The sequence below is a fragment of the Lemur catta genome, chromosome 10, assembly GCF_020740605.2.
Source record: "Lemur catta isolate mLemCat1 chromosome 10, mLemCat1.pri, whole genome shotgun sequence".
NCBI lineage: Eukaryota > Metazoa > Chordata > Mammalia > Primates > Lemuridae > Lemur > Lemur catta.
This window is the reverse complement of record NC_059137.1, coordinates 38,146,288-38,217,792: the sequence shown is the minus strand read 5'-3', so window position 1 is coordinate 38,217,792 and position 71,505 is coordinate 38,146,288. Positions and strand designations below refer to the sequence as shown.

Below are 71,505 nucleotides of genomic sequence, written 5' to 3'. Positions count from 1 at the left end.
TTCTGCACTAGATGAGAGTGACCATGGCTTTGCTCCCATTTGTCAGACCTGACATGGGTCCTGGAGATGGGGGATCTGGCATGTCCCAGCCACCCTCACCAGAAAACGCATCCATGACAAACCCAAATTCCTAATTCCTGAACATTTCAAGTCATCGTACATTGTGGCCACTCAAGAAGAGAATAAGCTTTGTAAAAAAAGCTGCATGTTTTACTTCAGGAAGTGAGTAAAAGTTCACAAGCAACCCACAACAGGTGCCAGCAGTTGGTTCCAAACAATCGGCCACACTCGAGGCAGAAGTTCAGGCTCTGCAGAATCACTTTGTCCAGTGCTTCCTGAGATGCTCTTTCAGCTGAGGAATAGAAGGCAGCAACTGCTGGCACTCGTGACAACGAAGGGGCAGCTTCAAGAGGTCAGGCATCCCATCTCGGACAGTCACTCTACCAGCCTTTTGTACCATCTCTATCACAGCTGTAGGCAAAGAAGAAAAGTTCAAATCTCAGCTACTCTGGGAAAACAATACAAGATACAAAAAAGAGAAAACATGACTCCAATCAATATGCCAGGTATTCTAAAGCTAGTAAGCTTGAGGTGAGACTTCCTGCTGAGAAAAATGAGCTTGATCAGATTCTAAATCTGAGCAATGTGTAACACCTTTGGGATGATACATTCCTTCAGGCAATCCATGTTACTACGTCAAGAGCTTATCACAGTGCTTTACCCCTTAGTAAATGTTAACTGTCATCATTGATATCCCAGCAGTACTGAAGTTCCAGAAGTATTCAGACCAGGAAATGCTTCCATCTACATCTGCACAGCCTTCCCTGTTAATTAACCACTCCTGACCCAAGGCAGCCCCCAAGCTCCTGCCCAAGTGATGGCAGAAGAGACAAAGAACTGTTCAGAGCTTTCTTATCTATTAACTCCAATAATTCACACGACAACCATTAAGTCCCCTGTTGTCACAATAAAACACTTCTTAACTCCAACATAACAGCTTTCTGGGTCCCCTAAGAAGGCTGCTCACAGCAAAGTGGTAATTGTACTACAATCCAAATTATCCAGTTTCTTTTTATAGGGCTCTCTTTATAGGGAACACAACATTGTCATCGTCCATGGGTTTTTGAGGCCAGGTTGCTATTTCAGGAAACAACTGAATCGAGTATAAGAACACCTGAGAAAATGAAACAAATGTAAAAACCAAAGAACACTGTTTACCTTGTGATTCTAGGAAGTATTCTGTATTGAAAGAATTCCAATGTTTTTTGTTTTTAAGGCAAGGAGAATCAAAATCCTGGCTGATTACATGAAGGTGTACATGGCTAATTGAAAGAAAAGAAATACTATTTAACTCATTAAAAACTATGGCTTATTCAAAATGACAAACTAAAAGTATGAGTACATAAGTATTGATAGTGTGTCCATTCAATTCAATTCATTCATTCATTCACTTAAGAATATTTAATGTTCAATACATATCTACTAGGGCCAAGCACTGTTCTAGGTACTAGGAATTTAGCAGTGAACAAAATAGGGAAAGCCTCTTCTTCCCTTATAGCAATTATACGCTAATGAGGGAAGACAAATAATAAATAAGTAAACAAATAAACAAGGAAAATTCCAATAGTTAACATTGCTAAGAAAAAATAAAAGAGGGAAATGGGATAGAGAGGGTCTGTGGATAGAAGCTGCCTCTTTAGTTAGAGTGTTCAGGCAGTGACTTGAGCTGCAAAAGCAGCCAGGAAAGCAAGGTCTGCAGGAGGACTGTCTCAGGGAGCGGAGGGGCCAAGAGCAAGGGCCCTGAGATGAGAAACACCTTGGTACAACCAAGAAACAGAAAGAAGGTCATATAGCCTAGATTGTTGGAGCCAAGGAGCAGAGATTAGGCAGGAACCAGATCATAAAGAGTTTTAAAGGCTGGCAAGGGGATTGCATTTTATTCTGATTACACAGGGACCCACTAAAGGATTTTAAGCAGGAGAGTGCTATTATCTGATTTATACTTTCTTGTAACAAAAACCTTTATCAAATTACAATTTTTTAAAGGGATCACTTAATTTTAAAATGGAACTATTTTATTATTCTTAAATACATTCTTTCAAAAACACACTTTATTCTTGAAATGATAAAACAAAAGGTTAAACTATGAACTGACAAAGTAGAGGTGGGTTGGTACCAGTATCCATGTTAAGCCTTAACAGGCCGGGCGCAGTGGCTCATGCCTATAATCCTAGCACTCTGGGAGGCCGAGGCGGGAGGATCGTTTGAGCTCAGGAGTTCGAGACCAGCCTGAGCAAGAACGAGACCCCGTCTCTACAAAAAAAAAAAAAAAAAAAATAGAAATAAATTAACTGGACTACTAAAAATATATAGAAAAAATTAGCCGGGCATGGTCGCGCACGCCTGTAGTCCCAGCTACTCGGAAGGCTGAGGCAGGAGGATTGCTTGAGCCCAGGAGTTTGAGGTTGCTGTGAGCTAGGCTGATGCCATGGCACTCTAGCCCAGGCAACAGAGTGACACTCTGTCTCAAAAAAAACAACAAAAAACAAACAAAAAAAAGCCTTAACATGGACAATTAAATGCTGTTTTCTGTATTACATCAAAATGATTTGCAGTAAGAAATTGGGTGCTGCTGTGTAGAAGCTTGGAAAAAAAAAAACTGGGCCCTACTATGGTGGCTCATGCCTGTAATCCCAGCACTTTGGGAGACCGAGGCGGGAGGACCGCTTGAGCCCAGGCGTACAAGACCAGTCTGGGAAACAAACTGCAACCCTGTCTATATTAAAAATAATAATAGTAATAATAATTTTTTTAATATATTTTAAAAAAGAAATTGGAAAGGGAGAGCAAAGGAGAGTACAAAGAATGTCCTAAGGTCTTTCTATAGATATCTGATAAAATGCAAATTCAACATGACAAAATGTAGACTTTGCATTCGTAGTCTTTAAAATGTGCTAGAACAAGTGCACCCTAAGGAACCTATATGAAAACCATTTTTTTCTTATTCTCAACAGAAAAAATGGTACACACCTAAACAAAAAGTAAAACTTAATTGTAAGATCTGGACCGTAAAACTACTTGATATAGCCCATATATTTAGTTTGTTCAACAACCTCATTCATTATGGAACAGAAAAAAATATCAGACCCAAGACAAAAATATTTTCTATCAACCTCCATAAGTAAAGACCGCAGCTTTAATGATGTATATAATCCGCAAGCTTAACCCTTGGTCAGTATAGATCTCCAAATCAAAATCAAGTCATGAACTGTTTACAATAACTACACTATACTAAAACATGAACATTTTCTTCCCAGCATGTCTTCCTATGAGGGAAAAAAATCATCAGAAGCTTTCATTCTTTGCCTGTGAGGGGATTTACGAAAAGCCTATAAATTAAAAGTGTTCTGCAAAACTAAAATACACTTCAAAGTCAAACAGGTAAATAAACAAAACCAAACTAATGTTTCCAAAAGTAAAATCTATTAAGTAATATAAATATACATGTACAAAAAAATTATAAGAAATGATGATCACATTTAGTTATACAGGCAAAATAATATCTAATTGATTATTCCAGGCTTGTGGACACAATAATTTAAACCAAATTCATATGCTAGTTCAAATATTATGTACAAATTTTTTAATGACCTATGCTGTGGCTATATGTACAATTTAGATAAGCTGGTCAAGTTATTTGAATATATGCTATATTTGATAAACCTAAAATTATATTACCTTTTCTCCTCCTTTAACATTTATAGAGGCTTAATCTGTCATGGGATTAGATCTTAATAAATAAACAAATAAATAAAAATATTTGTAGATGCATGCCAATATGGAAAAAAAGTAGTTTCCATTGATATATTAACAGAGAATAACAGAGAATGTCTACTATGTATGTTTCAGGCTATAAAAAAAGTTAAGGTACATTTTCACATAAGAAAAAAATAAAAATTGCCAGAAGTTTAATAAAAGTTTCATATCAACTTACTTATAAAAATGAAAAAAAAAGTTTAAAACAAATACTGTACAATTATGATATGGTCTCCCTACTGATCTGAAACTATAGAAGACAATGAAGGGAGGAATACCAGGTCAAAACCAAAAATTAACACAAGTAATATATGTTGCTTTAAAAATCTGATTTGCAGGGTATGGTGGCACGTGCCTGTAGTCCCAGCTACTCAGGGATGAGATGGGAGGATTGCTTGAGCCAGGAGTTTGAGGCTATAGCGTACTATGATCATGCCACCATGAATAGCCACTGTACTTCACTAAGCAACATAACAAGACCCTGTGTCTAAAATAAAAAAAAAAAAATCTGATTTGCATGAAAACTCGTTGCTTGGCCTAGTTTTAAAGCTAATTACAAAATCCATTTTCTTAATGGTCCAGACATTCTGTCAACTCCTCCACTCAACAGAACTTCCACTGATTTCCCCATTCATTAGAGACAACAAATGCTATGAGTTCATCAGCGCTACTGGTTTGAACTTGTGTGTAAGTATAATTCTTCTTCTTTTTACATTTGCCACATGTGAACAAGTCAGTCTGGGTTCCACCCATCTTGGCCATCTGATGCTCTCTCATGGCTTCTTGGTCAAGTTTTTCCACATCTCTTTGAGCTCATCACTAGCCACTTCCTCTGCCATTATTCTAGCAAATAAGTCAGGAGGAATAATTCCACACAATACATTTTTCCTTAAATTTGGATCCTTTGCATCTTTAAGATTTGATATCCTACTTCATACTCTATTTTTGTATTTCATGTCTATATTCCTTATTTCTTGATATACAGCTTCCTCAATTTGAGATCCTAATTCTTCCTCATCAGCTCTAATAGCAGTAGCCTTCCTGTGGAGAGCTGCAGCAAGTATCTCCCAACACTTTAACACAAAGAATCAGGAGGAAAGGGTGAAACACAGTATTTTAAGCATTTGTCTCAGCCTTCTGTTGCTTACATTGCCACTTTCTTCTCTTGTTTCAAGGCTATTCTGCAAAGTAATCACAGGTTCTTTTTTCTTTTCTTCAAGGTCTTTCTCAGTTGATGGTAACTTTTTCCAGAATTTGATAAGAGACTTTACTAAAGATGTAACTACTTCATCTGTACTCTGCTTGCCATTAGCATAACTGACATTCCAATTCTTGTGGCCTGTAACAATTCCAAGGTCATGGGAATATTCTTAAACTCCATTAGCAAATCCAATGCTCCAGCTGCATTCTTCTGTACCATCTTGTCCATCTTCTTAGCAGTGTGGACCATCTCATCCTCCATGGCTCTGGCAGGTTTTCCCCATACCCAGCCAGCTGGAGACAAGAAGTGAGTGAAGCTAGGGCAGAGGAGATGGCAGGATGCAAGCCCCAGTGCTCAACAAGCCCCGCCACAAGCTCAGACCTAGGCCCTTCCTCACAAACCCAGCCTGGAAGGGCAGCCTGATTTACACTCTTAAAAGATCATGCTGGCTGTTGTGTGGAAAAAGAACTGTAGGATGGGCAAGGAGGGACAAAAGGAGACCTGGCTGCTGCAGTAGTCCAGGCTAGAAATGATCACAGCTTTGAGTAAAGCTGAGCTGTAGTAGTTGAGACGGCAAGCAGCAGGCCTATTTTGAATATATTTTGGAATAGAATCAACAAGACTTACTAACGGACTGAATGTTGATTTGGGGCAGTGCCACTTACTGAGACAGAGGTTAGGTGAGAAGCAGGTTTGGGGAAGAAAATCTGGAGTTCTCTTTTAGACATGTTAAACCAAGTAGAATGCCTCTTTATATAGTTTTCATTCTCAGAATAAGTAATATTTCACATTCCCACAATAAACATTCAAAATCAATCAGTATGTGTACAGAATTCAAAATAGAAGATAAGCAGTAACAAATCAGCATAACTGTATTACAAATGAATAATGGAACCAGACTAAAGCTGGTAAGGAAGAAAATAACTAATCTAACTTGAACAAACAGTGTTTTGACTGGATACTCAAAGGCTAAAGGAAAAATGAACTGTTACACAAATACTGTATTCTAGTTAATAAATGTCTTTCTCACAGGGGTATCAGCTACCAATTCTGTAACTGTTTTACATGTATACTAAAATAAACAAGTAAGGGAATTTATTATAACTAATAAGAGCCAGGTTTCTCACTGTTCTAGAGAAAGAATTTACCAAAAAGGAAAAGGGTTAATAAAAATGAACCGTGTAGAGTTGGACTGGAATCACTATGAACTCACGGTTTTCCATATACATACAGAGGTAGATAGATAAATACAGAATTACAGATGTATGTGTGTCTGCGTGAATTAGGATCCATATGTGTATTTCCTGGCTCCATCTGCTGAGAGGACCTAGAAGCAAGAACATCCTGGAATCAGCCACTTTTCTCATTACAGAAACCTAGTGCCCAAGTCTGGGTTTATAAATACCATTCTCCAAAACAGGGGCCTCTGGAGCCCTCAAAAGAGGGCTCTTTGGAGAAGTGGTTCATTTCAGGGCTGAAACACAAAAAATACAAGATGAGTCTGGAACATCTTGTAGGGTCAGAAAATAAGGAAGTGCTGAAAAAATGCCATAGGTATATCAGAATGACACAGATGGGCAACATAGGGAAACCCCATCTCTACAAAAAAATAAAAAAATTAGCTGGGTGTGGTGGTACACACCTATAGTCCCAGCTACTTGGGAGATTGAGGCAGGAAGATCCCTTGAGCTCAGAAAGTTGGAGGTTGCAGTGAGCTATGATGATGCCACTGCACTCCAGCCTAGGCTACAGAGCAAGACCTTGTCTCTCAAAGAAACAAAAAACAAAGTGACACAGGAGCCAGCGTAAAGAAGCTTCCAGTGTCCAAAGCTGGAAGAATTTGAACAACACAATAAATAATAGTATTGAAGTACAACCTATAGAATAAACATCCATGAGTTCATTCTAATAATTCAATAAATAAACAATGAGGAACAAGGGACAGCTCTTCCACACAGAAGAATTTCAATTAATAAATTAAATAAGGGAAGTATAAAATCACCATTGGGTAAATAACATAGTAATAACTATTACAGGCAAGATCCACCAATAGATGCAAAAATCATTGGGTACACAAGTTTGTGGAGAAAAAAGATAGAGGTATAGTCTCAAAATATCTCCCTTAAGATATTCACCAATTACAAAAAGCAAAACAGTAACTTTGAGTGTAGAAACCTGGCAAATACCACCTTAACTAAATGATCAAAGTTAATATCACCAGTAATAAACCACCTCAACATCATGCACCCCCTGATATGATGCACTGATAAGGACACAATCACAAATATTACTTCTGTGGTATTTCTGGCAAAGAAAAAAAACAGCATAAACTCAATCTAATCATGGAAAACAGCCAACAAACCCAAATTGAGAGACATCTTTCTTACAAAACAACTAGCCAGTTTTTATGGAAAGTGTCAACGTCATAAAAAGAAGTAGGAACTATAACAGATTGGGGAAGCCTGGGGCTGACTAAAGAGAGACAACAAATAAATGCAATCTGAGATCCTGGACTGGGTCCTGGAGTAGAAAAAGAACATTATAGGAAAAACAGGTGAAATTCAAATAAAGTCTATAGTTTAGTCAGTGGTGGTGTTATGAAAGGCCATTCTTCTGCTTCACATTTTTTTTTTTGCATTGTCTAAACCCAAAACATTACTTTTACAATAGGATAAATTATTTGCTTACAATCTTTTCCTTTCTGTCATGTTTATTTATTCAAAATTACATCATTAAGAGTGAGCATAGGCCAGGCACAGTGGCTCATGCCTATAATCCTAGCACTTTGGGAGGCTGAGATGGGAGGAATGCTCAAAGCCAGAAGTTCAAAACCAGCCTGAGCAACATAGCGAGATATCTCCACAAGAAATAGAAAAATTAGCTGGGTGTTGTGGCACACAACTGTAGTCCCAGCTACTCAGGAGGATGAAGGAGGAAGCAGGAGGATCACTTGAGCCCAGGAATTTAAGGTTGCAGTGAGCTATGATGATGCCACTGCACTCTAGTCAGGTCTGACAGAGTGAGACTCTGCCTCAAAAATAAATAAATAATAATAATAAAAAGTGTACATTTGTGAAAACTGATCAAACTATACATCTTATTATGTACTTTATTGTATGTAAGTTATGCCTCAATTTAAAAGACAGAATGTAGATAAGGGAAAAATATGGCAGAAAAATTTCATTTGATTAAAGTAGCCAGTCATCTAAGTTGTGATTATCCACCTAAATAAAATGTAAATGTTGGCAATTAAAAAAACAATACTGAAGAAAATCCTGTCACTTGCTGTAATGGGAATGAACCATGAAGACATTATGCTAAGTGAAGTAAACCAGTCACAAAAGGACAAATATCGTATGATTCCACTTACATGAGGTACCTAGGATCGTTAAATTCACAGAGACAGAAAGTAGAATGGTGGTTATGAGGAGTTGGGGGAGGGAGGAATGGAGAATTATTATCTAATGGATACAGAGTTTCAGTTTGGGAAGATGAAAAATGTTCTGGAGATGGATGGCAGTGATGATTACACAGTAATATGAATATATTTAATGTCAATGAACTGTACACTTAAAATTGGTTAAAATTTTTATGTTATGCATATTTTATCAAATTTTTTTAGAAACAAGGTAAAAACTCTAAAATCTAGTCTCATCATCTTACTGCTTAGATCAAAGGAACTGTGGATATCTGCCTTGCCTGCATTCTTTGAAAAGAATGAATCATTCCTTTCCAAATCCTTCTGGGTATAAGCCAAAGGAAAACACTGTACACTTTTTTCTCATTTTATTTCAAATCTTAGATCTATTAAGCTGTCATTACAGAAGTCTATGATGTTTGCTTCCTTTAGAGAAATGGTCCTTAATCATTTTGGGGTTACAGATAACTTTGAAGAATCTGATAAAAACCACTGATCACAATTCTTCATTGAAGGGTAATGAAGCTGCTTCATCTAGTTCATATGTTAGGCTCTCAAAGGTTTAAACTTTGAGAGGAACAAAGAACCACATGTGATTGAATTATAGGGAGACACAGGCAAGTCAGGAAGAGGGGTGGAAGCTTCTGCCCACCTGCCTTGGACACATCCCACCCTCCTCCCCTGGGCCTCAGGGCAATCAGCACACTCTGCAAGTCCAGACTGAATCTATCTGCCCACCAAGACAGAACCAGGAGGCACCAGCACTCCCCACATAGCTTACCTCATACTAGGAATGGCGTGGTAGCCCAATCGGAAGCGGAGACTGCTGGACCCAGCAAAATCTGCAATCACCTTTTCCCCCACAGTGTGCATATGTTTGAGGAGTTCAAGGTGTTCCCTGGTTACAGCCTTCAGACTTGAAATGGAGGCCCATGGTAAGACCAGCCAGTGGTAACGGGCCTTAGGGTACTTATCCTTAATCACCACCACCTGCTCATCTTTGTAAACCTAGCAGAAGGGCACAAGAGAAAGAAACAGACATCTGCAGAGAATCTTCTGTGTGCCAGGTGCTGTCATATTCCTTTAAGTCACTCAATTCCCATAAGAATCTTATGCAAATGGTTTTAGTATCCCAGTTTTGAGAGATGAGAGCACTGAGACTCAGATAAATTGAGTGTCTTGCACAAGTCACATAGTAAGTGGGAAACCTAGGATTCCAAGCCAGATCAAGTTGACTCCAGAGTCTGTTTTCAACCCCCACACTATACAGAATGCACAGAAGATGCAGAGAACAAAATCATTCCCAAGGATCTGATGTAAAAAGCTCTGCAAGCATAGATTCAAATGCATCCTTCTCCACTCTAACATAGCAGACTGTGTGACACATACACACATGTTCTGAGGAGCCCTAGCAGAACCAGCCACTTGTTAACCAGGATGTAATCAAGGCAGAACTCAAAGGCTTCTCTAAGGATGACACATGATTACTAATCCCAGGGCGGTGCAGCACTACAGTCACAACACATTATCTCTGATGCTCCCTTGAAAGGGACCACACTAAGGTTAACACAACTTCCCTGAATAATACCCAGATTTTTAAAAGGGACAAGACAGAGGGGATATTCATTTGAAGAACTTAGCTTTCCTCCAAAGAATTCCAGTTGCTACCTTATTATCACTGGGAAAAGCCACTTGTTCTCACAGAATAGCCAAAAAAAATAAATTTTATTCTGAAGGACTGATATCCTTTGATTTCATCTGTACTCATGACCTCTGTGGAATTGTCACTTACAACATGAAATGTATTTAAATTTCAAAATTTTATTCTGACCTGCATTTTGGGGTCCTGCATAGAAATCTTCAAGCCTTGACTCCAATGGCCTAGTGATTCCTAAACAAAAAAGGGCAATGTAAATTACAAATGCCAATAATTAAATTTGGCAATAGTTAATTATATGATAGCAAAGTCCAACCAAACTTGGAAATAAGCTTGGTTTTGAGAATTAAACTAGACCCCCTTTACTTCAATCCATTGCCTTTTAGGACCATAACCCTCCCCGTTGCCTTCCTATATTCAGAGCTGGCTGTCTAGACGAAAACCAGAAATGCCAGAGCATGAGTCACATCTTCTTTGCCCTCTCACACTCCAACTACAGCCTGACCAAGTTTCCACTTTGACATCAGCATGTGAATTAGTATATAATCCACTACAACCTTCTATAGATATATAAACAACCGACCCATTTTAGTTGTTCAATATTAAGTATACTGCCATTATTGTCCTACCTTCAAAGGCTCACCTCAGGAATTCAAGAGAAAAGCACACAAAGGGACATTCATCCAAGTGATTATCATGCCACAAACAAGTGACTCTTTCATCATGTTTAATAACCTCTCACACATGCCTGGGCTTTACAGTGTACAAAACAATTAAGCAGTCATTATATCTCATTTAATCTCCACATCGCCTACCAATCACACTACCCTCACCTTTTTGGTAGGTGCATCTTTTCCCTTCTTTGGGGGCACAGAGCATTGGCTAGGGCTGCTCCCAGGTTCCAGCCCTGTCCCAGGCTCAGCTTCCTGGGCAGCATCCCTTTCTACAGAATTACTGTTGCCTGACCTCTTTCTCTTCCTGTGTGTTTCCAGGCCAGGGCTCTCTGCCTCTTCTTCAAACTCTACAATATATGGATAAAGTTCATTCACCATGTGGAGAACCTGGCCAGGCTGAAGCTTTACCTCTTGGTCCTTCCCAATTATGACTGAGTCAATGCTGGTGGGATTGATCCCTACCTATAAAATAAAAAATCACAAAATAATTATAACATCAATAGCAATATAGACACTGCTATGTTAACCACTTACTATATGCCAGGCACCTTGCTTAAAGTTCACCTATATTACTCCATCACTTCCACACATGACAGAGAAGCCTTCATTGGCTGGCACAGACACTCTAAAACCAATAGCATAAGAAAACCAAGTATAAATTGGAAACCCAAGTTACAAACACACATACCTGCTTTACCTTGACATATCCCTTTTTACACTCTGCTTTCAACTGCACTGAAAGAGATTGGAAAAAGTTAAACACAAATGCAACAAAGAACCAAGCACCTGCTCCCATTTTCCCTAAAGGACAAAGGAGGCTCACTGCAGGAGGCAGCTGGACAGATGTCTCCTCACAGACCTATGAGCAATTGCCTGTCATGCAGGTAGCTGGGGCTCCAAATCCCACCAATCTCTAAGAGCTTCAAATCCTTCAATAAAATATCCAACTGCATACATACTCCCTTAGCTATTGCTAATATCCCCATGAGGCAGCTTCAATGAATCCCCAAAAGTTTCCCTATTCCAGAGCCCCTGGCCAGCTCAGGATCACAGACTCTGCAGCCAGGAAAGACAACCCATTTCTCTCACAAGCCCTTGGCTAGGATGAAATCAGGCTTCCACTAGTATTTAAAAAAAAAAATCATCAGATACCTTCAACAGAGAAAAAGGTAAAAGATACTTTCCTAGAAAATAGAAATTCAGCTGGCCTTGGGTAGGAGTGGAAAGAACATTCTAGAAAGAGGACTGCAGAGATAGAACAGTCTGAGCATGTGTGAAAAGCAGTAACATTAAACACTCCTGTTCTGATAAATGAACAAAGTATCTGGGGTTGAGACAGGGAGCACAGAAGAGACACCACAGCTACTCACCAGGAAGGACAGGCTGATGTACACATATGTCCCTACAACTGCTGCTGTGACGAGGGGGACAGAGAGAGAAGCAGCTGCTACTTCGGTATCTTGGGCCTAGCCAAATCAAGCATGGCTTTTGTTTTTCCCTCCACTTCAATTAATTCATGTAAGAAAGACCATAATCAGTGCTGCAGACTCCAACTTGTTAAGTCTAGAACACTTGGGAAACCCTGCCATGGCAGTCACACCACAGGCAGCAGTGAGCATGTCTAAAGTTTACAGGAAAAAACAAGGTACACGGTAAGGCTTTTTCCTGAAGGCAAGGATTTTCATTTCATTAAACCCTAACAAAAACAAGAGCTGGATGCCATAGTCTTATAAAGATACTACTCTCTATGTGAGGCAATATATAAAGAATGGCACCATCCCATCACTTCTCATACATGGTTTCACCTGGAGACTCCAGTTTATCTGTCTTGCTACCCAGCGGGCAATCTCCCTGGGTAAAGCAGGGTGCAGGACGCAATTCCACCATCCCACGGTAACAGAGTAGAACCTGTCTGCTCCCAACCATCGGCCACCCTGCCTTGAATGTTACCACATTGGGAGGACAGAATCAGGAATAAATAGGGCCCTGGGGCTGGCTAAAGGAGCTCAGTTCCTGACTTTTATTTTTGGCAGACATTAGGTGTCCCATCAAGAGCACTCAGGAAATGTACATCTTTGGTTATCACTATCTTACAAAACCAAACATGGTAATCTCCACATTCCTATGACCAGTTACCTTGCTGACGAGAACATTTCTTGTCAGTGATCTTGGTCTCTGGGCCACGCCCTACCACAACTGCTTCCAAATGGGGTAGTTTGATTCGCTGGTGCCGGCTGTCCTGTCTCACCAACCAGCACACCCGCATCATCACTCTGAAAGACAAAACAAGAGAATCACTGGAAAAACAGATCCACTAGCACAAGTCCCCCAGGGCCACACCCCAGCACCACCACACATGTGATTTACCAACTGTTCATCTTGAGGCAAGTGACTTCACTTCCCCAGTCTCAATTCCTCACCTATAAACCATAATGACAGGACTCAGGAGGCTGTTGTGAGGATTAAATATGATAAGGTGTTTAAGTATTTATCTCCCTGCCTGAATCATGCTAAGCAACCAAATATTTGTTACACATTTATGATATACTCTATGTGCTGGACATTAGGCTACAAGCTGAGGGTTAAAGGGTAAATAAAACAGGGACATTGACCCTGTTCTTGAGGGGCTTGGAGTGCAGTGGGGCAGATTCATATTGAAATATAATTAGTTTAAGTAGCCTGTGGAAGATCCAAGAGTCAAACTAGGATATATACATATATAGGTATGAAGCTCAGGAGAGAGGAATGGACTAAACGTATATATTTGAGAGCCACCAATATGTCACAGAAGCTGAGGCAAAGAAGGATGAGATCACCCAGGGAGGCGTAAAAGGGAATTATGGGCAGGGACAGTACTAGATTTGGGGGATGCCTCCTGAGACTCTAGAACCTTATCAATGCTCAAGCCTCTAACACTCCTCTCCCAGGAATGTTGTCTACAGTCAAGGCAGCACTTATGTCCTCTGTGCAAGTTTTATGTCCATAAACAAAGAAAAAAGAAGCCCAATTTTTAAAAATCAGAGTTTCATTACCATCTGCAAAAACAAGACCATGTAAAGTACGTTCAGCAAATGAAAGCTGAGGAGGTACTGTTAGGGTGGAAAGCCTGGTAGGTGCTCACCATATGGGAGGATCAAAAAAAACAATTTTGAAGCAATTTTGAAAGAGATTTACATCTCTTTTCTGTCCATTCAGCTTCCTTCAGAAGTTGTACAAAACAGAACTCCTGCAGGGTGCCTATTAGTGAGAGAACTCATAGGATGGATCTTTAACCTTTACTGAGGAAATTGTGGGATTAGCTATTTTCCTGTTATTTTGCAAGGCCGCCCCTTTCAGTTCAAATTCATAGGAAATGGATTAGTGTGTGTACACACATGCTAAGTAGGTAAAGTCCTGTATTAGTCAGGAAAGCCTTCCAGAAACCACCCAGTTGGAGAAGACCTGGAGCCAAGGGGACTGATAAAAACAAAAAGGAGTGGGAAAGGCATTCCATTTTAAAAAAACACAAGTGACAGCACAGAATTCAGCAGTGGCAAGCCATATGTCCAGAGGCAGAAAGCAGACTTAGTTGGCTAAACCAGAGGAGCTGCCCCATAGTCAAAAAAGAAAAAAAAAAAAGGCAGAGGTGTTGAAAGAACACTAGGCTGAAGTTCAGATTCAACGTAATCAGTAGGAGACAACTGCCAGGTTTTGAGCGGTTCGGTAAGATGAAACAAGAGAATTCAAAGAATACATTACCAACAGCTATGTGTAGGCAGTCTAGAAGTGGAGAAATCTGTAGTCAGAGATTAGTCAGAAGGCTGTTAATATAATGTGGGCCAGAGAAATCCACAAGGCAGTTCAGCAGGTCTCTGTGAAAGAGTTGATGCAAGAGCATTCAAAGTCAGCTGTAAATCTAAAATCCTAAACCTGGAGCCTCAAATCATGATAACGCTACAGCCAGGGCCCACTTTAAAATGCTACGTGTTCCAAGGGACATTTGTTTGCACTTCCTGGAAACTAATGAATAAGCATATAAAGGACTGATAAGTGAGGTATGTCTTCATTAGGCACTGGGAAATAAGTCATGTGGTAACTGACCACTCATGTTGACAATAAGAGAAGCCAGAAGAGAGCATAGTTTGATAGGAGAGACAAAGAGGAATCCAGTGGGGAGTGGAGAGCATGGCTGGCTGATGCAGGATAATAGGAACTACCCCTCCTGCCCTCCACAAACACAAACACACACTTTATTCCCCAAAAGTTCTCAAGTTATGATGCCCCTATTTACTGTTAGGTTTGTTCTGGGTGGGAACCCGAAAGTATGTACAGGATGGAATGTAGTTAATGGAAAACTTAGGCTTGTGAAACAATAGCTGCAGGAGTCTGGAGAGTCCAGAGGTTGTAAATCTAACTCTGACCACAGACAGTTGCAGTGATGCCAGTTGCTGGCATTCCTATCCCCGCTGATAAGGACCAAGCTACCCGCCCCCATTTCTGCAGGATGAGACCAATGCACAGGTCCCAGAAACTGGCTGTTTGAAAAGTATTTATTACAGCAGCTGTTCTGGCCCAGCTGCTCACTCCCCAGGGAAAAATCCTCTATTAAACCCAAGGCTTTCCCCTCCCTCATGGTGGATGCTCTTTTAGGCCTCCACCCATCTGCACCCAGATGCTCAAAATAAACAGCATTTTGCTATGCCTAAGGCTTCATGCGCCTCCCTCTCGGCTCCAGACCTAACATTTACTACCCCCTAAGAAGCTGAAGCAGTGACTACACAATTCTTATGCAACTAACTTTGAACAATATCTTTGCCCTTTTCAATCTTCAGTTCCAACTACTAAGGAATGGAGTGTTTTAGAACATGTTGAGTACAGATGTATGGGTATTCCTGAATCTTCAATCCAGTCCCTCCAATGAAATTTCATTAACCGAAAACTCTATCACAGCAGAGGTCATGTCCATTTTTGCTTATCAATATATCCCTAGCACCTAATACCATACTTGGCATACAGCAAGCATACAATAAACACATGCAAGTGAATGATAAGATGATAACCCTATCCAGTTTCTCTTTCCTTCCTTCTCTCTTCCCCTCCTTCTCAGGTTCTTCTTCTTAAGTTGGAGTGCTCTGCTCTGCCCTTTGGGCAATCCCATACATCCTCACATGCAGATGGTGAATCCCAATTCTCTATTTTTCAGCTGTATACCTTTCATTCCAGAGTTGTGGGAATTGGTCAGAAAGAAATTCTGATTATTTCTTAAAGAACCCAAGTGATCTGATAGGCCACATATGGTCAGAAATCTGATAACCTTGAACAGTGCTGTCCAACAGAATTTTTTGCTGTCAACTCAAATAAATGACTGAGGCAAAAATCTCAATCAATGGAGGTTTATTAAGCCAAGATTTTGAAGAGGCACCTGGGAAAAAACACGAACTGCAGACAAGCTGTGGCTGTTTTTTCCAAAGGGGTTGTTGGAAACTTCAGCATTTTAAAGGCATACAGAGAGAAGGAAAAAGGTAATGGCTACATTCTTGTGAGGCCCAAGAAATCTACATTTTACACAAAATGAGGGAGTCAAGAAAGCATCATGTAGATGTCCCCAGGTAGACAGAACAATGCCTGATTTGTCTCCAGTTCTGTTACCTGTAAGATAAACTTGTAATTCATTATTAGTGTAGAATCAGATAGCCTTTAGTTTTAGGTGCTAGACATTAGGTACAATTTGCATGTCCTTGCTTATGGGAGGTTAGCAAAAAATTTCCTTAATGAATGATCTGTGGGGCCAACTCTTCACAGGTGCCTGAGGCTGTGACTTTCTTTTTACACTCTCCCGTTCTTCAAAATCTTCTGGAGAAGGCCTGAGTTCATGGTCGTATTATCATTATTTTTTTAATCTCATGTACTATGAAGGTTCATTTTTAGGAGATCATGTCTCTCAGAGGAGAAAAAATTTAAGAAGGACCAATGTCAAAAAGCTGTAGGTAAATAAAGCTCAAAAATGATGGACAAAGCTAGAATCCAATAATGACTGTACTTTCTATAAATTTTTTGAAACATAATTTTCTTTCTCTACTTTTTCACTGCAATGATGAAAATGTTCTAAACCTGCATCGTCTAATAAGGCAGCCACTACCAAGCATCTAAAATGTAGCTAATGCAACAGAGGAACTAAATTTTTTACTTTAGATTTATCTTATTTAATTTAAATTTAAAATTAAATAACTACATTTGGCTAGGGGCTACCATAATATCCATCACAGTCCTGGAAACTTGCCCAGCCCTGATCAATCTCAGATCCCTCAGGCTTGAAGTTAAGACCCTCATACTCTAAAACCACAGTGCTTTCTTATTTCACCTCCCACTGCTCTTCACAGAACTAGTCCCACTTGCCCTTCCCTCTCTCCTTCCTTCCCCCAGATACAAATACATACAGGCATACTTCACTTTATTGCAGTTCACACTTTGTTATGCTTCACGGATATTGCACCTTCTACAAATTGAAGGCTTGTGCCAACCCTGCATCAAGCAAGTCTCTCAGCACTGTTTTCCAACAGCATGTGCTCACTTCATGTCTCTGTGCCACATTTTGGTAGTTCTCACAATGTTTCAAACTTTTTCATTATTGTGATATCTGTTATGGTGATCCATGATCAGCAATCTTTGATGTTATTGGAAGAAAATGCCATCTAGGACTTTCAATAACTCGAAAGGAGTCAATGCCTAGCTTCAAAGCTTCAAATGACAGGCTGACTCTCTTGTTAGGGGCTAATGTAGCTGGTGACTTTAAGTTGATGTCAGTCCTCATTTATTATTTTGAAAATCCTAGGGCCCTTAAAAATTATGCTACAACTACTCTGCCTGTGCCCTATAAATGAACAACAATGCTGGATGACAGAACAACTGTTTACAGTACGGTTTAACGAATATTTTAAGCCCTTCGTTGAGATCTGCTGCTCAGAAAAAAAGATTCCTTTCAAAATATTACTGCTCATTGACAATGCACCTGGTCAACCAAGGGCTCTTATGAAGATATACAAGGAGATTAATGTTGTTTTCATGCCTGCTAACACAACATCCATTCTGCAGTCCATGGGTCGAGTAATTTCAACTTCCAAGTCATATAATTTAAGCAATATTTGTAGGAGATAATTACCAAATATATATATATATATATATATATATTTCATAAAGCTATAGCTGCCATAGAAGGTGATTCCTCTGATGGATCTAGCCAAACTAAATTGAAAATCTTCTGGAAAGGATTCATCATTCTATTTTTTTTTTTCCCAACTGAGATGCCATGGCAGGATTCACCATTCTAGATGCCATTAAGAACAATCATGATTCATGGGAGGAGGTCAAAAATATCGACATTAACAGGAGTTAGGAAGAAGTTGATTCATGGATGACTTTGAGGTGTTCAAGACTTCAGTGGAGGAAGAAACAGCAGAAGGGGTGGAAATAGCAAGGGAACTGAAATTAGAAGTGGACAAGATGTGACTGAATTGCTACAATCTCATGATCAAACTTTAATGAATGAGGAGTTGCTTTTTATGGATGAGCAAAGACAATGGTTTCTTGAAATGAAATCTACTCCTGCTGAAGATGCTGTGAAAATTGTTAAAGTGACAACAAAGGATATCGAAATATTACATTAACTCAGTTGATAAAGCAGCAAGAGGGTTTGAGAGGATTGACTTCAATTTTGAAAGAAGTTCTACTGTGGGTAAAATGCTATCAAACAGCATTGCATGGTACTGAGAAATCTTTTGTGAAAAGAAGTCAGTCGATGTCACAAACTGCATTGTTGTTTTAAGAAACAGGCGGGTGCGGTGGCTCACACCTGTAATACTAGCATTCTGGGAGGCTGAGGTCGGAGGATCACTCGAGGTCAGGAGTTCGAGACCAGCCTGAGCAAGAGTGGGATCCCATCTCTACTAAAAATAGAATGAAATTATATGGACAGCTAAAAAATATATATAGAAAAATTAGCCAGGCATGGTGGTGCAAACCTGTAGTCCCAGCTACTCGGGAGGCTGAGGCAGAAGGATCGCCTGAGCCCAGGAGTTTGAGGTTGCTGTGAGCTAGGCTGACGCCATGGCACTCTAGCCCAGGCAAGAGAGTGAGACTCTGTCTCGATAAAAATTAACAATAAAAATAAATAAAAAAGAAATGGCCACAGTCACCCCTGCCTTCAGCAACCACCACCCTGATCAGTCAGCAGCCATCCACATTGAGGCAAGACCCTCCACCAGAAAAAAAGACTCACTGAAGGGTCACATAATTGTTAGCACATTTTTAGGAATAAAGTATTTTTTAATTAAGGTGTGTATATTTTTTAGACATAATGCTACTGTACACTTAGACTGCAGTATAATGTAAACTTTGTTTTTTTTTTTTGAGACAGAGTCTCACTCTGTTGCCCAGGCTAGAGTGCCGTGGGATCAGCCTAGCTCACAGCAACCTCAAACTCCTGCGCTCAAGTGATCCTCCTGCCTCCGCCTCCTGGGTAGCTGGGACTACAGGCACGCGCCACCATGCCCAGCTAATTTTTTCTATTTTTAGTTGTTTGGCTAATTTCTTCCTATTTATAGTAGAGATGGGGTCTGGCTCTTGCTCAGGCTGGTCTCGAACTCCTGACCTCAAACAATCCACCCGCCTCAGCCTCCCAGAGTGCTAGGATTACAGGTGTGAGCCACCGCGCCCGGCCTAAACATAACTTTTATATGCATTGAGAAACAAAAAAAATTCATGTGACTCACTTAATTGCAATATTAGCTTGTTGCAATGGTCTGGAACTGAACCCACAATGTCTTCAAGGTATGCCTGTACATCCTTCAGGTATAATGCAGTGAATCGTATCTCCCAAATAAGTCATTCTTGGAAGCGGGGTGTGGGATAAAACCTTACCTATTGAGTACAATGAACACTATTCTGGTGACCAAAAGCCCTGACTTAAGCATTATAGAAAGTACCCATGCAACAAAAACGCTTGTACCCTCTTAATTCAAGTGTCCGCTGAAACAGCCCACGGGCACAGAAGGGAAGGATGGAGCAACGTCTGCCCAGAAATAAGCCGTGAGAGCATCATTCAAAGCACACCATTAAAGAGCAGCAGCCCCGGCCTAACGCCCATACTCGCAGGTTCCAGGGAGGGGAGATAGACTGACAACTGCCTTACCTCGAGACCGCAGACACCGATGCGTTCACGTTACTACGCCCGTGCCCCTCCACTTCCGGCGCTGTGGGATGACGTTAAAGAGACCGGCTGCAGCGCAGTAAGTGACGTCACCAGTGCCTCTCCGAGGATTGGTTGAAAGGGTCTCGGCCAATGCCTAGATCAAAAAGCGCTCCAGCCCAGTTGGGCTCTCACTGAGCTGTGGTCCAGGTGAAGTTCCTGGTAGTTATCCCAGTGGGGATGAGTTCTCTCAGCATCCCTCTGCCTGAAGGCCACGCGCCTGTCACTGCCTCTCAGTCTCTGAATTAAGAGAGACTTCAGGCAGCAATCCACTCGGTGGCCGTTGCCGGGCGGCCGTGCAGCGTCTTAGCACTCCTTTCATAAAGAAATGCTCACAACCTTACGGCCATCTTTCCCGCTGTAGGCAATACCTGCTGTGTAGCATTACCGCCCCTTTCTAAACTATTATCTGCTTTCTTTCTTTTGGAGGGAGAAAAGACTGGAGGGGCGAGAGGCAGGGGAATCATAAAAGTTAGTGGTGTCAGAACGAAGACCTAGTGAAATATAAATTTAATTACATGTTTTATATATCCAAAAACTTCTTCCTGCAAGAACCGCAACATTGCCATCAGGCTTCCTCTGGCCCCAGGAGCCTTTTCTAACCATATACAGGCCAAAAGTAAAGGGATTTATGCTCCTGGGAGAAGTAATGAAAATGATGTAAAGACATGGGTGGATAAACTTGTTTTCTCACCCCTGGGATTAAACACTTTTGAAGCATGTACTACACTGTCTCCACGGCAAGACAGCCTCAGCTTCCCAGAAAGGCAACCTGCACATTAATCCATCCTGTGCTGGGTTCCTTTCCATCCTTGTCTCACTTCTTCATTCCCATACTGGTACTTCTTGAGATCATCTCTAAACAAACCACTAGCACTCAAATCCTTGTGTCAGTGTCTGCTTCTGGGGGAATCCAACATAACGTACTCTTCCTATTTTCTAACGACATCATTTTATTTACCTTTTTAGATAAGTTAATACCTCCTACTGCTTCCCAAATTTTTTATGTCATGGCACAAAGATAAAATTATAATATTTGCAGAACACACGGGGGTATTTGAGGGGATTTGGGGAGGTCTATGAGGAGCTTGGTAAAAAATGTTCATTATATTTTCTTTATAATTATATATAGTAATAAAAATAGGCTGGGTGTAGTGGCTTACGCCTGTAATCCTAGCATTCTGGGAGGCCAAGGCAGGAAGATTATTTGAGATCAGGAGTTTGAGACCAACCTTGCCAAGAGCAAGACCCTGTCCCTACAAAGAATAGAAAAATCAGCAGGGAGTGGTGGCATACGCCCGTAGTCTCAGCTACCAGGGAGGCTGAAGCAGGAGAATCGCCTGACCCCAGGAGTTTGAGGTTGTAGGGAGCTATGATGACACCACTGCACTCTAGCCCGGGGTGACACAGGAAGATTGTCTCAAAAAAAAAAAAATTGAAAAAACAGACTATTGGGGAAAATAATAATGATCTTGGCTAAATATCCAAATAAAACATTTTTTAATTTTTCATGAGAAACTGGAGCATGTTTCTGTGAATGCAACCTTTATGACATTAGGTCCCCTGATGAAATAGCTATACAATTTCTGATCGCAATTTTCTAATAATCATCTTTTCAAATTCTTGGGCATCATACCTGTAATTGGTGCAGCAATACAGAAGTTCTGTTCTATACAACACAGGGTAAACATGATGATGTATCCATAAACTATACCCTACAATTTACTTTAAAACCTTCCACCTATAATTTACACTTTATTGTTTCCAACTCCTGCTTTTAGAACTAGTTAACTTCTCCCTCTATGTGCTAATTTCATACTTGACTCTCTCTCAAGGATTTAATTTCCAAGAGTTTAGGGGATAGTCATTGTAATCTCAAGTACTGACATTCATACCATCAGTGGTTCATGGGAGAACTTTTATTTCATTTCAGCAATACGTATTTCTGTAAATAACAGAGGTTGTGGTAGTCTATCCCAAAATTTCTTAAAAACATTAAGAAGAAAGACACAGGAATTCCTTCTAACTTATCCTGCCTTGCCTTCCACTATCTCTTCATTCTCAGCCACATACTAGCAATACTGACTTCTTACCCTTTCTTCCACTCCAATACATCAATCTGTTCTTGATGTTCAGGCTTTTCCCTCTGGAATGTTCTTCTTTCACTCTTGCCCTCTAATCCACTCTTGCCCCCTCCAATCCATTCACACTGCAACTAGAGAAAATATTTCAAAACATAAATCTGATCATGTCACTCCACTGCTTAAATCCTTTCATGGATTTCTACTGCTCATCCAATTAAGAATAAACTTGTTTAGTCTTAGTTTTAGAGAGGATCGTATTTATCTCTCTAATCTCATCTATCACTCTCCTTACCTATCTATGTGCCCAAACACAGGGGCTTTCTTTCAGTTTGTTGAACTCACTCAGTCAAATTTCTTGGGCTAGAAACTAGAAGACCTCTCTGGCTACCTTAAAGGTTGATGGGGCTGCCCTCTGTACCATCCCCAAACCATATTAATCCTATACTATCCAGGCCCTCGACCTTACAATCATAAATAGGCAATAGCAGTTCCCAGAACAGGAGGGCCTGGGATCTTGGCATTATCAGATCTGTTCCTCCTACTGGTCTAGTGAAAGGGACCTGGCTGTAGGAAAACCACAGGGTCACCTGCATCCCACACTCTCCAGGGTCTTGGCCTCCACCCAGATGAAACCAGAGCAGCTCCAGCTCTGGTACATTTATTCCTTTATTCAACTCTTTGAACACCTTCCACATGTCAGGCATCCTCTGGGAGCTGGGGCTACCACAGTGAACAAAACGAAGTTCCTGCTTTCAAGGAACTTACAATCTAGAGGGGAAAGGCAGACCATAAGCAAAGAAATATACAGGTCATGTGAGGATGTGATTTTTTAAAAAAGGCAGTATAGAGAATGGTGAGGATATTTTTATATTGTGAAAGGGCTCTCCTAAGCACAGAACTGAGAGAAGGAAGTCATGTGGCTATCTGAAAACCATGAAAGGATTTTAATCAGAAGAGTGACATATTTGAAAAAGAAATAACTCAATTATTTTACAGCATCAGAATCTTAAAGAAAGGGAATTGTTTTGCCCCATAATCTTTTTGTCAGAAAAAAACTTGATGAAACTTCATGGAAATAGCTTTAATTTGTTGTAAACAATTTCTATGGTGTCCTATAAACCCATGATATGACATCAAAACCTACTCTGCAAGATTTTTTTTTAGTATCTTCTTGCACATGGCAACAACTTAATTTTGTTTGAAGATTGATGCATTATGAATAAACCCTACAACATCCTCAACAAAACGAACAAAACAAGAAAACTCAACTCAAGCAATGGCACTTTTGCAAGATCTGTAATGCTTTTGACTGATTTATAAGCCCCATTGTTTTCCGACATCACCCAGTAAACACACACCTCCATCACAGCATTTGTGTGTGTATACTGTATTATAAACATATAATATGTATGAAATATATAAATAATGGACTTTAGCTAATAACATTAATATTGGTTAATTAGTTCTGACAACTGTACCATTTTAATGTAAATATTAACAATATGGAAGACTGAGTGCTAAATAACAGGAACCCTGTACTATCCTTGGAACTTTTCTGTAAATCTGAAACTATTCTAAAATAAAAAGTTTATTTAAAAAAATAATAGGGGAGGAGGGTTGGAATGGAGGAGAGAGCTCATAAAGAAGACTGAAACCATGTGTAGTCAGAACAAATTGATACCACTCAATATTTCTGGCCCCATTAGGCCTCACAGTCAATTAAAAACTAAATATTCCAAGAAATTTAAATTATGTAAAATTTTTTTTTTTTTTTGAGACAGGGTCTCACTTTGTTGCCCGGGCTAGAGTGAGTGCCGTGGCATCAGCCTAGCTCACAGCAACCTCAAACTCCTGGGCTTAAGCGATCCTACTGCCTCAGCCTCCCGAGTAGCTGGGACTACAGGCATGCGCCACCATGCCTGTCTAATTTTTTCTACATATATATTTTAGTTGGCCAGATAATTTCTTTCTATTTTTTTTTAGTAGAGACGGGGTCTTGCTCTTGCTCAGGCTGGTCTCGAACTCCTGAGCTCAAGCAATCCACCCGCCTTGGCCTCCCAGAGTGCTAGGATTACAGGCGTGAGCCACCGCGCCCGGCCTAAATTATGTAAATATTAAAATGGAATTTTCGTTAGGATTTATTTCCATTTGTTCTTTCCAATATTTTTCTTTTCTTTTCTTTTTCTTTTCTTTTTTTTTTTTTTTTTGAGACAGAATCTCCTTCTGTCGCCCGGCTGGCTAGAGTGCCATGGTGTCAGCCTAGCTCACAGCAACCTCAAACTCCTGGGCTCAAGCGATCCTCCTGCCTCAGCCTTCCAAGTAGCTGAGACTACAGGTATGTGCCACCATGCCCGGCTAATTTTTTCTATTTTTAGTAGAGACAAGGTCTTGCTCTGGCTCAGACTGGTCTTGAACTCCTGACCTCAAGTGATACTTCCTCCTTGGCCTCCCAGAGGGCTAGGATTATAGGCATGAGCCACCACACCTAGCCTTTTTTCTTTTTAATTTAAAGAAAAAGGCATAGCAGTTCTATTCATTCAAAACTAGAGGCCGGGTGTGGTGGCTCACACCTGTAATCGTAGGACTCTGGGAGGCCGAGGTGGGCGGATTGTTTGAGCTTAGGAGTTCAAGACCAGCCAGAGCAAGAGTGAGACCCTGCCTCTACTAAAAATAGAAAGAAATTAGCTGGGCAGCTAAAAATATATATAGAAAAAATTAACCGGGCATGGTGGCCTATGGCTGTAGTCCCAGCTACTCGGGAGGCTAAGGCAGAAGGATCGCTTGGGCCCAGGAGTTTGAGGTTGCTGTGAACTAGGCTGATGCCACGGCACTCTACTCAGGGCAACGGAGTGAAATTCTGTCTCAAAAAAAAAAAAAGAAAGAAAGAAATACTAAACATGGCAATTTTTAAGAAACACTAGAAATGGTAATATTCACTGTAAAAACTCTTAAATTGATTTGACATGTATGCTTAACCAATGTTACATTCACAAATGCATAGGTCATGTTACAGTAAAGTAGGAACTTCAGGACTATATTCAATGACATTTTAGTTATTCGCAGTAAAAATGGAGAATACAAGAGCTTCTGGGAAGTATCCAGCCATTATATCCATGGCTGGATAATTTCTTTTTTCTTTTTGGAGACAGAGTCTTGCTCTTCTGCTTTTTGCCCAGGCGAGAGTGCCATGGCATCAGCCTAGCTCAAAGCAACCTCAAACTCCTGGGCTCAAGCAATCCTTCTGCCTCAGCCTCCTGAGTAGCTGGGACTATAGGCATGATCGACCATGCCCAGCTAATTTTTTCTATATATTTTCAGCTGTCCAGATAATTTCTTTCTATTTTTAGTAGAGATGGGGGTCTCACTCTTGATCAGGCTGGTCTCGAACTCCTGACCTCGAGTGATCCTCCTGCCTCGGCCTCCCAGAGTGCTAGGATTACAGGCATGAGCCACCCCGCCTGGCCACGGCTGGCTAATTTCTGAACAGCCCTCATAAAATAAAAAATTTTTTTAAAGATATTTTTTTCTCTACTAATTGCTCATGCTTTCACACTTCCTGGTCTCTCTGCCTGGGATACCCATCTGGACAGCGCAAACTTCCCCTACTCCGCACCCCAGATACTCTTCCTTTTATTAGCACTTATCACCCAACTGGTTCTATTATGTTTCTGGTTCCCTCACTATACTGTGAGCTCTTTGAGGGTAGGGACAATGACTTACATGATTTCTATATCACCAAGTCCTAGTACACTGCCTGGAAATATTAGACTTTTGGTAAGTGTTGGTTACTTTATGTTAAAATAACATAGAAAAACAGTTGACACAAGAGTCAGTAAATATTTAAAAGATGCTTAACCTTACTAAAGAAACTCAAAGAAATAAGATATCATTTTTTTATCTCTAAGGTTAACAAAGATTTAACAATAAACCAAGACAGAATCCCCCATATTATAGCGGAGGTGATATTGAGAAGGTAACACTTAAGATTGTAAAAAATCAGGTGTCTGTCAGCCAAAGTAAAAGTACAGAGAGGTGAAAAGTGCATCTGGGAAAATGGAGATAGTACTGTGTGACTGGAATGCAGAGTTTACATTAATGAAAAAGATAAGGCTGAATAGGTAGAACGGTAAGGCTTCTAGGGTAAAGGTCAAAATCTTTAGCTTAACAAGATATACTAAGAGGTGAAGATGTTCCTGAACTAGCTCTGAAGCCTCACCTCCAGTCATTGCAGCTCTGGTTATATCCAATTACTTGCAATTTCCTATAAACATAGTCTTCCAAACCTTAGCCTTCCCCTGTGCTTTGTCCATCACTGGGAATGCTATCCTCCCTTCGTCAAAACTCAGCTCAACTGCCACTTTCCCAGGAAAACTTTCCTGATCCACCAGGGTGATAGAGGAGCCTCTCTCTCCTGCTGACTGCTATCTTGGGGTTTCTCTTGCAGTTCATTGATTTGTTTAGCTTCCTACTAAAGTCTAAGTGACCTGAACTGGGTTTTTCAGCTTTGCATCTCCAGCTTCTTCGGTGCTAGACTCTGATATGTTTGTTGTGTTACTGAATAAGCAGCAAACCCCATTTCCATTATGTCCTCCTCCCAACATTTAAGAGTCCAAGGACTCACTTTGCAGGCTGCAGATCCAGGTTCGCTAATCCGTGGAATATTCAAAGTTAGGTCCAATAATTAAAACAAATTGTTACAGTTAGCCACTCTTGCTGCTCCTCTGTTGCCAGACTGGGTGAAAGCCTGACCAGAAAGGAGTCCATGGCCCTCAGTTTGCATCAAGGCAGTCTAAATGTTTTCAGTTTGGCTCAGTCCCGAACTCCCTGTGCTCAATCTCAAACCAGCAAAGTCCAAAGTAGATAACGTGTGCCTAGGCCTGTACTTGCACAAAGGCCCCCTAATAACTTTGTCATTTAGTAAATAACGATGCCTTGGACTGCGCGCAAAAAAAACCAAGAACCAAGGCCTTTGAGATTGGTCTGGGGGCTAGACCCACTTTGCTCTAGTATTTCTTGCTCAGCGAGTTCCCAGACCCTCGCGACTGAACTAACTCGGTTAGAGGCAAGGAAAGACGCACGGGAGACGGGGCCAGTGAGAGAGATGGAGGCCGGCGGAGGAGGGGGTGGCGCAGGACTTTGTCCGCACAAGTTCTCCTTCCCCTTCCGCACACAGCTCCCTCCCGGGGCTCTGCACCCAAGCCTTCCCAGTCCTCCCGAGCGCCAGCGGCCGCGCAGCTCATTTGACAATCCCGAGTTGCCTCGAAATTGCACTACTCCCGGGCCATGCCCGGAGCCTTCCGTACTCTCAGGCGCGCTGGGTGCACGAAAGCGCTCCAGAAGATTCTATGAGCTTCGGGAACCTGGATTTGCACCCACCCCCACAAGGCCTTTCGGCACCGCCCCCCACCCGAGCGCCCCCGCGCCGTTGCCCAGGTAACCACGGGGCGGTGGCAGCGGCAGGGAGGGGCGGGACTTCCGGCGGGTGACGCACCCGGGCTCGGCTACAAAAGACGACGGCTGCGACGCGCCGGGCGGAACTTTCCAGAACGCTCGGTGAGAGGCGGAGGAGCAGCGGCTGCCCAAGCTGCGCACAGCTACTCGCTCCTTCCCGCTCCTCCACATCGGCCTCAGCCCGCTCACCGGTGAGTTTCAGCCCTCGTGCTGCCCCTTTGCCCCCTAGCTGGCGCCATTGGCGGCGCTGGGAAGCGGATGGAGCCGCGGTCCGCAGGCGGTTGGCCGCGTGGGCGGGAAGGTTGTCGGTTCCTGAATCCACGCTTCTCTTCTTGGAGGGCTGGTGTGGTGCCCCGGCACCCCATCTCCAGCACGCAGTGAACAGGCCGGAGACCTTTCTTGAACCTCCCTCCCCTTCCCGTCCGAGATCTCCAAGGAGCGGCCGCTTTCGGCTTCCCCTCCGTGCGCGTCCCCGCGCCCCCTCCTCCCGCGCTCGCTTGGGGTGGGCGACCTTGTGCGCACGCGCAGAGGGAGTCAGGGGCGAGGGGCTGCGGGAGGAGCCGGGCGGAGGCTGCGGCTTTCGCTTCCCTTGTCTCTCCGCCCTCTCTTTGTTGAGGGCTGGGCTTCCCCCTCCACCCCTTCGATCCAGGGTGGGAGGGAGAAAGGAAGGAAACCTTAACGGTCGGCCCCAAGTGCAGGGGGAAACCTAACGACGTGTAAACTATGCCGGCCTGAGGGGCGAGAGGGGCTCAGGGGTGAAGGTGGAGAAGCCGTGAGCTGTGATTGAAAATCACCTCTAATGTTTGGGGGTGGAGGGCTTGCTGTGTGGAGTTGGTGTTCATAACCAATTCAATAAACTATTCCCCTACCCTCATGTGCCCAAGTGTCTTCTGGGAACTATATGGCGTTTCTCGGATTTACCAAAGACAGGGATAATGTAATAACCAATAGACTGAACCTGTTAGTGCTCCTTTTGATTACTGCTGTTTGTAACCACCTCTGGGGAACCGAAACAGGAGGAATCCAGATAATGCTCTTGTTATACCGTGTTAGTACGGAAGACTTCATGTGAGAGTGGGATCAACCTGCTAGGAGGCTTTTGAATTGTTTCTTGGCAATTACTAATTTATGTTTAGTCTGTTAGAATTTTTTAGCTGACAATTACAGCAGGAATTGTTACCTTTTTTTGGTAAAGTTCAGGGAAGGCGGTGTTCCTTTAATTGAATTTGGCGAAGAACAGAGTGCTTTGCCTTAGCTCTGATTTTACTGATTAAAACTGCTGGTTGGAAGCCAGTTAAGATTGTTTTTTCTTATTTCAGGCTGTAGAAAATGGTGAAAGAAACCACTTACTATGATGTTTTGGGGGTCAAACCCAATGCCACTCATGAAGAGTTGAAAAAGGCTTATAGGAAACTGGCGTTGAAGTACCACCCTGATAAAAATCCAAATGAAGGAGAGAAGGCAAGTAATACATGCTCATAAACATACCTGAATAGTTTTTTTGCTAAGTGAATAGTGCTGCTATAACTGCCTGAAATTGAATGTCTAATATGGTGGCTGTGCTTTGTAAGCCTTATTTTTTAAAAATAATTTTACTGTCCTGTTCTCAAACAGTTTAAACAGATTTCTCAAGCTTACGAAGTACTCTCTGATGCAAAGAAAAGGGAACTATATGACAAAGGAGGAGAACAGGCAATTAAAGAGGGTGGAGCTGGTGGCGGTTTTGGCTCCCCCATGGACATCTTTGATATGTTTTTTGGAGGAGGAGGAAGGATGCAAAGAGAAAGGAGAGGTAAGAATAATCTAGTTCTTGGTACAGCTAATTAAAGTAGCTGTTGGCCAAAGCAAATTTGCTCATTTAAATGCTTGTTTACAGGTTGGTATAATGTTCCAAACTGACCATAAATTGCCTGTTTCGTTTATGGTATAGTTTTTTTTTTAAATGAGATCTGATGTAAGTAAAAAAATAAACCAATTGAGTGATAGCAAATAAATTCTTCTAAAGCTCTTGAATATATTGAAGTTATCAAATATTAAGAGAAAGTATGGCAATACAATTTTCAAAGCCCCTTTTTACAGATCTGATTTGACACATACCTGCCCCCCTTGCCCAGTGTTAGGTACAGTGGTATTTTTTTTCCAAACAAGAATGAGTTAAGGTTGAGAAACCTAGAACTTCCTCAAGCTCAAAGCTCATAGAGCAAGCCAACAGAACCAGGGCTGAAGGGGTTCGTTGTCTCCAAATATGCCATTACCTGTTGAATCTTGCTTCAGCTTTATTGTATCAAAACATGTGCATTTAATATTTAGGAGAGAAGTGGCTTGCAGGCTGTAGAAATATTGCTTATAGGAGTAAAGTGTTCCAGGTTATCTTTTTTTTTTTTTTTTTTTTTTTTTTGAGACAGTCTCATTTTCTTGCCTAGGCTAGAGTGCCATGGCGTCAGCCTACCTCACAGCAACCTCAAACTCCTGGGCTCAAGCAATCCTTTTGCCTCAGCCTCCCAGGTAGCTGGGACTACAGGCACGTGCCACCGTGCCTGGCTAATTTTTTCTATTTGTAGTTGTTTGGCTAATTTCTTTCTTTTTTTTTAGTGGAGACGAGGTCTCGCTCTTGCTCAGGCTGGTCTTGAACTCCTGACCTCAAGCGATCCTCCTGCCTCAGCCTCCCAGAGTGCTAGGATTACAGGCGTGAGCCACCGCGCCCGGCCTCGGGTTATCTTTTTATAAAGAGTTGATCTAAAAGTTATCACTGGCAAACTCTTGTGTGGCTTAGATCATCAAGAGGTCATTTGGGGCAGCAGGGAGGGTGCACTTCATCAAACCTCAGAAGCTTTATTTTTCATTCTCTATACTCTGAAGTCTGTATAATAGTGAAAAGGCAAGGTTTTTAGCAGGTTGAAACCAACTACATGGGACTGTTAGTGATAAAGAATTCAGAGGTATCACTGAAAGCAGAAGGATATAGTTAATGGTACTTCATGTTTCGTTATGAAGTAAAAATGTTCATTAGGCATGTTGAGTGGAAAAGAGTTCGAGAACTTTTTTCAGTTAAGCATAAGGCAATACTCTTTTGTGGTGGATAAAGTCCCTGTGGAAGGATCACTAGCTAGGAACTTAATAACTAACTATTGGCAAGTAACTTCTTATCTGTAGCCTCAATGTCCTTATGTGATCTCAACCTTTATTTTTTTCTTCCCACAAAGCATTCTTTGGCCAAGATAGGCTCTGTAAATTTAGATTTAAGGGAAAAGTAAAAATATTTTCTTAGTTGCAATAGCTATCTTTATGTGCTTAATAAGCACATGTGATTAGTGGCTGCTATATTGCACAGCAAATATAAAACATTTCTATCACTGCAGAAAGTTCTATTGGAGAGCCCTATTAAAAAGGGTATGAGAAATTGAGCCTTTAAAACAACCGGTGCTGGCCCAGCAATGATGTTTTCTACTGAATCAGGAAGTAGGAATTGATCAATAAATATATTTTCTTTCCTTGATTAATGGGAATATACTGTGATAAAGAATTTTTGGCTGAAGTAATTGGCCATGTTGCTCAATGCTATACTGAGAGCTTCATATATTGGGACTGAAATGAATATTTGGATTATTGTGAAATGTGCCTATTATGGTAACATTGGTTTTCTCCAGTGGTTTTTGCAAGTAATGTTTTTTGATTACCACATTTCAAAGATGGCCAGATCTATGTCCTTAGGCAAATACTTAATCTCTGGCCCAATTTTCATCATCTGTAATTGCATCACAGTTTGACGATCATATATGATAATGTGGTGAACATTCTGTGTATGTAGTAGGTATTTAATAGATGTACTGTGTGAGGCTTATCTTTCATTATCCTTTGCCATTTTTTAATGCCTTCAGCACAAATAACATACAGTACCTTGAATAGATTTTTAATGAGAAATATTTTGTTTTAGGTAAAAATGTTGTACATCAGCTGTCAGTAACCTTAGAAGATTTATATAATGGTGCAACAAGAAAACTGGCTCTGCAAAAGAATGTGATTTGTGACAAATGTGAAGGTATGGTCTTTTAAAATATTATTGATACTGAAAATGGAGCTCGAGACTTTCTGGATATGTAAAAACTGACTAATGTACACTAAAACACTAAATGCAGTTGGTCAAGCTAATTTGTTTTTTTGTTGTTGGTTTTTTGTTTTGTTTTTTTTTTTTTTTTGAGACAGAGTCTTGCTTTGTTGCCCGGGCTAGAGTGAGTGCCGTGGCGTCCGCCTAGCTCACAGCAACCTCAAACTCTTCAGGCTCAAGCAATCCTCCTGCCTCAGCCTCCCGAGTAGCTGGAACTACAGGCATGTGCCACCATGCCCGGCTAATATTTTCTATGTGTTTTTAGTTGTCCAGCTAATTTCTTTCTATTTTTAGTAGAGACGGGGTCTCGCACTTGCTCAGGCTGGTCACTCCTGACCTCGAGCGATCCTCCCGCCTCGTCCTCCCAGAGTGCTAGGATTACAGGCGTGAGCCACCACACCCGGCCCTAATTTGGTATTTATTGAATAAATAAAAGTTATTTGTTGGAAGTTACAGTATCTTAAAAGAATAAACTCAAAATGATATCATCTCACAGATGAAAATTGGGATTTAGGGGACTACATGTTTAAAATTCAAGATTCTGAAATGGTTCCCTCTCAAATAGATGTATACGTTCACAGTTGTACATTAAGAAAGTAGTATTTAGGAATTATCTTATTTAAAGATACTATTGTACCTGCTACTAAATTTATACAATTGTTTAATTTTCTTTTAAACTCTTTAGGCCGAGGTGGTAAGAAAGGAGCAGTAGAGTGCTGCCCCAATTGCCGAGGTACTGGAATGCAAATAAGAATTCATCAGATAGGCCCTGGAATGGTTCAGCAAATTCAGTCTGTGTGCATGGAGTGCCAGGGCCATGGGGAACGGATCAGTCCTAAAGATAGATGTAAAAGCTGCAATGGAAGGAAGATAGTTCGAGAAAAGAAGATTCTAGAAGTTCATATTGACAAAGGTGAGTTCTAAGCGCACTTCTCATTCTGAAGTCTTGAATACCATGACAAGTTTATTAACACATTTTATATGATTTTTAGAAAACTGTCCTTGGGTTATATATGGTCCTGTCACCCAGAAATAGCTTTTAGCTACATAGTAAATAAGGGTCTTCTTTCCAGACTTACTTTGCACATTTGTGTTAGTATTGGGGAATGTATTAGGGATTGCCTCACTTAATATAACAGGATCATCTTTCTAACATTGATGGTGCTGTAAATTGGTGTTTCAAACTTAATTTTCTCCTGTTAAAACCATAGTGCTTTAACTTTTTTAAAAAATTACAATTAAACTCTTTATACACATTCTTAATTTGCTTAGATTAGGGGATATGTGTAATTTTATTTTATTTTTTTTTTTTTTGAGAGTCTCACTATGTCACCCTGCCTAGAATGCAGTGGCTTCACTACAAACTCAAACTCTTGGGCTCAAGCAATCCTTCCAACTCAACCTCCCAAAGTGCTAAGATTAGAGGTGTGAGCCACCACAATCAGCCTGGAACTGTTAATATTATGGACATCTTTTCCATATTAATACACACATCTGTATTAACTTAAGTGGCTGTAGCAGGATTGTGTGAATCACAATAATGCTCCCCCTTACCATTTTTTTCCCTAAGAATGTTGTGTGTTGGAAAGTAAAAATAAATTTTCTTGGCCAGTGGAATTCAACACATCCTGTGTTACCTTAATTGGCCCATGCTTAGTGGATTTTATACTTTTGAGGTTTTTTTCTCTCTGATAAGATAGTGCTCTTGCTACCAGTAGCACATATGGGTTAAGTTTTCATTTAATATTGTCTGTAGCTTCTTAGAAACTGGGACATTAATCGAACCTCAATTAATGTCATTTCCTTATAACATTGATGAGGGAAAAAATTTGCTGTTGTTATGCATCCTTTCACTTAAAAGTCATAGTTTCCAAGAACTCATTGATGATGATAAGTAATGGCTGATTGTACTTAGGGCATCAATTACAAATGAAGCCATTTATACTCTACTCAACCCATGCTCTTTACAATAACGTGGAACAGCCAGGAAAACCTTAGCTGAGTTTACTTGCTTCACTGAGATAACAAGACTGTTATTTTGCCCCACACACAATTAAAGACAGATTGTTGAACACATTAACTGCCATATGAGTTGAATTTAACTCATGCTAGTTTTGCCCAGGGCCTTGTGAAGCATATGTAACTCACATGTCTCCACATTGGAAGTGGCATGAACTATTTTTCAAGTTGCATATAACTCATGCACAGAGAACAATAAAAAAAATTTTCATTAAATTGGAAAAGATCATTTTGTTTTTGAAGTTTTTATTCTATTTGTAATAAAACACTGGCCCCAAAGGGAAAATTTTTTTTTTCTAGTGTGCATTGTCAGTATGTGATACTGATTGTTTTAAAAGTCCTTATTTAAGAAGTACATCCTGAAGTATTTGTGGATTAATGGATGCGGTTTGGTTTTGCTTCAAAATATGTGGGAGAGGTGGATGGAGGTGTAATACATGAAATACTAATCCTAATCATGGGTTTTAATAGCCACTGAATCTACATTGATGGGTATATAAAATTCATTGTATTATTGGCTCCGTTTATATAGGTTTGATATTTTCCATTCTAGAAAAGTGAAACTAAATTGCTCATTTTAGGTAACCAGAGTGATCATTAGTTCAGGAAATAATTAGGAGATACTGCTACGGTGTAATCTGCAAACACAAGTTTTCTTACATGAGTTGTGTTTAGAAAGATGTTGTCTAAGCCTTTATTTACTGAAAATGTGGGTTGAGATAGGAAGGGGAAGGGAGTCTCAGTAAACAATGTTAGCCTTAAAAAAAATTATAGTCCATTGGAAAATACTCCTGTATATATTTTTGATAGTGATCACATGGGCTAACAGATTATCCCTTTGTAAGGGAGATAAACTCAATGTTTTCTTTGTGGCTGGTATTTTTTTATTTCCTTTTTGAGACAAGGTCTGATTTTGTCACCAAGGCTGGAGTGCAAGTAGTGCAATTATAGTTCATTGCAGCCTCCAACTCCTGGGCATAAGCGATTCTCCCACCTTGGCCTCCCAAAGTGCTGGGATTTACAGATGTGAGACACCTGGCTTGAATGGTTCTTAAACAAAAAGATTGTGGATTTTTAGTTTTATGAATGTGTTTGCTATATATATATGTGTAAATGCTATCATAATAGGTTTTAGTTTCCACTGCTGTTAGACTTGATAAAAGTAATTTGATACATGTTCTTATAGGTAATGAAATTGAAAATCGTTAACATTAACATTTATTGGTTATAATGTTTGCCAGTCACTGATTTGGTACCAGCATAAACTTTTTTATTTAATCCTCTGAACAGTCCTAATGTGGAAGGTCTCACTGTGGGAAAGTTGAAACTTAGGAAGGTTATGCAAATTGCTTTCCCAGGGTAATCCAGCCACTCAGCTGCAGCTCTGAGATTTGAAGCCAGGTCTGTTTGCCTTTAGAGTTTATGTTCTCAGGTATGATAGCTTTCTTCAGTAGCCAATTGGACTGAACTTAATTATAATTAGGTGGGCTTTCTTAGTCATTTCTGTGATTTGGCATCCACAGAGACTTCTAACATTTTATTTTTTATGCATGTACAAACAGGTCCATGTGTAGATTTTGTGATTCTGACCTTAGATGGATATTCAATGAGAGCACAAAATTAACCTTTTGTTTTTAGGTATGAAAGATGGCCAGAAGATAACATTCCATGGTGAAGGAGACCAAGAACCAGGACTAGAGCCAGGAGATATTATCATTGTGTTAGATCAGAAGGACCATGCGGTTTTTACTCGGTAAAGAGTTTAATCAACCATTCATACTGACATCTTGCATACTTGAGTTGTTGGGTTGGTGTTTTTTGTTATTAATGAGCTTTCCATCACTCTTAAGAACATTTCCTGGAAATTCCCTAGAAAAATATAGCAAGAGAGTTATGCTATGTGTCTTATACAAGGTTGTTGACCATTGTTTGCATTTTAAAAGAGGCTGAAAACAAATAGGATCAGATTTTAGGTTTTTCTCAAAGTGTAAATTGTTTCCTAATCTGGAACTTAAAGTATATTTCATTTAGGAGATGTGTGAGCATGAACAGGTAGCAAATGGCTGAGGGAAACACCCCTAGACAAATTTTTGCCCGTAATCTCTGTAAACAGTGTTGTAAAGCTTTCACCAATTTTCAATCCTGGGTTCATGATAAATTGCATTGCAATTTAGGTGAATTGCTTTTAATGGTAAATACCCCAAACCACCTGTAAGAAACTGCAGTTGAGACTCAATATTCCTTATATAATATAAATTCAGGTTTACTATACTGAGTTTATGATGACCTTACACTGAAGCACAAGAAAGATGGATGGTTAACAGTGAATGTTTGTGTTAAATAATACCTGTGGCTTATAGCAAAACTATAAGATGAGTCAGGTTGGGGATAACATCTTGAAAGAACCAGTTTAGAATTAGTATTTCACAAGTGTCTCAATGGGAAATGCCGTCAAGCTCAGGATTTTGATGCTATTATTTGAGGGAAATATCCTTCCTGATTAAAGATGTTTTATTATGAATTGGGAAAGAGGAAAGTCAAACAGGAGGAAGTGGACTGTTACTAAACATAAAAGATTATGTTCCCTCATAATGTGCTAGGCACTATATATTTCATGTACATCATTAAGCCTGTGCTTTTTGTTAGAAAAAAAATTCTTCCTTGAAATTGGTTATATCCTCATTACTTAATTTCATCAAGCCTACATTATCTAGGACCCAGCCCAGATCTGTTCGACTTATACCATAATGTCCTATCCCTGATGTATGTTTGCTTTCTTTAAGCCTCACTCTTGTGAGAGTTTATTTCTCTCCCCCTCTGAGAAACTAGATTTAAAACCAGGTAAGGAAACAATTCAGAGATGGTAAGTGGTAGAGGCTGCCTAAAAAGTGTTTGGGAGGATTTTGAAGCCTTGACCAGAAAGCAGGGTTGGCAGGTCCCAAATGTTTACTGTTCCTATTCTCAGCTGTTTGGTTTTTACAATGAGAGAAGAAAGGGTGTCTTTCTGAAAGACACCCTTACCATTAAGAAGAAAACACAGTTGTCAAGTCTTTGGTACGTAGTCATTGGTGATTTAATATAAATATGTCATATTTGCATTGATACAGACGAGGAGAAGACCTTTTTATGTGTATGGACATACAGCTGGTTGAAGCATTATGTGGCTTCCAAAAGCCAATATCTACTCTTGACAACCGAACCATAGTCATCACCTCTCATCCAGGTATGGTAACTAGTTGAGCTTCTCTTCTCTAGTGTTTTCCTTGTCTGCTGATAACTAAGTACCATAGGCACTGAGAAAAACAAGGTGTGTTTCTTCCTTGGTTACATATCCTCTGGTCTGAGATGAAATCATAAGCTCTTTTTGGCAGCCCCTGGGAAACCCATACGTGAAAGGTAACAGGGTTGTTTCACCACATAAATTAACCTTATCAATGAGCCTAGGACATTCCTCTGTTCTTTAATTTCTCTGCCTCATAAAAGTGTGAACATACTTAAGGAAGAACTTCAATGTTTTTAGGTCAAATTGTCAAGCATGGAGATATCAAGTGTGTGCTAAATGAAGGCATGCCAATTTATCGTAGACCATATGAAAAGGGTCGCCTAATCATCGAATTTAAGGTAAGCTGTAAAGTACTCAAGAATGTTTGAGAATTGGTTGTGTATGGTGGCTCATGCCTACAATGCTAGCACGTTGGGAGGCCGCGGAGGAAGGATCACAGGAGGCCAAGAGTAGGATGTAGGACACCAGCCTGGGCAACATAGTGAGACATCGTCTCTCTTAAATTTTTTTTTTTAATTTAGCCAGGTGTATTATCCCAGCTACTAGGGAGGCTGAGGCAGGAGGATCACTTGAGCCCTTGGCAACAGGGTGAAGACCCTGTCTCAAAAAAATTTAGCCTGATAAACTTATTAAAATCTGATACAGAATTATATCTTCTGAATGCCAGGAAACCTCAAATTTATTTCCCCTTATCCAGGAAAAAATACATTGCTCTATTAATAATACACTACTGTCCTGTTGAGCATTCCTTGTTAAACAAGTTGGGTTTATTTGCATCATCGATGGGCTATTTAAAGATAGGTTGGAGGGGATGCATGGCAGTTATTTTATTAATGAAAGGCTATAACTGGCATCTTAAAATTCAGAAGCACTTTATAATAACAATTGCAGATTTCTTGGCTAAAATACTATGTGTAAACATGTGTTTTTCTGGGAGAAATGGGTCTATGATTTTTTGTCTAAGGAGCTAATGATGAAGTCAGACTGAACTTACAGTAGAAATTTCTTTTCGTAGGTAAATTTCCCTGAAAACGGCTTTCTTTCTCCTGATAAACTGTCTTTGCTGGAAAAACTCTTACCCGAGAGGAAGGAAGTAGAAGAGACTGATGAAATGGATCAAGTAGAACTGGTGGACTTTGATCCAAATCAAGAAAGACGGCGCCATTACAATGGAGAAGCATATGAGGATGATGAACATCATCCCAGAGGTGGTGTTCAGTGTCAAACCTCTTAATGAGGCCAGTTAATGATACTTCACTGCTGGCATTTCATGTGCAGTAGTGAATGAGTGAAGGACTCTAATCGTAATATGCTCACTACTTGCTATTGTTTTTCTTTTAATATTCAACTATAGTAGTGTTTTAAAAGTTAAATGAATAAATGCAAATATAAAAGATCTGACTTTGCCCTGTATGTATGATGACTTCAGTGTGCAAGGTGAAATTTAATACCTGTAAAAATTACTTTAAAAAAAAAGTTCCCTTAGCGTTTGTTAGGCTAAACCTTGTAATTGATTTGAGCTATGTATGTGGACAAGCTTAGACTGAAATGCTAGGTGTATGTATTGGCTTCATGTATGACCCTTCATTGTTAAGCTATGAAATTAAAACTCTGTATTTAACTGGCAATCAGAAAAAGAAAACTTAAATTTGTAGAGATGTGTTGGTCTGTAGTTAATTTGTATTAGGTGGGATTCATTGTGATGCCTCTGCATTTATTTTGCCTCAACTGTTACTTGAAGATGGCATACTATATAATTTAGCCTGTGGTATCAGTGATAGAAAAGATGCCTTTCAAAAGAAGGGGTTTATCATAATATGCTGCTTCTTGAGGGCTTGCACTTCTAGAATTGCATTCCCTCTGTGCCATCCATATATAATATATCCATAGATATGTAACTTGACCAGTCCTGGTTATTTTTTCCTTCTTCTCTTTGGACCATGACAAGCCCCTGAGTAGTAACTTCCAGAAATGGATAATTTAGAAGTGAAGAGACCTTTACATGGAGAAGTAATTTGCATGCATAATATAGGAAGGTCTTCCTTAGGTATGTTACAGGCTTACTTTAAACCATTTGACTTATGCTCCAAAGTAACTGTAATTTAATGTTGATAGTATAACAAATGATGAATAGCTTTAATTGTATGTTTAAAAGTCTCATCGATGTGTTCACATGCTTAAATCTGGGTATCAGAATATAAGCAGTTCTTGAAATGTATGAATGTCTCCTTAATATACTGGTTACAAAGCATTTCCAATGTGTGTCACTACAGGCTTTTTTTTTTCCCCCCCAAATACCAAAGAATTGGCCCTTTCACCTAATTAAGATACATAACTTTTTAACTAGTTAAGTAATACAAAGTATATCAAACTATAAACGTTTAATACTAACCAGGGTGGGGAGTAAAGGTGGAAGACTGGGTCATGAGCCAAGGAAAAAGGGGGCTTAGAAAACTCTGTAAATGTTGCAGTAAGAGTTTCTACCTGTATAGTCTGTGTGTGGTTCTGCTGCAATCAGGAAGCTTAAATATTTCCAAGCTTGCAAGTGGGCTGTATCTTAAGTTCACCTCAGAACACATGAGTTTAAAAAAGGAGAAACTAAAATTGGTGTAAAAAATCGTTCCCAAGCCTTGTATTTCTTGCCACAGTGACATTCCTAGTTGACAATTTCTTCCTCTCCTATTAGCACTGGACTGTTGTAGTCTGACAGACAGCTACCCTAATGTTTGGTGAATGTGAAGCAGATGTTCAAGAAAGTGTAATTGATCAAAGTGTTCAAGATAATGCTTGTGACAGATTTTAATTTTCACTGGGTTTATTTACTCATTCTAAAAATTTCTACAGTATACATGCATTATAATGCATTTAAGAATGTTTTTTAAAGGACGTTCAAAAATTTTTACAAATAGGCCGGGCATGGAGGCTCACGCCTGTAATCTTAGCACTCTGGGAGGCCGAGGCGGACGGATTGTTTGAGAGCTCAGGAGTTCGAGACCAGCCTGAGCAAGAGCGAGACCCCGTCTCTACTAAAAATAGAAACAAATTAGATGGACAAGTGAATATATAGAAAAAGTCAGCTGGGCATGGTGGCGCATGTTTGTAGTCCCAGCGACTCAGGAGGCTGAGGCAGAAGGATCACTTGAGCCCAGGTGTCTGAGGTTGCTGTGAGCTAGGCTGACGCCACAGCACTCTAGTCCCGGCAACAGAGTGAGACTCTGGCTCAAAAAAAATTTTTACAAATAACCCCTACATGAAGTCTGCAACATTTACCAGTCATGAAGGAAATGGACATCAAAACCACAGTGAGATACCACTTCACACCTACTAGGATAGTTGTAATCTAAAAAATGAAAAATAAGTGTTAAAATGTGGAGAAATGAGAACCCTTTATGTTGCTGGTGGGAATGTGTAATGACTAGAGATGATTTAAAGTATGTGGAGAGATGTGCAGAGGTTATATGCAAATACTCCGTTTTATAGGGGCTTTGAGCATCCTTGGATTTTGGTATCAGGAAGGTCATGGGACCAACCATGGATACTGAGATGCGATTTTATTTAAAAATTAAAAACGAACTGGTGTATTTACTGCAGCATTATTCTCAGTAGTCCAACGTGAAGACAATCTTGTGTCCATGAACAAATGAATGGTTAGTGTGTGTATATGTATTTTAATTTTCAATATACATACATACACGGGATTTTATACAGCCATACATAAAAAGGTGATACATACTACAAACGTGGATAAGCCTTTAAAACATGGTAAGTGAAATAAGCCAGATGCAAAAAGGCTCAAAGTGCATGACTCCACTTAAGTGAACTGTCTAGGAAAATTCATTGAGTCAGAAAGTAGAGATTATCAAAGCAGTGGAGCAGGAGTGGGGAGGAAAGGGAAGTTGATTCATGTGTATGGAGTTTCTGTTTGTAGTGATGAAGTTTTGCAAATAGTCATGATGGTTGCACATTATAATGTCACCAAAGTGTACACATTGTTAAAATAGGAAATTTTGTCACGTTTTTGCCACAATAAAAAATCCTAAGGACACTAACAGAAAAAAGTCATATAGTTATATCCTGGAGAGTAGTCTGAAAAAACAAAGCCTCTTAAAATATTGGCCAAGGTTGTCATTCACAGGAGTACAGGTTCCATACAAGTGCAGTTCCTGGCCCCAGCATAACTCAAAACTTCCTCTGTGATGCTTCTGCCCATCACACTTGTAGGCAATAGGAATAGAGTCCCATTACATCCCATGTACATGAAATTAGCTTCACAAGTTTTTTCTGCTTATGTACTGGTTCTCAACCTTGGCTACAATTAGAATTACCTGGTGTAATTGGGCTGGGTGTAGCCTATGCAGCTAAGGTTGAAAACCACCAACACAGAGACATAGACATAAATAGGTGTGTATATCTATATGCATATACACACTTTTTTTTTTTTTTTGACTAGTCAAGTGCAGTAGTGAGAAGGGGGAAAGTAGTAGAATGAGGAGTTCAATCTGTAACTGAACAATCAAGTGAGATAACTACCTTTGGACCAGCAAAGACAGATATACTAACCCCCGGGACAGTGATACCTCTATTGAAATTGCTGTGGAAGGTCAAATGATAGCAGCCAGCCCTTGCTAGTGCAAGTTTTAAGCTCAGACCAGGGAACTTCCCAACTTGAACATGCACTTCACATCAATTTCTTCTCTTGAAATAGTGGGAAACGAAGCTGTAAAAGCACAATGAATGAGAATGCCTAGGCAAGCTGCTGTGATTCAAAAATGTTATTTCAAGAGTTTGTCTTGCAACTTTATCTTTTAAATTTGGTTATCTCAACAAGAATTATCATTATTATTTATCACTTGTCAATATACTATCATTAATATTTTAAGAGACAGGGTCTCCCTCTGTTGCCCAGGCTAGAGGGTGGTGGCACCATCATAGCTCGCTGCATCCTCCAACTCCTGGGCTCAAGGGATCTTCCTGCTTTGGCGTAAAGCACTGGGATTACAGGTGTGAGCCACCAGGCCCCAGACTAAAACACCTTTACATATGAGGGAAAGCATTCTTTAGTCTCCTTGCTCTCAAATTTGAGCATGCTTGCTTGTGCCCCCACCCCTACCATATCTGATTCTGTAGATATGGGGTGAGACCTTAGAATTTGCCTTTCAAACAAGTTACCAGGTGACACTTTTAAGAACCACTGTTCTAGCCCAAGCAAAAAGAAATAACAGCAAAGCCTGAAATCCAAGTTCTTGTTATTCAGTGTTCTTTGCATTCTTTTTTCTTTGCCTTCCTTAGATGTGGTACAGTGCTCTTTCTACTCGTCTCACTATCCTATTGGTGGTCTGCTTAGATAAATATTCTGACAGAATGGAGAAAAAAATCCACGATCCTTTTTCTCTCCTCAAACCTAAAGATTGACAAGAAACTGACACAGCAAGATTGAAAAGACAGGCAGGAGAGAAAAGAAATCATGTTTTGGAACTAGGTTTTCAATGCGAGCTTCATGCAAATTGTGTGACTAAGGTACTTAATGTCTGTAAACCTGTTTCTCCATGTATATTTGTAGCAATCACAGACTCTCCCTCATTAAGTTGTTCTGAAAAATAAGGGCTCAACAGCTGCTATTTATTAGTGGTAGTAATAATACAAGTTGAAAAATAAAACCGATGAAGAAAATACTAAATTGTACCTGAGATTTATACCATTTGCTGTTAAAAAACAAAACAAAACAAAGACATTGTCCTAAAGTATCTTCGTCAGGTCGCTCAATGTTTTCCAGTCATTAATTTAACAACTGTGTGGGGGCTAGGACAAAGGTCCTTACGCTCACGGAATTCAATGCCACCATAGTTTGGGTTTTAAGTGGCAAAGCAGCGTATCAGTTAATTGGGGTGGGCCGCAGCAGAGTGCTTCCTAGGAGCCTGGCTCCACACGCAAGTGCGCAGATTCCCCGCCTCAGACTCCCCCATTCACTTGGCCGCAGTCACCAACCCGTAACACAAGCTCTGGCTGCCAATTCTGTAAAGTGAAAAACATCAGTGGGGCCACCAGATGTCTCCAGCCCCTGAAGGTTGGCTGCGGCAAGTGTGCAGGCCCCCCCCTTTCCCCTTGTAGGTGACTGTCCCAGCGCGGGGGACCCATATGGGACCCCTCCGCAGCCCCAGGCCAGGCCGTCATCCCCGCCTGTGCTGCGCCAGCGTGGGAGAGCTGGGCGAGCCGAGGCTGCATCGCGGGGTCCTCACAGCTGGAGCGGTGGTCGCTCAGGGCTTAAGGAGAAAGGCGAGGCGCTGAATGATGTGAAGAGCGTGTTGTCATTTTTAAACAAAAACATGGGCCTTTCAGATTTGTACGAAATGAAGGGCGTTGCAGAAACATCATTCTGCTTGCCAGCAGAATTTCACAAAACCCCTCAGTGACTAAGCGCAGCCCTGGGGAAGAATGCCCTGAAGATGATAAGCAGGATAGAGCACAGGTTTCCAAGTCTTGCCTGAATAACTCCATTTTTAGAAAAGGTAAGTGCAATGACCCTCCCTCTTGCCTCTTCCTGTACGTAAGATAATGTCCGCCAGAATTAGTAATTACGCTTCTATCATCTATAACCAGATGTACCCTCACACCCAAACCTTGGTGAACTTTTGTTCTAATGTAACTTCTGAGCACATGCAGAGCCTCCACCATCTATATGTAAACTGTGGTCTATAACACTACTTTGAAGCAGTCCAACAGAAACTCTCCGGAAGACTCTCCAGGGTTGCAATCCTTAGTAAGACTTCTGAATTAAACTAATTCTTTAAAAGCCTGTTTTGTCCTGCAACTGACACAACTTTGCATTTACATGTTGTACCCAATGCATTATTTTATTAAAAACAAGAAAATATACACTTAATGACTCCCAATCTAGGTCTCTTTGCCTGGTTTCCCAAGACACTACCATTTGTCAGGCACATACCTTGCTACTATGTCACACTGCAGTTCCTGGAAAGGTTCCCTCTGCTGAGATCACCAAACTTCAGCTCCAGCTCCTGCTGGTCCTTTTTTTATAGTCACTTCCCCCAGGAAGTCTTTCAGTCTTTCAGGCTGGGTTGGGTGCCTCTCCTCCCCTTATCAAAAAGGCAACTAGTCCTTTTTAACCATCCTAAGCACTTGGTGCCAGGAACAGAAGTGTTCCATAATTCCTAGAATAAGTGAACACATGCTGACTAGATTCTTGATCTTCATAAGCTGTGGTACAAAATATGCATATCACAACTGCCAGTTCACAAGGTCAAGGGCTAAATCAAAAGTTCTTCTCAAAGGTTTTCCTAAAAAATTTTAGCATAAGCTGTTTCCTCTCTCCAACATAAAACTTTTTACTTAAGTGAGAGCCTCTTGGGGACATCTCTGCAGGGCCATCTCAGTTTCAGTGCCTCCCTTGGGTCAGGCTGAGGCCTCTGTTGAGAATACATTAGCATCCTTCCTCTGCCCAAGCCCTGCCACCTGTCTTCACTCCCCTACAGGTGATTTTCCCAAGGGCACTCCGATTAATCTACACTCAGACCTCCCTATTAGAGTCTATTTCCAGGGAACCCGACCTAAAACCACCATTGTGTCCCCAGCCCAGGGGGTGCACATAGAAGATGCTCAATAAACATTTATTGGGAAAAAAAAGTGAGAGCCTCTTTCCACTGGGATGGCCACCTACAGGCACATGAATCCTGAACTAAGGATTGTTCAACTCTCACTAGCATTTTTAAAACATGAAAATAGCGGCAAATGACATTACCTGGGCCGAAAAGTTGTGGGTTTTGTGGCAAAAGGGAAATAAGTTATAGATTAGGACTGGGAAAAATAGATTTCTTAGTGCTGTTCAGAATTAATTTAGCCAATTTTGAGCATTACTCCATGCCAGGCACAAGATCATGCTGTATTTCAAGTGACAATGGTAAATTGAAGACTGCAAAACTTTTTATAAACTTTGCCCACTAGTTTGTACCTAATAAATACTAATATTAAAGGGGGCATAAAAGGCCCACAGAAACAAGAATTCACTTTCTTGAGTGCCTAGCATGGTACCTTCATACATCATCATAGGTGCTCCATATATCTTCAAATGAAATATGAAAGAGACACCCATGTGCAAAATATTTTCAAGGACTTTGCTGGCTTTTACATTTTTTGCTTTACCTAACTGGTAATGATGTACATTGCGAAAGAGGCTTCTAAATCTCAGGTCCTTTTCTAATTTTTCTTCAGAACAACAGCACATTTTCAATGCCAAATCCTCCTCCACCTGCAAAAAAGGAGATGCCAAAACTTTGACTTTCCATAACAGATCCTGTAACTAGTTCCACACAAAATATGGAGACAATATTCCCTGGAGTTGGCCTGAACATGTGAAAAGGCACAGCTCAGAATGAGTAGAAGGGTGAGGGCAGTGAAATGAGATCCTATGTATCACCTGGTCTTTTTATATGTCAGTCTATCCTACTTGCCCAGGAATTCACTTCATGCTGGACTTGATATTCAGGGATAATAAAGTTAGCCACCCCCCTCCACTTGATACTAAGTAAATATGTTGACTAGATGAGCACTTACTTATAGTTAAAAACAAATAAAATCTCCATAAAGGTATAAAGTTTATTAACATCTTTAAAAAAAAAAAGATGGATCAGAACACAGCTACTGAATATGCGATAGTTCCTTATTTACAAATTTTACTCAGGGAGGCACATTTTAATCAGCATTTCAAATAATCAAATGAGTACAACTGTTTTCTAGAAATATCAGTATTTCCCTCTCCAGGTGTAAGATTAATGAAAACATTAAGTGATTGCCCCAGTTAGAAGCAGATAAACTAACACCTTAAAAATATATAAAAAAAGGGTTAACTGCTACTTAAACATAAATTTTCAAAAAATTATTCTTGTGGCTAATTCAGACAATTTGATTGCTTAGAAAAGCTGGCCTAAAAAAAAAGCATCACATGAATATATCTTCATTTAAGTACATGCTTTCAAGCTAATTTAAAAAAGAAAAGTTAAATTAGGGTTTCCAGAGCTTTAGGAGTCCATCTTCACTGTAGGTAGCAATCAGGTTCTGGTGAGGGTGATGTGCAATACCAATCACATCCTTCTCGTGAACCTGGAACAGGTAAAGTGCAGGGTTAGGTATACAGGTCTATACCAAATCACTCAGAACAGACTTCAAGAGCTGGGTGGGAGGGAAGAAGAGATCTTGGGAGGTCTCATATTCCAAATGGTATAGCTGAAAGATGCAGAAGGGTTATCCAACTCACCTAACATTGTGACATAATAAGAAATAAACTTATTGTGTTAAGCCACTGAGATTTAGGTATTGTCACAGCAGCTAGCATCACAATTACTCCGTGTGCTGACTCTAATAACACGGAGCTGAATGTCTTCACAACATCTTAATCAATTTGATAGTATAATGTACAAATAATACGCCTTCAAAACAACAAGGAGAAAAGTACCAAATTGTCACTCTACCACCCTCATGAGGAGGAGGACCTGGCTAATCTGGCTCCCATCCTTCTCTGCTTTATGTGTACCCATAATACCAACCTGAAGCTGAGGGGTGAAGGATGACTTTCCCTGACAGCTGGCCTAAGGAGCTAAATTTATATAATTACTTATGAACCCTTAATTTTGTTTAGTGAGAAAATGCCTGCATCACAGTTTTTATACTGAGGTTCACATTGATGGCAGTCAGTCTATAAAAGGTATGTACTTTCGAAGTCAGAAAGACAAAAGCATTACCATATTTCTTTGGATGATCTTACTCAGTGATACTCACTGTCAAAGTTCTCTCCAGCTTGCCAGTGACTGTGCTGAAACAGTAGAGCACAAAGTCTTCTCCCACACAGTAGATCCATTCACCACGAGGAGAGAGGGCGCAGCACACAAAGTCCCCACCTTCTCTTTTACCAGAGCTGAAGCTTCTGACAATCTAGATTACACCATACCCCAAGATAAAAACAAGACACCTGTATTAGCAGCAGCTCAACCATGTTCTGACATTTTTACATTGTTATTTTGCACTTTGGTTTACTGTCATTTATAATTAGATCTCCAATTCTGTTCATCATGTGCTAAATCCTCTTGCCTGGGAAAAATTCAATAAATAAGCTATCTAAAGTGGCAGACAAAAATTTCAAATCTCAAATCACCAATCCTGTCTAAAGAGCCATATTAGCCTGAAGCAAATTAATTACCACACACACAATTTTCTAACTCAACATACCACTAGTTCTCAATGCTTTCTGGATGCATGCTCTCCAGTCTCCTCTAACAGAGTAAGATACTTTCCCCATTTAGAAGGAAACTGTCTCTAAGACTTTGCCTGTTCTATTTTATATAACATTAAAATCACCAAAAATCAAGCTGAGAGAAACCAATCTCAAAAGGCTAAAAGGTTACATATTATATGATTCCATTTATGTACCATTTTCAAAATGGCAAAATTGTAATAATGGAAAACAGGTCAGTGATTTCCAGGGGTTAGGGCATTGAAGTTAATTTAATTAACTTGAAATTAAAAACATAATACCATTTATATTAGCATCCCCCCCACGAAAATACTTTAGGTATAAACCTAACAAAATATGTACAAGATTATAGGAGGAAAACGTCAAAACTCTGATGAAAAAATACCAAAGAACTAATCAAATAGAGAGATATTCCATGTTCATGGATAGAAAAACTCAGTATGGTCAAGATGTCAGTTCTTTCCAACTTGATCTACAGAGTCCATGCAATCCCAATCAAAATTCCAGTAAATTATTTTGTGGATAATGACAAACTGATTCTAAGTTTACATAGACAGGCAAAGACCCAGAATAGCCAACTCAGTATTGAAGGAGAAGGAGAAAGTTGGAAAGACTGAAAATACCCAACTTCAAGACTTACTATAAAGCTACAGTAACCAAGACAATATGGTACTGGCAAAAGAACAGACAAAGAGATCACTGGAACAGAATAAAGTGCCCAGAAATACACTCACATAAATACAGTCAACTGATCTTTGTCAAAGGAGCAGAAGTAATATAATGGAGAAAAGACAATCTTTTCAATAAATGCTGTCAGAACAACTGAACATCTACATGCAAAAAAAATGCATCTAAGCACACAAAAAAACTAAGATCTTATACTCTTCCCAAAATTTAACCCGAAATTGATCACAAACATAAATGTAAAATTCAAAAATTTTACATAGAATTCTTAGAAGATAATGAAGAAGAAAATCTACATGATCTTGGGTTTGGTAATGACTTCTTAGACACTACTCTAAAGGGATGATCCATGAAAGAAAGGAATGATAAGCTGGACTTCATTAAAATTAAAAATTTCTGCTGTGTAAGAGCACCATCAAGAAAATAAAAAAAGACGAGCACAGACTGTGAGAAAATATCTGTAAAAACATACTGGATAAAGAACTATTATCCAAAATATACAAAGAACTCTTTTTTTTTCCCTTAAAAGAATAACATTTATTGGATATATAGCACCTGATAACTGTTATTACAAAGAACTCTTAAGATACCATTACACACCTATTAAAATGGCCAAAATCCAGAACACTGGCCACACCCAATGCTGGTGAGGATGCAGAGCAATACGAACTCTCATTCTTTGCCAGTGGGAATACAAAATCATACAGCCACTTTGAAACACAGTTTGACAGTTTCTTACAAAACTAAACATACTTAACCATACAATCCAGCAATCATACTACTTGATGTTTACTCAAAAGAGTTGAAAACGTTCACACAAAAACCTGCACATGCATGTTTATAGCAGCTTTATTCATATTGCCAAAACTTGGAAGCAGCCAAGATGTCCCTCAAAGGTGAATGGATAAATGAACTGTGGTATACCCAGACAATGAAATATTATTCAGCACTAAAAAGAAATGAGGGGCTGGCTTTAGCTCAGTGGTTCCCTTGATAGTGTTCTAACAATTTCTTTGAGGAGGCAGAGGGGTTCCAGACCCGCGGGTGCTCTCCAGCCCTTTTAAAAATAAATTAATTAATTAAAAATTAAAAAAGAAATGAGCTATCAAGCCATGAAAAAACAAAGAGAAAGCTTAAATGCATATTAAGTAAAAGAAGTCAATTTGAAAAGGCTACATACTGTAGAATTACAACTATATGACTTTCTGGAAAAGGCAAAATTATAGAGACAATAAAAAGATTGGCGGTTGCCAGAAGTTAGAGAGGGGGTGGGGGATAAAGAGACAGAGCACAGAGGATTTTGTGGGCAGTGAAACTACTCTGCATGATATTATAATGATAGCCACATGCCATTATACATTTGTCCAAACCCACAGAATGTACAACACCAAAAGTGAACCCTAATGTAAACTATGGCCTTTATGTGATAATTATGTGCTAATGTAACTTCATCAATTGTAGCAAATGTACCACTCTCATGGGGTATGTTGATAATGGAGAAGCTAACCTACGTGGGGTCAGGGAGAATATGGGAAAATTCTGTACTTTCTGCTCAATTTTGCTGTGAACCTAAAACTGGTCTAAAAAAATAAAGTCCTCAGTACTGCTTCTTGATTGGTACTAAAAATTTAAAAATAAAAATAAGTCTATTTTTTAAAAAATGACAAAATTATAACAATGGAAAACTGATCAGTGGTTACCAGGGGTTAGGGTTGTAGGCTGGGTATGACTATAAAGATGTAGCATGAGAGAGTTTCTTTGGGGGTGATGAAACAGTTCTATATCCTGAATGTGGTGGTTATATGAATCTATACCTGTAATGAAACTTCATAGAACTATTGCATCCCTGCCTCTCCTCCAAAATAAATGCATGTAAAAACTGATTAAATCCAAGTAAGATTTGTGATTGAGTCAATAATTGTACCAATGTCAATTTCCTAGTTTTGGTAATTGTGCTATGGTTATGTAAGATGATATCATTGGAGGAAGCCAGGAGAAGGGTACACAGGAACTCTCTGTACTGTCTTTGTAAGTTCTATGTGAATCTAAAATTATTTTTTCAAAATAAAGTCTTTAAAAAGTCAAGCAGAGAACTATGAAGCGTGCTTAGCAGATGCACTGGGCAGCTGTGGCTATTATGCAATGGCCCAACAGAACAACTGGAGACCACCCATCTCAGCCATGGGTTCTAAACTACTACTTCAGTTATAGGACTCAAGGGATATATAGAGAGAGGACTACACACTAGCCCCTGGGTCTTCTCCATGCTCAGCAGGATCCCCAAGTGGCCAGGCCAACGTTTCAGTAGGACCATGACACATGTGGAGGGGGCTTGAGACCTCAACCTTCATGTTCCGAATACCCTAGTGCTACCTCACAGTCCACAAAAGTAAGATTCCCTGGGAACCTTGCAGGTGTCCTGATTAAAAATATACAACATGAGGACACTGCTGTCTTTCTCCTATTAGTGTTCCACTTTAGACCATGTGGTAGTTAGGAGATATCTCGAGTTGGTAACCCACACCATACTGTATTTCCCCAACTCAGACAAAGATTGTTATCTTAAAATCTTCAGTGAGGTTTTGAAGGAGGCTTAAAGATAGGCCAGAGCCTCATTTATCCAAAGGATGAAAAAGAAAGAGAATATAAAAACATCCCAGGGAAAGGAGATCACTTTTGAAATACCAAAGAGATATTTTGTAGAGCTATAAATGAATGTCTGAAAAACACAGCTTATATGGTTTACAGAGTGGTGAACCCATATTTGGTTACTGGGAAGGCCAGGACCAGGACAGGCTAATTTGGCAATGGCCCACAGGTCCTGTGCAAAGGTACTTTCTGAGCACTCACCTGGCCCTGCATGTTCATGATGACCACTGTGTTTGATCTGTTGCACACTACAAAGTGCTCTGGGTTTTTAGGAAGCAGGATCACACTGTTGACAGTAATGTCTGTTCCTGCGGTGCTGCCCAGGGATTTAAAGGTGTTTGAGCATTCTGTGGTCTTCATGTTCCAGATCTACCAGACAAAAATTTAAGGCATAAACATTTTTGAGGTATAAGAATTTTTAGTTTTAAGGTTCAAAAATTAAAAATCAGGTTACTAAAAAGGAATAAAACCGACTCAGAAAAAAAGCTTCTTATTTGATTTTAGGTCCAATCAAATACCCAGCATTGTCATATATAGCTGTCCCTTGGCATCCATGGGGAATTGGTTCCCGGACCACCTTCAGATACCAAAATTTGAGATGCTCAAGACCCTGATATAAAATGGTGTAGAGTATTTGCATATAACCTACATACATCCTCCTGCATACTTTAAATTATCTCTAGATTACTTATAATACCCAATACAATGCCCATATAGCACTTCATTCATGTGGATACAATATAGAACTCAGCACAGGCCAAATTCAAGTTTTGCTTTTTGGAACTTCATGGAATTCTCTTTTTTTCTGAATATTTTCAAGCCATAGTTGGTTGAATCCACGTTCTAGATACGGAGGACCAACTGTATATAGTTAATGGTTCATCCATCATCTATTTGTTGATTAATTGGAAAAAGTCACAAGCCAAATAATAAAACCTTTTAAAATCTATGATCTTATACAGTTTTCCTTAGCTAACAGAGGTACCTCTCTAAAATTAGTTATGTGTCAACACTGCTACTATCATCAACAACCATAAAGGTACCTTTGTCTGGACTTTAAAACAATGGGGCTTTTTTTTTTTTTTGAGATGGGGTCTCACTATGTTGCCCAGGCTGGTGTCAAACTTCCAACCTCAAGCAATCCTCCTGCCTTGGCCTCCCAAAGCTCCGTTTGGTAAGACAAGCCGACTCCCAATGGTATTTACAAGTTGTGAGGCCCACGTGCATAGCAAAAAGAGAGCAAATCCCATGACTAGAGTACTAAGAAAAGCTAGGCACAGTGGCTCACACCTGTAATCCCAGCACTTTGAGAAGTTGAGGTGGGAGGATCATTTGAGACCACGAGTTTGAGACCACCCTGGGCAAAATAGTAAGACTCTGTCTCTATAAAAAATAACTTTTAAAAAATTAGTTGAGTGCAGTGGTATGTGCCTGTACTCAGGAGGCTGAGGTAGGAGGATCCCTTGAGCCCAAGAGTTCGAGGTTGCAGTGAGCTATGATCATGTTACTACATTCCAGCCGAGGTGACAGAGCGAGATACTCTCTCTACAAAATATTTAAAAAAAATGAAATTTATCGCCACGGCACTCACTCTAGCCCAGGCAACAAAGTGAGACTCTGTCTCAAAAAAAAATAAATAAATAAATAAAATAAAATTTATTTTTTTAAAGTACTAAGAGCTCTGCTGTTTCCTCATCCATCTTGAGGGAATGTACATCACCTGTCTTCAGGTTTCTGGTTCAATTCTCAAGCAAGAACAAGCAATTTCAGAGGGTGGTCTGACTTTTAGATACCTAAATGTATATCTAAAATGTCTAGATCTTTGTGTTAAAATGTTTATATTAAAATATCCAGATCTTCACCACAAAGCACTCAATTATATAAGGCAATTTAAAAGAAGCAAGTCTAGAATATAAATGGAGTGTCTCAAAGACCTCTAAAAATTTTCTGTTTGGGTTTCTCATTTCTTTCTTTCTTTTTTTTTTTTGAGACAGAGTCTTGCTCTGTTGTCTGGGCTAGAGTGCTGTGGCGTCAGCCTAGTTCACAGCAACCTCAAACTCCTAGGCTTAAGCAATCCTTCTGCCTCAGCCTCTCGAGTAGCTGGGACTACAGGCAGGTGCCACCATACCTGGCTAATTTTTTTCCATATATATTTTTGGGTGTCCAGATAATTTCTTCCTATTTTTAGTAGAGATGGGGTCTCGCTCTTGCTCAGGCTGGTCTCAAACTCCTGACCTCGAGTGATCCTCCCGCCTCAGCCTCCCAGAGTGCTAAGATTACAGGCGTAAGCCACCGCGCCTGGCTGGGTTTTTCATTTCTTTTCTAGGAAATGAAGCCCTCTCTTCAAATAATTAAATCTTCTAAGGTACTGAAGAACAATCACTTTCTGCTGAGAGCTTAGTAAATAAGTATCTAGGAGAAGGCTTAGTTTTACTCCACACTTCTCCTAATCCTCTAAAAATGCTGTTAGGAAGGTCCTAAATTTGGAGACCAGGGTGGAGTGAGGCTGTGCAACAAAACAGAGATCTATTTATTTGGCCACTCAGCCCTTTGTGAAATTGACTGTTAGGAAGTAGAACATACCTACAACAAGATAGATTTAACCACTGTGCACATCTGTAAATGGGGGATGACTTAAATTTAGTACTCACATGATAAAATTTTTTTGCGTTTGGGGTCCCAAGGTGAATGGGGATTACCCACAGAATATTACTGTTGTCTCAGACTCACCTTACTATGGCTAAAATAGCTAGTAAAGAGGTTTATTCCACCACAGTCATTGCCATTATCACCACTGAAAACTCCTCAAGGTCAAAGACGGAGCAGACATACCAAAATAAACCGGTAGCAAATACTTAACCTTTACAGTGCCATCAGAGGATGCACTAATAATATAATGTCCATCTTGTGTAAATGTTGCTTCATTAACAAAGGAGGAATGGCCACGAAATTCCTTCAGGGTTTTCCCAGATTTCAAACCATGAATTCTACCACAAATAAAAGCAAATGAAAAGAATAATTAATATTTGATATATTATTCTTGGGACCAAGTATTGAATGCATTTTAGATAAATTATAAAAGCTCACGTTACAATATTAAGTGAATAAGACTATGTGATTGTGTATGCAGTATAATTTTCATTATGTCAAACAATGAAACCAAAAACAAAAACTTTGCAGAGACTGGAAGAAAATATGCCAATAATAATACAAGCTTCTATTCAAGGACAGACCTCTAAAAAACTAGTTATCAAGAGATTCAGAGGCCGGGCGCGGTGGCTCACGCCTGTAATCCTAGCTCTGGGAGGCCGAGGCGGGTGGATTGCTCGAGGTCAGGAGTTCGAGACCAGCCTGAGCAAGAGTGAGACCCCGTCTCTACTAAAAAAATAGAAAGAAATTATCTGGACAACTAAAAATATATATACAAAAAAAAAAAATTAGCCGGGCATGGTGGCTCATGCCTGTAGTCCCAGCTACTCGGGAGGCTGAGGCAGTAGGATCGCTTAAGCCCAGGAGTCTGAGGTTGCTGTGAGCCAGGCTGATGCCACGGCACTCACTCTAGCCAGGGCAACAGAGCGAGACTCTGTCTCAAAAAAAAAAAAAAAAAAAAGAGATTCAGAATCAGTGGGTCTCACCTGGGTGCCAGGAATCTGTATTTGTAACAGGCTCTCTAAGGTGATTATAATGCAGGTGGGTCCATAAGAAACCACATTTTAAGAAACATAAGTTAGACCGAGCATGGTGGCCCATGTCCATAATAGTAGCACTCTGTGAGGCGGAGGGGGGAAGATGGTTGAGCTCGGGAGTTCAAGACCAGCCTGAGCAAGAGCAAGCCTCATCTCTAATAAAAATAGAAAAAATTAGCTAGGAGTGGTGGCATACGCCTGTAGTTTCAGCTACACACGAGGCTGAGGCAGGATTGCTTGAGCCCACGAGTTTGAGTTTACAGTGAGCTATGATGATGCCACTGCACTCTACCCAGGGCAGCAGAGCGAGACTCTGTCTAAAAAAAAAAAAAAAGGAAACATGAATCACGCTATATTCCCTTTCTAATCCCTCTTCTGGGTAAAGATGCAAATGGACAGAATAATAGCACTACATCAGCTATACTTTGGGGAAATGAGGTCTCACATACACTCACACTCCATCTCATACAGTCCTGGTGAAAGCATAAAGAATCACTAGTACCTACCTCATTATATCAAACTCAAGTTAGGGCAGTTTTGGGATTCTTACTTACCTAATTGTCTGGTCAAAAGAAGCACTAAGGATCTGACTGCTATCCTTAGAAAAGCTTAGACAGGTGACACCTTTGCTGTGTGCCCTCTCAAATCGCCTTAAACACTGTCCACTCTGAATCTTCCATACCTTTATTTAAAAAAATTAAAACTTGTAAATAGAGTGTCCCACCATTACCCACAGAGTCAAACAACATGCAATGCTCACTAATGTACTAAAACAGCATTAAAAATGCATGCTAATAGCTGAATATGATATGTCTGGTTCACGTAGTACAGTGATAACTGAATCCTTTGAAATTTAAAACTCTTTCCTTGTAAATTATTAAAACAAAAATTTAAACTCTAAGTTCACTTAGCAGACAGAGACCATTTCTGTATTTTATCTAGCACAGGATGTATTACCAGCAATTAAATACAAACTACAGCCAATTGGCTACAGACCATCCCCTAAAAAAAAATCAAATTAGAATACATCATATAGAGTGAGCCAGAGTGGTACAACAGAAAGGGCATGAGCAAATTTAGCCTAAAGTCCCAGATCTATCACTTATCAACTGTGTGACCTCAAACATGTCACTGACCACTCCAGGCAGAGTTATTAATAGGATTAAACAAGAAAAAGTAAAGTGATTAGCATAAAGTTGATGCTCAATAAACAGTAGCTATTATTAATGCTGAATATCATGTGTAGGACACACTGCATTATAGAACATTCAAAATGTCTCCATAAAAGAGCTCGTGTCACTAATGCATACCTTGATTTTTCCATCTTGGGCCCCAGTTGCTAACATTTCTGTATCTCTGCTGAAACACATGCAGAGGACAGCATCATCCATCATCATGAAGTTATCCTGGGCCTGGTACTTAAGATCCTAAAGGAAACAATGGTTAGCAGTTATATAAATAACACCAAAGCTAAGACACCATCACAGTGGTCCAGATCTCTACAAACTCACTAAAAGCAGGATAATGGATTATGCCTACTCTAAATCTCCAAAGCAAATAAATAGCAGTGCCATGCATACATGTTCCTAGTGAGCAGCTGAAATTGCTGGGGACAAATAATTTTACACTATTCTCTAAATTGATGTTATAAAAAATGTCAACATAATACCCTAGATCTTGTGCTTACTGATCTTTTCTAGGCAAAATTTCTCCATAGTTTTATATTTTACATCTATTAATAAATCTGAATTTACTTACTTCAGGGTATGATGTGAAAAACTAAACTAATGTTTTTTCCAATTGCCAGCTACTTCTCCTGAAACCAGATATTGACTAATGATGCTTCTTTTATTGTCCATTATTGTTTAAATGGAAGTATCTTTATTATTTTTTTCTAATAATAAAGTGAGACTCCTTCATCTTCATGGTTAAAAAGAAGAAAGCAAACTATACAGAAATATACAAAATAGAAAGTGAAAATCACTCATAAATCCACTAACCATGGATTGGAATTTAGTAATCTATGATAAAGATTACATTTTAAATCAGTAGATAAAAGACAGTCAACAAATAGCTATTTGGGAAAAAAAACTAAGTTAGATCTACACCAACTTTATCTCTCCAAACAAATTCCAGCTGGGCCAAAAATTAAACATATAATGAAATATTAAATTACTAGAATAAATTGCAGTAGAACGTCACAGAAATTGTAGTAGTACTTTTGTAAGAGAAAAAATGAATAAGTTTGATGATACAAAAATTTTTTTAGGTCTATAAAACAAAACCAGCAAAATCAAAAGAGTCAAAATTATGCTCCACTTCAGCAGCACAGCATATATTAAAATTGGAGCAACACAAAGACTAACCAAAAAAATCTTTTTTAAGTCAAAATTGAAAAATAACTGCAATGCACATTATGGAGGTTGATTTCCTAAAAATATAAAGAGCTCCTACAAATCAATAAAAAACAATCCAATAGAAAAATGGGCAAAGGATATTAACAGACTTCACAGAGTAAGAAATATTGGTGGCTTTTCACATATAAAAAGATGTTCAACTTCATTCACAATAAAAGAAACACAATTAGTACTACAACTAGGTTAGACTGAAAACAATCTTATATAAAGTGGCTAGTTAAATATATCATGGTTCAATCCGTGCTACTGAATATAATACAGCAATGATCTCTAAGATATACTACAAAAGCAAAAGCAAGAACAGGATACATAGTATATTATCATCTGTATAAAAAAACTGTTTGAAAAGGATACATTGTAAATAACTGCTTACATACACACAGAATATTGCAGGAAGGTTGCATATAAGAAACGGCTAACCCTGGCTAGCCCAAGGAAGAGAACTGACTGGCTGAAGGACAAGGGAAAGAGCAAAACTCTACTTGAAAAACTTTTTCTATTTTTTGAATGTTGTATCAGATGTACATATTACCCATTCAAAAAAACTTAAATTAGATTTAAAAAGTATAGATTATGAAGGTCCTCCCTTGGTTAATAATCAGAATTTAATTAAAAATAACTTTAAATGAGGGGTTTTTTGTTTGTTTGTTTTGTTTTTTAAGAGATGGGAGTCTCACTATGTTGTTCAGGCTGGCCTCAAACTCCTGTGCTCAAGTGATCCTCCTGCCTCGGCCTCCTGAGTAGCTGGGACTACAGGTATGTGCTACTATGCCTGGATTTAAATGAGTTTTTATTAAATAAGTTACAAAAGTAATACATATTCATTACGTATGGATCCTTTCTCAACTAATCTGAGTTAAAGCACAGAGAAGTAATCCAAAGTCAGTATTTCTACCACTAGGAAAGTTAATATATTTAAAATACTTTACCTTCCTGATTTTTCCAGTAGTAAAGTTCCACACTTCAATGAATCCATCAACAGACCCAGTGACCAGATACTGACCATCTGGAGAAAATCGAGCACACTCCACATGTGATTTCTGACCAAACTGTTTCAAATGAAACAATGAAACAGATACATTTTTAATCTAGTGGCCTTAAAACAATTCCCATTCTAATCTTTTGAGAAACCCAGCCCTAATATAAAATCACAGCTGGCCCATGTGTATTGCAGGGCCATTTCTGTACCTGGACACAGGGAACTGGTGGATGTATCTTCTCTGACCAGTTTTATGTCTAGGTGCTCATTTTTTTGAATGTGAGATTGGTATTTCCAAAGAAGAGGGAAAAAACTATTTTAAGATGGGACTTAGAACAAACAATCCTGTTAGCTCAGACCATGAGTTTTTGCTAGAATCAGCCACTGTTAGCATGAGTTTCCCACTAAACTTAATATGGCCTAATATGTTCCTACTGTGCATCTCAGGGGGAAAAACTCATTTTTTCAAAGTAAATGTATATTTTCCTATGCTATTTTGTAAATAAACTTTCCATCACTGTTTCATGACCTTCACTTACTCAAGAGATAATGTGTAGCTGACCAAATCTAGAAGAACCAACTAAAGCTGATAGACTTTGCCTGGTAAGGGCATTCTGTGCATTTATCAGTGATGATGCTCCTGATAACAGATAAAAAACTACAGAATATTAGACAGATGGAAACAACAAAGAAAAGCTCTAATGTGGATTTCATTTTAAATGCCAAAAAAGGAAAGCATTTACAACAGAAAATCTTAGTGCAGCAGCATAATGATAATGGATTTCTATTTGTGTCAAGGCTTCAGGCAGAGTAAACAAAGGTGCTGCTCAAAAATATCTTTCCATGCAAGTTAGAACATATAATCCAGAAAAGACAAATCCAAAACACTAACCCAAAATTGAAGATTTGAGGAATATGAAATATTTTAAAACTCATGACTTCAATTTGAGCACAAACCCAGAGAAACTGTAATATAAAGGAGATGCTAAAGTAGCAGATATACTTGTGACTGGGAATTGCAGCAATTACTCCATTGTGCTTTTTCACAGAAAATTCTCAGATTAAAACAAACCAAAAAAAAAAAACCACAACTGGCCAGATTGTTGACAATGATAAAATCATTTCCCCCAAATATCACATATACCCCAAATCCATGACTTTCACTTTCCCTGACACATAGCAGGCACAAAAATGTTGAACAGGACAAGTATATAGAAAGTCCACAGTTAGTCTCAGGCTTAAACAAAGAGCAAGGCCAAATGTCAAGTGTATGTCCATTTGGTTACACATCTGAGGTGTGCCACTGCCAGGCCACATCAGTATTCCAGGGGACACCGACAGTAACCTGGAATGTTGTCAGAGCTGGAGAATGAGTTCCCCTCCCCAAGTACCCAACCTCCTGGCACAGGGCCTAGCTGAGTCCATGATGAGTCCTCAACAAATGATTACTGATTGTCTGAGTATCTAAGGATCCTACCTTAATATGTCTGCTCAGCTGTGTAGGAAACTTTTCCTCTTCCACATCTTTGACAGCTGCTTTGCCTCGAAACAAATCTATAGTCATACCAGGAGGAAGCAACCCCTGGTGCTGCTGCCACTTCAGTGCCTATGAGAAAAGAAAAGTATAGCAATCTGCTCAGGTGTTTTTAAGATCTGGTCATGACTGCTCAGATGAAACCAAGCCCAAAAGGATGAGGTTCAGAGGAAATCATGAGGCATCCAGACCCAACTGTTTTTGGTCATCCAAACACAACATAATCTGTGCTTTTCTGTGTGTCCAAGAACACGGGCTGATCGCAGGGTGGAAGGGGACTCAGAACAAACAAGTCTAACTATCCTACACTTATTTTCTTTTCTTTGATTTTTTGAGACAAAGTCTCACTCTGTTGCCCAGGCTAGAGTGCAGTGGCGTCATCATAGCTCACTGTAACCTCAAACTGTTGGGCTCAAGTGATTACTTGATCCAAATGTCTCCTGGGAGTCAATATACCATGTGCAGGAACCCATCTTCATCCTTCTCACTCTCATACACCTCTGAGAGGAGGGCAGAGACGCTCACCATGCTGTGTCATTCACATGATTAGCACTCAGCTATAAGCGTCTTCTAATTATCTTGATGAGTTAACTCATGTTGACATGATCAGGTACGAGAAACTTGGTTTTATCCAGGACAGGATGCTGCTTCTCACCCTGGTATCATTCTATTATCACCGGGATTTTGGTAGGATGCTGCTTTGGGATAAGTCGGACATCTACTCTTTGTGCAAAGGTGTGGTGCTGCTTGAAGGTCTTCTCTGATGGCATGGGGCTGGGATGGGGACTGGCTGGCAGTAAGGAGGGTCCTGGAGGTTCCCAGGAACTGCAGAGGCTCCGGCTCTGGAGACAGTGACTTCCCTTGTGTCTCTGTTAACTGTTTATTCATGTTTCTTTGCTCACTTATCTATGGTAGTCATACTATTCTTATCAATTGGTGAGCTTTTAATGTGATAAACGTATTTGTTATTTATGTTTGCTACAAAGAATCTTTTTCCCAACTGCTTATTTGTTTATTTATTTTGAGACAGAGTCTCTCTCTCTCTCTGTTGCCCCACATAGAGTGCAGTGGCGTCATCTTAACTCACTGCAATCTCCAACTCCTGGGCTCAACCTAACCTCCCACCTCAGCCTCCCAAGTAGTTGGAACTATAGGTGCGTACCACCATGCCTGGCTAGTTTTTCTTTTCTTTTTTTTTTAAAGCCAGTCAAATTTAGCAGTGGGGCTGGCTAGTTTTTCTTTCTTTCTTCTTAAGCCTTTTAATTTTTATCACTCAAAAAAGCTTCATTTTCTTATTTAGATTTCTGACTCTGTGTGCCTTCAACACTTTCATAACGATTTTCTGCTCCTCAATAAGGAAAGCACGCCCGATCCTGTCACGAACACATTTAGCACCATAGGCCCTGCTGACGTGTTTGTTTCAGAAAAACTCATAAGAACTTGATGTCTCACAGCACAAACTCCTCAAAGTCTGCCTGGGCACACGCCACACACAGATTTTAGTGCTTTCCCAACCTTCTTGGCATAAAGGTAAACAATTCTATTACCAGGGAGTTGGGACAATGTAGTTTTGTTAGAGGCTGTATTGCAGGAAAGCCTATGATGGTATGTCAAATGCTGGACCATTCTGAGTGCCTCAAGACAGCATCCCCAGAAGAGAGCTAGTTTTTCTACTTTTAGTACACAGGGTTTTGCTCTTGCTCAGGCTGGTCTCAAACTCTTGAGCTCAAGCAATCCGCCCGCCTCGGCCTCCCAGAGTGTTAGTATAACAGGCATGAGCCACCGCGCCCAGCCCCATCTGCCTATTTTTGATTATAGCTTTATAGGTTTCTTTTCATGTTAAGTTGCCTTCTCAAGGGATGAAATTTGTTGATTTTTTCCTTGGTGTTTACTCCCTAGCTTAGGAAGTCTTTATTTATCAGGAGTTTTGATAAATTCTATTATCTTCTAGTTTTTTCTATTCTTAAAATATATAACTTTCTATCTACCTAAAAGTATGCTGCTATACAAAATATGAGCAGTCTCTGATCTGACCTTTCCCCCCTCATTCTAAAGTAAGTGTCCCAACACCATATACTGAATAATTCTTCTCTTGTTCCTAAGAACTCGGGCATCCCCACCGTCATCTATTGAATTCTTATAATAGGATTGATTTCTTGCACTGTTGTTGCACCAGTTGCAACAGATGTTCTTGTGCCAAATATTAAAATGATGCAAACAGTGTATCTTTATTAAATGCAATATTTCTAGGGCTAGTCTGCTCTCAACATTCTTCCTTTTCAAAATTTCTTTGATGAATATACTTTCAAGTTTATTATTCCAGAAGAATGCTAAAATTCCTTTGTGAAATAGTTCTAATCCTACTGTAATTTTTACTATAATTGCTTAAATCTGAGGAAAACTGACATCAATTTATCCAAGAAAATCAATGCTTCACTATTTACTCAAATTTTACTTCTCTTATCTGTTTAGATGGATTTTTTACCTTTTTAAAAATGGAAATCACCTATTTCCCACAGAAGTTAGGCCAGAATTTTATATTGTATGTTTTTGCTGTAAACAGGAGCCTTTCCTAACTAGCTACTGTTGATGTATAGGAGTGCAATCAACTTCTGTATATTTTGTACCTAGCAACTTTCCGAACTTTTTAATTAACTCTAAGATTATTGTAGTTGAAATATCTAATGTTTCTAAGTATACTGATTTTCTTATTCTACATGCTTTCCCTGGCTAATCACATTTACATCTGTAGCTTCAACTACTACTGCAAATTCAGAATCTGTAATTCTAGCCACAGTCTCTAGGTTAAGGTCCAGATTCACAAATCCCAATGCCTATACTGGAAGTTTCCTCCCATATGTCCCATAAGAACTTCAAAATTAGCACATCCAAAAACGTATTATTTGCCCCCCATCCCAAGTCTCCACTCCCAGCCCCCAGCTCCCAACAAATCTGCCCTTCCTGTCTTCTCTACAAGTCACTCAAGCCAGAAACCTAAAGGGCAACATAAGAGCCAAAACCTCACTTATTCCTCACATTTAACCAATTAAATGTGGAAGAACATGAGTTTATTTCTGCTCTCTGTAGAAAATCCAGTAAAGTGATGATAATTAAGGAATAAAAAAGGTACGTATCACTCCAAAAGATACAGAGAATGGAAGAAGCGATAACAGCAGAAAAGAAATGTTAGTTAAATTTCAGAAGCTGAAATGTGAATGGATGAGTGGCAACCAAGTAGAACAGAGAAAACCGAAACCTAATCATACAAGGTGGAGACGGGGAACCCGCACGAAGCAAGTCAAACTACCTCACAGAACTCCAAAAAGGCTTAGGAATTGGAGGAATCATACTCTTTATGGACAAGGCATGGCATGAGGCTGAAAACAGGGGCAATAATAAAGTCTGTACAATAGCATTTAGCTCCCAGGACCTCTCCCAACCTGTGCAACAGGTGAATGCCAAGAGAAATCAGGTGGTTTATCTTCTAGAAAGGTTGAGGTCCTGGGCTTTGGAAAACTCAGTAGAGCTAAGGGTAGGGTGTAAGTGAGAAGCCAAAATGAATACCAGGGCAGGGGGCAGGGGGAGTGCAAAACCAGTTTAGTGCAAACTGGTATGCTAAACAGTGAGACTTCTCTACCCTTCACCCCAATTAGTACCCTCTCAACTCTGCTTCCAGGATACGGTTTTTTTGTTTTTGTTTTTGTTTTGAGATAGAGTCTCACTTTGTTGCCTGGGCTAGAGTCCGGTGGCATCAGCCTAGCTCACAGCAATCTCAAACTCCTGGGCTCAAACAATCCTTCTGCCTCAGCCTCCCGAGTAGCTGGGACTACAAGCATGTGCCACCATGCCCAGCTAATTTTTATATATGTATTTTTTTAGCTGTCCAAATCATTTCTTTCTATTTTTAGTAGAGACGGGGTCTCGCTCTTGCTCAGGCTGGTCTCGAACTCCTGACGTCAAGTGATCCTCCTGCCTCAGCCTCCCAGAGTGCTAGGATTACAGGCATGAGCCACCGCGCCCTGCCCCAGGATATGGTTTATACTTCTCGCAGGCAGGAATTAGAAGACCACTCTCTGGAAAAGCTGACTGTCCAAGAGAATATTTCTATAGATAGTGACACATGAGGATCCCCACCCCATCATTCCAGGCTGAATTCTATGAGTTCCCAAACTCCTTCTTCTACCCAACCCAACATATAGTTTCCAAACAACTTTTTAGTGTTTTACTTTTGTTTTTTGTGTTTTTTTCCTATTGGCATCTTGATATCACGGTGTTTCATTCTCAAATGTAAACCAAGAGCCAGGCATCACTAAATATTTGAGGAAAGCTTCAACATATGGGCAGTAAAGCAAATGGGGGCAGACAGGGAAAGAATTCAGAAAAAAAACAGAAAACAGGAACAATACAGGGACAATGCAGGGAGGGAAAAAAAAAAACTTTAACAATCTGAATAGAGAGATATTACAGATGCCAAAATCTCAAATTTATATCTATCCACCCGTTTTCAGGAAGTTATTGGACTTAGTACTCTATCAAAACAAGGGTCTGAACTACGAAAAGAAGGAAAATGAGGGAATCTGAAAAATATGACCCAACATAAGAGGCCAAAAGTTCCCAGCATGAAGATAAACGAAGTTCCAGTCCAATAACTATGCAGCAATCCAAAAGAACTAGTCCTGATGGGAACAGAGAAAAGCCTTAGGAAGGATATCAGCAAGGGGGGAAAATGGACTTTTTATAGTTCTGGTAGAAAGATTCAGGTTGAACTAGCAGAATTGCATAGAAAACTAGGCAAAAGAAAAAATAAAGCAATGATTATCACAGGTCATCATAAAAATTATGTAAAAAATTACATGTAATTATTTTTTAGCTATGAGCAATATTTATGCAAAGATAATTTATGTAAACACTGAATACCAATTTAACCAAAAGTTATACCTATACTGAAAATCTGGGAGAAGAATATGTATGTGTGTGTTGTAGAGTATGGGTATGAGATAAATCATCTTCCAATGAAGAAAGTTAATAGCTAATGATTAAAAAAAAAAAAAATCAAGTAAAAACAGCATAAACATGGTATTCAGCTATGGAGATAAATGCCAGGAGAGTTAGAAACGTTTATGGAAAGTAAGAATCAGAGGTGGACAAGAGCAACACATGAGACTCTTTTTCATTATAAGCCCTGAGGTACTACTTAAACTATACATCACTATTACTTTGATAAAAAAATAAAAAGTAAATTTAGAAAAAAGCAGCTTAATTTTATATCTCAGAATCACTGCAGGCCTTCAAAAAATAGCTTTTTGGTCCTTGTCTAAATGCAGATTTAGTGCAAAAAGCCTATTTACATCCCTAGTACACACTTGTGTCCTTTGCTATTTACAAAGTATCTACTACTCTAGACAGCTTTTATAATAACAACAATGTTAGCAATACTATTACTAATTAAAAAAAAGAAACACCAGCAGCAGCTACCATTTACTATTTACAAGGTGCTAGGCAATGTATGAAGTACTTTATGAGCATTGTCTCATTTAATCCTTAGTACAACACCATGATGAGTAAATGGGATCAGAAAAGGTAAGTAACTTGCCAGGACCATATAGCTAGTAAATGAGAGAGCTAACATTCCAGCTAGAGTGAACATTTGTTCCAATCTGTCCAGGACAGTTCCCATTTGCACCTGGTATCCTAGCATGGCGATCAACAGTACCCTCAAAGATATTCCAGATGATAAATTCTATGGTCACCCTAATTCTAACTGACTCTCAACCCCTCACTGCTAAACTTGACTGGCTTAAAAAAAAAAAAAAAAATCTAACTGACTTTAGAGCTTATGCTCTTAACCACTCATCTATATTGCTTCTCCCAGGAAAGAGGGAAGGTGGAATGGCACAGCTCTTGGTACAAGCAGCTCCATAGGTAGTCCTCACTTCTATATCCAATTTCTTTATCTCAGATACAGAGTTTATGTACAGGAAATTATACCAGAAGTTCAGAGTAAATTCAGTTATATAGGCATTTAATTACCTGTCCTAGCAAGGCCATGAGACGAGATGGAGGCACCACACTGACTTCCCCAGCTAAGGCCTGAGCAATTGCTGCTCTTCTCTTCTCTTTGCTACTTCCATCTGGGTATGCCTGAAAAAGGAGAGGAGATAGCATCATTTCCAAGAAGCAACTACAAGATCTGAGCGTGCTTATTTGAAACAAACAAATAAGCAGAAACATACAAAAAGGAAAACATGAAAAGAAACTACTCAGTTAAACAGGGGATTAATTAAACCAAGTTTTTAAAAACAACTTCTCAATTTTGCTCAGTTGTGTTTCAAAAGTATGAGCTGGGAGAGAACTGAGGTCAGCCAATCCACCCTGTTATTTCTGAAAAGACTCCAAGTAAACCATATCAAAGCCAGAGTTGTTTTTCCAGTTTTGGAAAAATCTGTAGATTCTTTTATATTTTCTGGTAATGTCTTTCAGTCAAATGACTCCCAGCCCTGAAGTGTTTCACTGCTTCTAACTTAAATCCTGTCCTGGTAATTTAAACTACTTTCTTTATCCTCACGGTTACTCTAAGTTTACTTTAACTTTCTATCTTCCAGTGTCTATTAAATTCTTCTTCCTATTTTGACAAGCCTCTCGTGAAAGGCTGAGTGGCAAAGAATCAAACTATATGTACAATTAGCTTCGGAAGAATAAAAAAATAGTAGTCGCCATACTCTACTAGTAAGCATAATCAGCTAAGAAGCTAAAGCACAAGCTTCTAGGGACTAAAAGCGATGGAAGGAAATTGCAATTGTCAGGGGCAAGGGACACAAATGCTCAGTGAACATACTAGCAGTTGGGTAGCACTTCAGGGAAGGCTAATGTGGAAATGACATTAGAATAAAATTTTCTGCTTCTTTACTAACCAACACACAATCCTCTAGAATGGAGCGTGCAGGAGAAAAAACCCTCAAATACTCAGAAATCTGAACAAGATTATTCTCTTTAACACAGCCAAATGCCAGCCAACATATATAAACAAAAGAACGTCATTCTCAAAAATTAAATCAGAATCACAAAAAGTATCCAAATAAAATGGTAAAAAAAAAAAAATCACATTTTTGCATATTTTCAAAGTTAACAAAAGTTTCTTTTCATTACCACAGTCATACCTCACGAGGATCAAAATAAGACCTGGCCAAGAGGTTTTCCAGATGAATATAACGCTCTGGTTGTGTTTGTTTTAACATGATCATAGGGTCAGTTTGTCTTAGAAGTGACCTGGCAGCACCCAATTCACGGAGTTCAATCAATTCTAGAACAACCTGGACAATTGAAAGGAAATGGATGTTTTAGCAGTTTCTTACTAATATTTCTTTTTCAATAAAATGTCTAGCACAGATATGGCCAGCCAAAGTGATTTCCAATACTGGGAAATGCCCCTTTTCCCATTTATTAGCAAGTTCAGGTGGACAACTGAAATAATTATTATATATAAATAATAACTTCAATCCTTCAATAGCCATCCTTAATTTTTATCTGCCAATCTCTCTTCCTCTCAGGCATCCTGTTCAGAATATAGATGCTGAAGAAAAGTAAAGACAGGAACATCTCCATGGGCTCCGGAGTTTCCTCTTTCTCTAGTTACAAAAATTTTCTTTGGGGAACTACTGAACTCACATGGATCGTAAAGAAACATATCAGCTTCCCTATTTTTACTTTAAACAACACTATAATCTTATTTCCAGAAAGTCTACTCTGTTCTATTTTACAATAAATAATTTATCTGTCCTTTGTCCTAGATACCTGGTCTGGAGCTTCTAAAACCTTTGGAATTCTGCCAGTGATAGGAGTATCTTTATTATCCATGAGCCCCTTGAATCACACCTGAGTTTGTGCTAAGGCAATGGCTCAGCACTGAGGCTGGTTACCACAAAGACCAAGTATGCAATTAGAAGGCTGAGGCTCTGAGCCAGCCGAACCTCCAGTGAGGTGAGGGGTGGAGAGAAACGGGCTGGAATTATCAATCATGCCCATGTAGTGAAACCCCAATAAAAACCTCAGTGGAGCTTCCTGGTTGGTAAATAAATTGACATGCCAAGTGTGTAGCACATACTGATTCCACAGGGACAGCATGGAAGCTCTGCATTCAGGACCCTCTCAGACCTTGCCCTGGGTGTCTTTTCATTTGGCTGGTTCTCATCCGTATCCTTGATAATAAAACCGTAATCGTAAGTACAGAGCTTTCTGAGTTCTATGAGTCATTCTAGCAAATTATCAAATCTGAGTGGGTCACGGGAACCCCAGAATTTGTAGCCAGTTGGTCAGAAGGGTGGGTGGCCTGGAGGCTCCCAAAATATAGCTGCTATCTGAAGTGAGGGCAGTCTTGTGGAGGTCTGAGTACTTAACTTGTGGGGTCTATGCTAATTCCAGATGGTTAGTGCCAGAAGTGAATTGCAGTACAACAACTGGTGTTAAAATAATTTGTTCAACAATCACTTAAGAAATAATTTCAATTGGGGAAAATCTTCGATTTTCCAAGAAGAGAGAAAAAATCATTGTAAGTTTTAAGGGCTGTTATATGGCTCTACAGGGCTTGAAGAAATGCTCACTGATGCTTCTTAGTAAGGGGGCAGGACCACAACAAACCAACCCACGGGGATCAGTATCACCACCACTCTTACCTGTTCATAGAGGTCAATGAGGGTTTTGTCTGGCAATTTCAGAGATTGTATAGCCTGTAAAACAGTATCCCAATGGCCACTATTAATGTCAGCCACAAAACTCTCAATACTGTCCACGGTATTCAGAGACACAGTAGTCTCCTCCTGTAAGGTGGCTAATGCTCGATGTAAACTGTTCTCCTTCAAGTACTGCATGATAAGACGAATCACACTGAAAAAAAGAAAGTTATTCAGCTCAGGGATTGTCACTAACCAGAAGCCAAAAATAAAGCCCACCCCAGCTCTTAATCATCCTCCTTTCACTACCTACTTTCCATTTATTTACCATGTAAGTAAAACTTCCCAATAATCAAAGAATTTAAGTTATAAGGGACTCCCCTCGTGGAGACACAACTGGGGTTCAGAGAGGGGAAATCATCTGCCTAATGTCTCATAGTCAGCTAGAAGGGGAGTTGGTACCAAGGTGACTCTCTTATTTCCTAGGTCAGAGCCCAGTTTCTTATGATTATACTGTCACACATTTTAGTGAAATATTTTAAACCTAGTCTAGTCGTTGATACAAAATAATCTAAATGATTATGGGATGATTTAGTTCATTTTTAAAAACCAAAAAAAATATGAATTGAGTGGTTTTGTTTTGTTTTTGTTTTTTGGCTAGTCATGTGAAGCAGTGCAAATGGAGAAGAAGCAAAACAATCTGTAACTGGTTGTGATCAATTAGTTGTAAATACCACTGCACTTAGACCAGCCTGAATTGAGATTTTCTTAATGGGGAATTGTTGAACATAAATAAGTAGAGCTGTACCATATATAAAAGCAAAACAAAGCTATGCTTTCTCATTTGCAAAAATAAAACCTACCCATTGCCTTTATTATCAAATTTTCAGAAGTGAAATAAAAACATTGTAGCATCAGTGTCCCAAGGAAAAGAGGACCGAGACAATTTCTAAATATTGAAAGAGTAAGTAACCATTTTCAATATGTGACAGAAAACTTGTAAGTTTTTAATACTGGTTCATAATTAAATATATAGTTATTTATAGTTAAAACTTCTTGATCTTGGGCTTGATAATAAGGGGACTGGTGAAGAATCTGCTCATGCAGACTGCACAAATTCACTGGATGATGTTGTGATCACTGTTTTCCTTCCCTTCCTTTAAAGTATATATGTGGCTCACATTGTATTTCTATTAGACAACACCAGTATAGAGGGTCAGTCTGTCCTGCTTGTAAGGAACTTCAGACTGGAATTCAGTAAATTCCCTTTCCCAGAGGAGAAATAATAATCATAAAACAATAACAAACATTATTACATATTTACTATATAATAGGTACTGTTCTAGCCATTTTAGACATTGATTCATTTATTCCTCAAAACAACCCTATAAGTTTAAGTATTATCCCCAATTTACAGATGAGAATTTGACTAAATAACAGAGATAATAGGTAGAAAAATGAGGATTTAAACTGGCAGTGTGGCTCTAGAGCATACATCATGGAGGGGAAAGCAAACACTCTCTTCTTAAAAACTTCTGCGAAGGGGAACTGATCACTGCTATTTGCAGTCTTTTTGTCTCATAGCCCCTTTATGAGGTACTCACACTTAGACCCCTGCTATTCTAGCACAGTACTATCTTCCTTAGCACACTTCCTTTGACTTCCACTTTGCACTTCCAAAATGAGAAGCCCTTCCCCTCAAAGCTCTCATATTTGACACAGCCAGAATCAAATTCATTACTTTTTAACACAATGTAATACATAAAGAGCTAAAAGCTTTGGATAGGATAGGATTTGAATTAGAGTTCTGTCACTTACTAACTGTGACCTTGGGCAAGTCAGTGAACATCTCTGTGCCTGCATCCTCATCTGTTAAAAATATCTACCCTGTAGCATTAGTAAAAGAGTTGATTATATGGCTTATAGCATGCTTAGCATAGAAAGTACTTAGTAAATAACTATTATTGATGATAAAAACGTGCAGAAGTCACTGTTGTTACAGCCCGGGTGTTCAGAGCTGGGAAAATGGTTGTTGAATCTTTCATTCAGGCCCAGAAGCATGCAATCCTTTCCAACTCCTGCCCTGACTTAGTTATCTTAATCTCCAGCATTCCCTATCATCCTTCTTTGCTTTATTTTTCTCCAAAACATTTACCACCATCTGTTATACTTCATATTTTACTTATTGTTTTTGTCTATTGTTTGCCTTCCCCAGTCACAAGGTACGTTCTATAAGAGCAGGGATTTTTTTGTCTGTTTTGTTCACTACTGTGTATCCAACATCTAGAAGGTACATAGTAGTCTTCAACACTTGTGGGATGAATAATCCTCCCTTCCTCCTATGCTAGGTCAGCTAATTTAATTATTAAGTGTTGGCAAGACAGGTGGAGTATGCAGTCCCAGAACAGTCCACTGAGGACCTTCTTTAGTCATTCACTAGCTCTCGCCCCGCCTGCCTCGCAAACTATTCTTTCTGGCCCAATTCCCAGATTCTCTCTCTCCTTTGTGGGTACACAGAGCTTGCAGACAAACCAAAATTCAGCACCAGACTGGGCCTGATAAAGCAGCTAGTCGTTCATTCATTCCAAAAGCAGTAACTGAGCCTCTATGGTACGGACACGGAGACTACAAGGAGTCCCTAGGAGCCTACAAAGGCTGGGGGATTGAGGGGAGGAGGAACAGTGACAACACTGAGCGTTAAGTGCTAGGCAGAGGAAAGCAAAGGGACCGTGTAAGCACAGAAGAGGAAACGAATCACACTGCTTAAGGGGAGCGGGGCGAGAAGCAAGGCTTAGAGACAAACCCCCTTGTACAGATAATCAGACTTGGAGTCCAGAGTGGATCGGAAATTTGCTCCGTCACAGAGCACGCCAGGAGCTGGCGAAGGGTAGAACTCAGGTCTGCAAGGTGTGTTTTTCCCCCACCCCGCGCTGCCTCCCGCCAGGCTTTGGGCTTCACATCCGAGTGCTGCTACATTCTTGTGGGCCCACCTCCGAGGCAGCCAGATCCAAAAAGCTTCTTTGGGGGGCAAGAAGGTGGCCCTGCACTCTGCAGCCTCTCGGACACCTCCTCCTAAGGACCCTCCACCCCACACCTTAACCTTCCGGCCCCCGTAACGCCGGAAACATCCACCACCGCAGGACTCACTCCGAGGACTCGATTTCGATCGACATAACGGTATTTCTTCGGACGGAGGCCCCACTCCACTCTCAGGCCCAGTCGCACAACGCACCAACGACACCTCCGGCGGCCGCCTTTCGTCACTTCCGCTCGCCTTGACGTCAGACGTCCTCCCGGAGGAGGTGTGTACGGAACGAAGGGGCGTGGAGGGCGGAGGGGCGTGGAGGGCGGAGGGGCGTGGAGGGCGGAGGGGCGTGGAGGGCGGAGGGGCGTGGAGGGCGGAGGGGCGTGGAGGGCGGAGGGGCGTGGAGGGCGGAGGGGCGGGGCCTCGAGGGGCCGGCAACTGTTGGAGTCTCGGGGCGTGCCCCGGAAAAAATAATTGAGTTTGAAAAAAAAAAACAGACTTTGAAGGCAAAACACGGTTTAATCCACCTAACTATGAAATGTTTGTGACCCAGTTAAGATTTGAATACCTGTTTCTTGGAAAGAGCTAAATTACAGCGTTTAGCTGGAAAGGGTTTTACTGCAGTGGGACACTAGAAAAGCAATAAAACCAAATGCAAATGTGTAAAAGGAGA

At 39.8% G+C, this 71,505-nt stretch overlaps 3 protein-coding genes and 3 pseudogenes across 7 annotated transcripts in view; 1 reads left to right on the top strand and 5 right to left on the bottom strand.

Moving 5' to 3' along the window:
* The window catches only part of APTX (aprataxin), a 20,608-nt gene extending 593 nt beyond the window's left edge, over window positions 1-20,015 (bottom strand). Inside the window, exons 1-9 of one of the 5 annotated variants that reach the window (XM_045562986.1) lie at window positions 19,933-20,015; window positions 12,903-13,039; window positions 11,455-11,501; window positions 10,926-11,228; window positions 10,267-10,326; window positions 9,217-9,443; window positions 6,249-6,344; window positions 1,219-1,322; window positions 1-471 (exon numbers count right to left, since the gene is read on the bottom strand). The exon at window positions 1-471 is cut by the window's left edge and continues 593 nt beyond it. In XM_045562986.1, the coding sequence (XP_045418942.1) occupies window positions 317-471; window positions 1,219-1,322; window positions 6,249-6,344; window positions 9,217-9,443; window positions 10,267-10,326; window positions 10,926-11,228; window positions 11,455-11,501; window positions 12,903-13,035 (1,125 nt within the window). In that variant the 5' untranslated portion in view covers window positions 13,036-13,039; window positions 19,933-20,015 and the 3' untranslated portion in view covers window positions 1-316. Of the gene's footprint in view, window positions 472-1,218; window positions 1,323-6,248; window positions 6,345-9,216; window positions 9,444-10,266; window positions 10,327-10,925; window positions 11,229-11,454; window positions 11,502-12,136; window positions 12,199-12,902; window positions 13,040-19,932 lie in introns of those variants that run through there. The other 4 variants (XM_045562987.1, XM_045562990.1, XM_045562988.1 and 1 more) reach the window with 4 other exon arrangements.
* Window positions 4,308-6,230, bottom strand: LOC123646227 (annotated as a pseudogene).
* A 7,530-nt stretch (window positions 20,016-27,545) lies between the features above and the next one.
* Window positions 27,546-39,182, top strand: DNAJA1 (DnaJ heat shock protein family (Hsp40) member A1). Its single transcript, XM_045562985.1, has 9 exons — window positions 27,546-27,715; window positions 28,844-28,985; window positions 29,139-29,316; window positions 31,459-31,563; window positions 32,315-32,542; window positions 35,287-35,401; window positions 36,756-36,871; window positions 37,169-37,269; window positions 37,947-39,182. Exons 2-9 carry the CDS (start codon window positions 28,854-28,856, stop codon window positions 38,163-38,165), a joined length of 1,194 nt encoding a protein of 397 aa, XP_045418941.1. The 5' UTR covers window positions 27,546-27,715; window positions 28,844-28,853; the 3' UTR covers window positions 38,166-39,182.
* Window positions 39,183-45,523: 6,341 nt separating this feature from the next.
* On the bottom strand, window positions 45,524-71,102 carry SMU1 (SMU1 DNA replication regulator and spliceosomal factor). Its single transcript, XM_045562984.1, has 12 exons — window positions 70,955-71,102; window positions 67,811-68,021; window positions 66,299-66,451; window positions 65,172-65,282; window positions 59,085-59,213; window positions 57,558-57,677; window positions 55,522-55,638; window positions 54,766-54,893; window positions 53,386-53,512; window positions 50,727-50,894; window positions 46,721-46,873; window positions 45,524-46,045 (listed from the first exon to the last, which is right to left on the bottom strand). Exons 1-12 carry the CDS (start codon window positions 70,978-70,980, stop codon window positions 45,947-45,949), a joined length of 1,542 nt encoding a protein of 513 aa, XP_045418940.1. The 5' UTR covers window positions 70,981-71,102; the 3' UTR covers window positions 45,524-45,946.
* LOC123646326 lies at window positions 59,540-59,937 on the bottom strand (annotated as a pseudogene).
* On the bottom strand, window positions 60,411-60,767 carry LOC123646223 (annotated as a pseudogene).
* Window positions 71,103-71,505: the final 403 nt, after the last annotated feature.

What these genes read in the sequence shown, in the direction of transcription:
- DNAJA1 (XM_045562985.1), top strand. Translation starts at nt 28,854, where the DNA reads ATGGTGAAAGAAACCACTTACTATGATGTTTTGGGGGTCAAACCCAAT. An exon ending in GATGCAAAGAGAAAGGAGAG is followed by an intron (nt 29,317 to 31,458) that starts GTAAGAATAATC and finishes ATTTTGTTTTAG; the next exon opens with GTAAAAATGTTGTACATCAG. An exon ending in AGTCATCACCTCTCATCCAG is followed by an intron (nt 36,872 to 37,168) that starts GTATGGTAACTA and finishes CAATGTTTTTAG; the next exon opens with GTCAAATTGTCAAGCATGGA.
- SMU1 (XM_045562984.1), bottom strand. Translation starts at nt 70,980, where the DNA reads ATGTCGATCGAAATCGAGTCCTCGGA. An exon ending in CTACTGGAAAAATCAGGAAG is followed by an intron (nt 55,639 to 57,557) that starts GTAAAGTATTTT and finishes TGTTTCCTTTAG; the next exon opens with GATCTTAAGTACCAGGCCCA. An exon ending in CCCAAGATGGAAAAATCAAG is followed by an intron (nt 54,894 to 55,521) that starts GTATGCATTAGT and finishes TTTTAAATAAAG; the next exon opens with GTATGGAAGATTCAGAGTGG.